This window comes from Enoplosus armatus, chromosome 6, assembly GCF_043641665.1.
Source record: "Enoplosus armatus isolate fEnoArm2 chromosome 6, fEnoArm2.hap1, whole genome shotgun sequence".
NCBI lineage: Eukaryota > Metazoa > Chordata > Actinopteri > Centrarchiformes > Enoplosidae > Enoplosus > Enoplosus armatus.
The window spans coordinates 11,698,220-11,752,555 of NC_092185.1; the positions used below are offsets into that span (position 1 = coordinate 11,698,220).

At 43.3% G+C, this 54,336-nt stretch overlaps 1 protein-coding gene across 1 annotated transcript; it reads left to right on the plus strand.

Annotated features, from left to right (window-relative positions):
• Positions 1-21,625: 21,625 nt before the first annotated feature.
• Positions 21,626-41,693, plus strand: smad6b (SMAD family member 6b). Its single transcript, XM_070906720.1, has 4 exons — positions 21,626-23,151; positions 26,286-26,342; positions 27,027-27,104; positions 40,796-41,693. The coding sequence occupies exons 1-4, from the start codon at positions 22,353-22,355 to the stop codon at positions 41,335-41,337; spliced, it is 1,476 nt and encodes a 491-aa protein (XP_070762821.1). The 5' UTR covers positions 21,626-22,352; the 3' UTR covers positions 41,338-41,693.
• Positions 41,694-54,336: the final 12,643 nt, after the last annotated feature.

Genomic DNA, 54,336 nt, shown 5'->3' on the forward strand with positions numbered 1-54,336 from the left:
TATGCCTCTCTGAATTAGACATTTTGAGGCACTTTTATCTTGTGGTGCATTGCTTAAGAATGAGCTGGGTTTACCCTACTGACTCATTCAGCACAGTACTGAATTGACATGGCCTTCAGACCATTGATCCAGAGCTGAGCAGATTATGTTACAACCTTTAATCAAAATTCATTGAAGTCGACCTTAATGGTTGTCATTTTAATAGTGTACAATTATCCAGCAAGGTAGATGTGAAAATGGTTTAACATGCACTAATATAATGAAAATGTTTGTTTTAATGTGTTAACTAGAACCATATTGAATGCACATCATTTCTGATGCAAATGTGCAGCACTAGCTACCAGTTCATTTTAGGATTTGTTGTTGAATTCATAACCTATATTTTAATTAAATTCATAATTCCATTTTTTTTAAATATCTTGAGATACTCTACCCTAATGAGTACCTCTGGCATGAACATTATTTGCTATACTGTAACAGAGACATTTTGATGAAAATGTTTCTTCCAGTCGCAGAGGTGGTGTCCTGTACCCAGTGTAGTCAACAGGTAAACAGGGTTTAGTGCAGCAAGTAAGGTGTACTTTGCAGACACGCTGAAGTTCTATTCCGTATTTACAGTAACCATTAGTCTCACAAAACTCTTCCCAAAGGGCTGCTCAGATATGCTGGATCTGTAAGCACTCTCTCACACACACAAGCACACATGCACACACAAAACCATCCCTCTCTTATCTGTGGGCTGAGGAGCCCTGACTCCAGCCTGTGCAGACAGTGCTATCTAACTGGGCCATGTCTCTATATACACAAGGAAATCACCCACTCCTCATGAAGAAATGAAATCTGCTTCAGACTTCCTGGCCCTGAGCTGGGAAAAAAAAAGAGGAAAAAAACATATTTTGAAAGGCTAATTCAGCTTGAGACTAGTCACACACAAGCCCTTGTTGGAAAAAAACATAAAAACACTTTTGGCTTTAAGTATTAGAACAAATCCCTCTTATTCCTCTAAACATGTTAAAGACAATGTCTTTGTTGTGGCTTATGTCGCCTTGGCCTCTGTCCCAGGCCATTTATCTCTGAAGCATGACACAAGCAGTTGCATTTCATTCAGACTTTTCACTAGATGAGCTGGGTTAGCCTTTCTCTATTCTTGTTCATAGCAAGAGTCTCCATTTCAGTCACTGACAGTGTTGAGGTTGTGGTGCTGTTTGAGAGCGAGGCGGGCAGACTGGCAGATAGACGGAGCAGAGCACACAGCACAGTGCTGGAGGCAAGAAGTCAGAGGTCATAGGGAAGTGAGGATGGCTGACCTCTCAACAGGACAAACTGTTCAGTGGTGTTGACTTAACATTGCCCGGACTCTGGCGTGGTTCTCACCCTCCGTTTTAGCTGACCTGTCCCAAGTGCTCACCACAGGAGAGATCAGCAAGATTCCTCATAATAGCCTGATGCGAGACCCAACACAGTGGGAGTTCCTCGACACTGATACTCCCAGGATCCTCAGTGGCAGAAAATGCTGACTTATCAACACCACTTGATGAAACACGTGTTTTGGATTCCTGGAGAGTGTTTGGTGTTTCGGTGTTTCCATGTCAGTCAGCCTCATCATTGCAGGAGGTGTCACAGCTCTCACAGCTCCAGCATAGCTACGAATTAAACACTCTGCTGTATTTCATCCTTGCAGCCATGATGGAAGAAGGAGACATCCTGTCCAGTAGTTTTGCAATTGTGTATTTATATATGAATACCATTTATAAAAATCAAAAAAAATCTAACTCGACTTAGTAATAGTAGAGTTGAGGCTTGCTTAGGGTCTGTAAAGTAAATATGTATAAAAAGCACAACATAATGTATTTTCCTTAAGCACTTAGTCAATCTGGGTCAGTAAACATGGGGCAGGATGAGAGCCAGCCACTTGTTTCACTTTTGGGAACCATGAGGGGGAAGTTAGTTTGTGTTTACAAAGCAGACAAAACAGTCTGAGAGCCTTGCCCCATGAATAATTGATGATTATTCAAAAGATGACTCACATTAGTGGTTTCTATGGTAATGAATCATTTTGTCGTTGTGGAGCTATGCAGAGTATTAGGCCTGGGCCTGTTCCCTGCCTCTGGCTAGATGTTAGAGGCCCTTCACAGAGATTAACACACAGGCTTCAATCAGACTCCAGTGTAGTGGACAGGACGTCATGGGCCAAAGTTGGTTGGTGACAGGATGGCTGGACTGTCTGACAATTAGACAAGATTCCCTCTATTATGTAGGCTGAATGATACATGCACCATGTTAACAGTGTTTGCACACAAGTTTGGTGTGGCTAGCGATTACAGTGTTCACTGTGGGCTGCAGAAGCACACATCTAGAGGGTTTTTGCATATTGTCTGATTTTGATTGACATAAGCCCCTTTTATACAGCCTGATCAAGGCGGGAATGTTGCGCCCTTATTCCGCCTCGCCGTCTGTATAAAAGGTATAAAATCAGAATGGGGGGGGGGGGCTTGTTGTTCCGCTGTTAAGCCGGCAGTGGAGGTGGAAACAGAGCTCAGAGCTGAATCAACGTGGACGGGACAGGGGTGGGACGTTTTGATGACGTGTTATGTGTGCGACCCACCACTGGGGGATTTAAAAAGCAGCTAGCAGCAGTTAGCAGCTAACCAACCGAAACCAAAGATGAGAATTGGGGGAGGCAACTATGTTCGGGAGCTCCTCGCCCTCCGAGAGAGGACAAGATGCATAGTAACCTGGGAGAAAGAAGCAGTCGGCAATATTAGATAGCCTCCCAACCCAGACACAGAAACTACACCCCACGTATCTACAGACTATTTCATCCTAAAACCTCAAATAACTTCATCAATAAAGGTCGGTCCTCTTTCTTTGGATCAGGCTGGTATCACTCAAGATACTCTATGCCAAAGCGTTAGCATTGTACCAGAGCAAATTTATCTTCCAGAGCCAAATTAATATTTTTTGTGTTGTCACTAAGTGGGTCTCCAAACTCTCTCCAACATAGTTCCTACAGAGCATACCAAAGCCTGTTAAAAGCCTGCAGATTATCAAATTATTAGGCTAAGTGCTATGATTTCCTAATTTGAAGGGCTAAGGTCTTTTTTCAATGGTTCAAGCTCAAGACAACAACATTTTATTCGATATACATTAACCTGGTAGCTATACATGATTGATAGACCTAAATAGATGTTCCTGTTGAAGTCATATTTCTCCAGTATCTTGCTGTGCCGTGTTCTCCAAATCTTGCCAATTCGTATCTCTGTCCTTTTTAACTTCCCAGAAGTTTAATATCGCCAGGGCTCTTAATCATTTCTGTCTGGATGTGGCCTGACACAGCGGGTGTCTCTGGATCAGGCTAGAGAGAGGAGGAGGGCTCATTTTTACCACTGCTTTGGGAAACACTGGGCTGCAATCACTGGGAGAAAAGATGGTTCTAATTACAGATCTCTCTCTCCCTTCTCTTTCTCTCTGTGTGTCTCTCCCTCTCTGCTCCTCTCGTTCTCTATCTATTTAGCTTTCTTTCTGTTTTTCCACCTCAAAAAAAGCATTCCTTTGTCAGCTGTTTTGTGGCTTATTTTGAGTTTAGACACAAAACGTAACAGTTTTAAAGAGAGATTTGTGATGCTGCACACTTTATCTTGGAGAAATGGACTCACGGAAAGTAAAGAGGATGGCCGGTTCTGTGGAGCACTCTGCTCCAAGATACTCATGAAACAACATCTGCTGCAGCACACCAGGCCAATGATAATGTTGTGTTTAAGCGATAATGGCTGTTTGCACAAGTGTCAATTTGAGATTATGATGTACTGGTCTTAACTATGATGGACGATTGTGTGCTATGAAAAATCAGTTGCTGTTATTTCATGCAGGGTCAGCATTGTGTGGACCACCAAACATGATGAAGTACCTCCAGCGGCATCTACCCCCGTATGTCTGGCAGCTGTCATTGTATGGTAAAAAAGTTACATTCATACCAAACTAAACCCACAGACAAAGATGGTGGATTAGAGGCTTCCAGGTCCTACAAGGGCCGGATTAAACGCTATCCTTCATGGAGGATGATTGGAAAAATGCGTGGAAAGAGAGAAATCAGAGAGGCAGCGGTGAAGGAGGAATAAGAGTAGGGGAGAGAGCGGTAAAGGGATTGAGGTGGAAGGATTGCACTAGAGAGGAAAGAGAGGGGGAATGCAGGATTAGAGGCTAAGAGCAGTGTGGAGAAAGGGATCAGAGGCGGGGGGAGTGAAAAGAGAGAAAGAGACATAGCAGAGGGGAAGGCGTCTGCACCCGCCAGCAGTCCATGGCTGTCAGTGGCAGGGCCTCTCTCCCAGCACCAGGGGCTCCAGGGCTGTGGCCACATAATGAAGGCTTGTTTGAGTTCACATTCAAACATCACAGAGAGCGCCTGGAAAAACAGTGCCCCACGGGCTACTTTTATTAACCCGGCTAGGATTCCCAGCCTTCAGCCCTGTGCCAAAAGGCTTCCTCGCTTCTCATCCACACACACGCTGTCTGTCTGGTAAAAACTTTGTCATGTTGAGCCTGGAACCTATAGCAGTTTGGTTGTTCCTCTGATGGTGTCGGAGACTCTCCTCTGTCTCCCGGCTGTGAGAAAATTAGCAAAGCTCTTCTCGCAAGTGAGGTTCACTGAGAATGAGACTTGTTGCACAAGATAGGGTTTAGTGCAATTACATTTTGGCTGTTTCTGTCTGATGCAGAAGCTCATCTGACTGCTCTCTACCTCTCTGTCATAACACACACAGGCCTGCTGAATGATGGCCCTGTGAGATTCACTGGGGAGGATATTTGACTCAGGATTTTCCGATAATAGGATTTGAAGCATGCTTGCAACAGATAGTGGTTTGTGGTGAAGGAAAGGAGTGTGTGATCCTGCTTCTGTATGTAAATACAGCAGTTATAATCTGTATTCCTGTTGCTGCTATGAAGATGATTCAGGTTCTTCTTTTATGGCTGGAATAATGGACCACATGAGAACCAACCTGTTTAAGTTGGGATTTTTGGGAGGAGCAGTGGTCAGTTTCACTCGTGTCACAAGTTGTTGGGGTTGTATTAGAGAAACAGGCCTTTGTTTCTTTGACTTTTAATATTAATTTTGAAAAATACCTCTCTCGGCTGGACACAGTAGGAAGCATAATAAAAGAAATAGGAAGGCTTTGTTGTTAATTACGTCAGAGTTGAGCTCTAATGACATTTAACTAAGGGGGCTGGTGGAAATGTAGGATGGGATAGAAGTCCTCTCATTTTTTCCCAGGGTTGCATGTTTGAGGGGGCCCGTCTGTCCTCTGGACTCGCACAAATCCCCTTAAAACCCCTGGAGTCACTGAGGGTGTATCAGGCCCCTGGATCTGCTGTGTGCAGGGCTGGGTGACGGGCTGTGGTCCGGAGCCAGCCAGGGGAAGAGGACAGCTACTGTGAGGGCGCCCGGAGAGCTGGGAGTCACTCAGCCACAGAAACCCTGTGTTTGTGTATGGAGCGCTGTGCTCTTATCTCCCGCCTCTACTGACGCCACACTCTTCCTGTTTCAAATCTTTACTGCTGATTTTCTCTTCACTCTTGCCTCAGCCCCAGCCAGTCCTGTTGTTTTTTGGTGTTCTTGTTCTTTTCAATGGAGATTAGATAGAGTTGCTGTGGCGACACAAGAGACAGAAGCATTGCTGGTTTGAATGTACGTAGATGTGATAAGCAACAAAATATTAGCCTATTTTAGAGAATTTAAACAATTCATGAATACATATTAATTCCAAAATGTCTCTGATTAGGTCACACGTTGCATGCATGTACTTTTATAGAAGATGTCAATCTGCTTTAATATAAAGACTCAACAGTAGAAAAGGTGAAGTCTACTACTTAACAGGTCACAGCACAGCAGTTTTCTGCTTTTACATGTAAATCATTAGATGAAATGTATTATTTGAAGTGCTTATTACAGCTCAGTAAGACTTACAAACTTACCAAAGATGCTTAATAGACATACAAACAGGTTTACCAAAAATAGTAGTTGAAATACAAAATTAATTTGAAAAGAAGCATTTTTGATAACTCGGATCTTATTTTTCATAGTTTTAGTAATCATTTCAAATTAATTGATGAGCTATGGAGTGCTGGGGTCTCCATTTGACACAGCTTTATTACAGTCCGTGGTGCATCACACACCGGAGGGATCAGACAGGTTTTTATAAAAGTCCACTATTACTTTACTTTATCTTTAGAAGTGAAAAGGAAGGTGAATGAACCTGAAATGTTCATTACACTTTTCCATTACATTGTAATATTGTGTATACACACAACTACAGTATATACAGCAGATCAAAGTTCAACACAAAAGTAGAAGCTGCTCAGATTCAGATTGTTAGTGAGCCTTTCCTCTCGCTGCACCCCTACTTCAAACTCATACTCTGTAGACAATTAGGGGCCACCAGAAATGAGTATGGTAACTTGTTTGTGCCAAATGCAATTATAGAATCTATAGAAAACCCTCAGCATTCTTATGCTGCTTTCCCCGTGACATTTCTTTCTATCCGGTCCCTGTATGGTAGCCATGAAAGTCCAAAAGGTAAGTAGACACGTTTGATGCAGTATTGATTGCTATATTTTATTTTTAAGGGCTGTAATTAGTTACACTTAACAAATAATCATATTGAAAAAGTATGCTGGGACAATTTGCACAATTTACTCCTTTAATGCTGGCAGAGCTACAGGCCAGACATGTTATACAAGACACAACAAACTAGGAGACTGGAAGTGTCCCTGACTACACACACACACACACATACACAGGTTGGACATACTTTATTTCAGACCATTTTTGCTCACTGCATCAGTTTTATAGAGCGCAACTTCACGTTACACAGGCAACATCTCAGCTGTGGTCAGACACTGGGTGTTGTGCTTACCCTGCAGTGATGTGCAAGTTACATGACCATCAGTAACCTGCAATTGACTTTAGCCTTGGGAAAATGGTAAATGGTCTTTGTACTTCTTGATTTTGCATAAACTGAAAGGTGTGAATAAAAAAACAACAACTCAGCAGCCAGTGTCTGCTGTTTCAGCAAGGTAAATTGTTTTCCTTCAGTTGTCCCATAACACTAAAAGTGCATCCTGTGGGAACGGATCTGGAAAATATACAGTATGTGGCCGACTTATGATCAATTCAGTGACTATGTATCTTCCTTATGAACTAGGTTAACATGTTATCATCCATTTGCACTTGAATAAAGGAAACTGGTTTTGACATCCATGATGGTACGATGAAACGCCTGGTAAAATTAAAAAAGCTGTTTTTGAAGTACGAACCCGTGACTGGTACACCAAAAACTATTGAGGTAGTTGTGTCAACTTCTTAAGGGTTTATACAGTTTGCTGTTCAATCTCTCTGTTCACTTCTAATGTTCAGAGATACAATGCTTGATGTGATTCCAAAATATTATTATACTTTATACATTAAGAAAACGCGTCGACAGAAAGACGTTCAGTATGTAGTCCGTCAAAACAGATTATAAAACATAATTTGCGTACAAAACAAGTTTAGTAACTGTGGGAGGTGTCTGTCTTTCTTCTCCCGCTTTACAAAATCAAAAACAGCCATCTAAAATACATAAACACTGAAAGAGCTCCCTAACAGTCCCCTACTTGGTATTTGCAAGCGTCACTACCAGTCTTCCTCTCCCCTGTCTGGCCTGCCCAGCTGCCTGGATGGCCGATTTTGATGGCGCCAAGCACTCTGCAACTCTGCCGTAATCAGGAACAGCAAGGGGCAGTCTCTATCACAGAGAGTTTCTTTCCCTTTCCTTTGTTTTCCACAGATTTCCTTCCTCGTTTTCTTAGATATTCTCTCCCCACTGATGTAAGTCTAAACAGAGGCCTATTTAGAAAGTAAACAGATGAATGAGGGGAGGTTCTGGGCCTGGCGTCCATGGAGTCAGGCGCAGAGCGGAGACGTCTCGCTCCACCCGCCCTTTGCTGACACAGCCTGTAAATATACAGCATGACAAATGGCATGGCTCTGCAGCAGTCCCCCAACCAATCTCTGGCAAGCAGGCCTGATGCCGGAGAGGCTAGCCGACAGGCCGTGTCTGATTCACTGTCACAAGAGACACATTGTTTATAGGACAGAGAGACACTGTAACACAAACACTAATACCCCTCGAGTGGGTGACACATTGGGAAAACCCTTGGTTTGTGGCTCCAGTGTTGGCCTCGAGGAGAACATTGCAATGAAAAGTTTGTTGCAGCTCCTCATTGAAAAGTATGTGTTATACTGTGTGTCCCTCTTGTGTATCCTGCTGATCAATCACTTTCCTGTACCCAATTCTCTTTTCCTGGCTCTCTCAAGATCTCTCCAGAGGCCCTGCTCTGGTTACATCCGGCACAGCTTGGCTGTTCATGTTGGGCTTTCCACCAAATGTGTGTGTCTGACTATGATTGGGATCATATATTTTCACCATAGCAAATTTATTTTCATGCTTCTCTCCAAAGGACATCCTCTCGGGGAAAATCCATCTTAGGAGAGCTCATAATAATAATTTTTCTTCCTTTATGTTTGTCTTACTTTTGGCAATAACCTTGGCTATCGTGCCTGCCCTAGTTATGTGATAACTCTGAATAACTAAGTAAAAGGCCATACATGGGGAAAGTATTGAGATGTTGATGGATCTGAACTGTTTTGGAGGCAAGGTTTAGAGAGAGGAATGTCTTTGAGGAGGAGGGGGAGGGAAAAGAGAGTGTGGAGGCCCCTGGGGGAAAAGGCTCTGTTTGACCTCTAAGGATAGACCTGCAAACTGAAATGGCCGGCTTTCCGGCTATGCGCTCTACCAGGATTTCCTTCCCTTCTCCAGGCCCACATCTACTGAAGCACCAGGGACATGGGCCACAGTGGGCCACCTATTGTGAGGGCTGAGCAGGCTTACTAGCTGAGGTCACACAGGGAGTCTGTGAGCGCCAGACTGGCAGGCGATCCACAGTTTCCTCCAAGATAGGAGATCAAGTAAATCAGAGTTAGGAGTCGTTACCCTTTAAGAGTCCTAATGACCACTGCTCCTTTCCCCCCAGCACACAGCTATGTCTGAGATGTGGAGCATTATGAAGATGGTATTTTGTGCTATCATCCGTTTTTCATCGACTGGCTCTCCTTTCAGCAAACATGATATCATCCTGGTATCATGGCTAACTTAATGCAGCCAGTATTAGTGTTGTGTTATGTAGCATTAGCATATAGACTGGCGCTCCATTAGTCATGCTCTGGACTTCTGCCCCACATGGATACTGTGTTACCTCTTAAGAAGATCCATTTTTCACAGGCTGCCGAGGGCTATAAAGACAAGAGACAAACCAATTGATTTTAATTCGTCGGTCGCGTCAGGGGAGCTTGTTGGAATAGACACATGGAGATTCATCTCCCAAAGCACTATTAATGACAAGATTGTAATGACAACTAGCTGATCGGGACAGAGCTGCCACTGCTGGGACACCAGGAAACTAGGCTTGATTCTCACCACATTGCATAGCATTAGCCATATCTATTGATGTAACACCTGCATAAAGCCACAAACAAACTAGAAGCCTTCTTGATAAATCACACAGTTAATATCTGGTCTTTGCAGATTGCAGTCTGACCAGCTCAAACTACATATTTGATATGATCACGGCAGCTCTGATAGGTCTGAGGCTCCGTCAGGAGGCAAGAGATTTCAATCCTACCTGCTCTGTTTTGCACAGTTCAGACTCTCCATCTGTGGACATGTGTCAAATCAGTGTGTCTTCATGTTGTATGTTGCTTTCCCTCCTTACAGCTAGCATATAAAATAAGGAATTTGAGAGTCCTAGCAACAGTGAGTGCCACACATTTTGGAGGATAAGTAATCATCTGGGATCAAACATGTTGGGGTTCAGTTCTCAGTGACAGAACCCATTAAATCCAAATTCCTGTGGTGTGTCATTATCATGCAGCCCATAGTCATTACATAATATACACTGCTATGAAAGATGTGATGAAATCAATCCAATCTGACAATTCTCACTAGAGTTTTAGTCTGGTTTAGCTCTGAATATGTGACCATATCACATTAAACGACTGTCAGTGATGGGTGCATGCTCTTAATAGGCTGTAAAGATGAGACCTTAGAAACGTAATCATCCAGGCTAATATCCTTTGCTGTGTGCACTGCACCAAATGAGAGAGTTTGGGCATAAATCTTTTCTCTCTCAGCAGAGGACCTAATTCAGAAGAATGAATTCCATATGTTTTGTTACAGCATTTGCTATGGTTTTTTGAATCAGCCCATAGTATAATCTTGGTGTGTCTGCTGAGTAAGCCATTTGCCATGGAACATTGAAATTCACTTATCTGTAATGTGTAACTGTGCTGCAGGTACGTCAGGAATTTTCAAACCTACTGTTGGCGTTCTCAACAATGTGCTCCTTCTCAAGCTTGAAGCACTCACAAGGATCATTCACTCTCTTCCACTCACTCTACCTCACTCTGAGGCTTGCACAGGTCCAGCTAGGATACACTGGAGCTGCCTTGTTTTCAGTCCATGATTCAGTGCCTCCTGTTCTCCTCTCTTATTGATTTACTTCATGGGGCCCGGCAGTGGAAGTGTAGCATCAGGGACGGTAATTAGCCTTCCTGTATAGGACCCAACAAATGACTCTTACAAGTGACTCTTCAGGGAGGACCTGAGCCAGGGTAGAGCCTGGGCAGAGTGGAAACTGTGCATAAGTAAATCATCACTGGGAGGGACAGGGTCACAGAGCTGACCCCGCTGCACCAGCAGGGCTTAAATCACACCATTCCTGGGTGAAGAGAGACAGTACAGGATACATAATAAAAACAGCATGTTTGTTTGAACATGGCTGCTGTCTCAACTTTGCATGATAGGCTTAAACAAGCTCACCGAAATATATGAGCTACATGTGGATAATTGAGTGTATATATGGAGCTGTCTGAAGATCTTGAGCTACGTAGTGTGCTTGTCCTCTGACCACACAGCCAGAGAGACGACGCAGGCCTTACACTGTTAGTGATAGTGATTTGGCCATAATCATTATCTGCTCTGTGGCAGTGAGTGGCTCCCACTCTGTACAGGCGGCTGCATGTCTGACCTGTCTATGGAGTGGCAAGACTTGGCTCAGTGGGAGAACTAAATTCTGAGGGTTAGGGTCACTTAGTGTCTGCCGCCTCCCTTGAATATCTGCATGCCATTAACAGCAATGGCTCTGATGACATGTTCTTCCTGAACTGGCCGTGTCTGAGCTCCTTTGCTTCGGCTGGAGGTGCCTCTGGCCCCTGGTCTTGAGGCACTTGTCTATTTTGGGAGGTCATTTGGAGCCGGACACTCTGTCTCCCCAATGCAGCCTGTCTCCTGATACTGCTATCAACTGCCGGCTTTTAACAGGGAGCCACGCAATTTACTAGAGTGACGCCAAGCAAGGGAGTTATCAGGACCCCAACACCAGATTGGCTGGTTGGTCTTCTAATGAGCATCCTTGAACAGGGAAATGGAGGGGGGGCTGCCATAGCACAATAATAACACTATTATCTATGGTCCTGACATAACAGGAAATACTCCACAAAATGCACCATCAAACAGAAAATGCAGTTCATTTCTTAGGTTCAGAGATGTATAGTGGCCTTAGGGATTCAAAAAATAAGCCAATTGAAGGACATTGTTTAACTTTCTTAGCGGTCTGTGTTAAAGAAAGATTTTTGAGGGCTTTTTTGCCTTTATTCAAAGGGTAATACTAGAGAGGTAATATGAAATTAGGGGAGAGAGGGTGTGCGGGGACAAACGGGACATTGTGATCAATATAAAGGAGGCACCTTAACCACTAAGCCACCTCAGTGTCTAATGAACTATTACATTCGATAAAATGCCATATCATAGGGTCTTTTTAATACAGCTCAATACAACCCACGTTTCCTCCTTTAGTCAAGTCAAAGTCATGGATGTATTTATTATGGCTCTGTATGTAGCCACAGTGTATGTTGCACAGTGTGCAGTGACTGGACGTCTGCAGCATCAAGTGGCAGGTCTTTTCAAATGTATCTCTAAAGATGGATAGCTGGTCCGACTATATTTGAAATGTATTAATTTCTAATGTATTTATGAAGTCACTAATATTTCACTCACAGTATTAATTTTTAATTTTATATTGAACATCCAGTCCACTTCCTATTTACATGTAGCGCTGAAAAAAATTATCGATTAATTGTTTAAGTCACTTATCAAGCATAAATACAAAACACTCTGGTTCTGGCTTCACAAACGTGAGAATTTGCTGTTTTTCATTGTTGTTTTTTCATTGAATCTCTTTATGTTTTGGATCGTGGTTGAACAACACACAACAACACAGACGATAACTTGGGCTCTGAGAACTTATTTGCATTTGTCACTATTTTGTGGCTTTTTATTAGACCAAATGAATAATTGATTGCAAAAATAATTGACAGGTATATTGATAAGGAATATAATGGTTTGTTGCAGCCCTATTTACATGCATCCAGAGTGGATAAACACAAATGTGTGGTATAGAAACGTAATCCCAAACCACAATGTAACTCTAATTTTTCTAGACAAAAATACTATTAATGCCAGGCTTAAGGTTACATTGTATCAAACCCTCAGCATTGGAGAATGTGTGTATTCCATTTTTGATAGGAGCTACTACTTGATCCGATAGACAACTGCAAACTTCAGACTGCACACAGATATAAAAAGGCACCCATGACTTTGTCTGACTCTTTTTAAGTAGGAAAAATAGTAAAACTCTACCACAACTGAACTGAAACTCCAGCAGATGTTTTACACGTGCAGAAAAAACTACGATGAGAAAACAGCAACTGATCTCTCCCACCTCTTCTTTTGGGTTGTCTGAGTTTGCCAGTCAGATCTGGAGTGAATGACTCAACTTGCAAAGCTAGTCTCTGCCGTTCAGTGTGGCGACTGAGTTTTAAACTGGACTCTGTGGCCTGCCCAGCCCTGGTCTCTGTAAATGAAGTTAAAAATCATAAAACGTGTCTGTGCAGGGGTGATGTCATACTTGGCATAATGTTTCACTGTGGATTTTAGGAGGGTTAGATTTACTAGCATTCGGGAAACATTAAAAAGTGCAGTGGTTCACACTAAGTGCCTGTGCTCTCTGTAGTGTTTCCCCAGCCCCCTCCTGACTTCATGCAATATACTGCCACTGTTGGTGCAGAGCAGTAAAAACAGATATACAAGAGAACCTCACAGAATATAAACTAAAACCATTGAACAGTGTGTTCGGGCAGGATTGAAGTGTGTTCTTCTCAAAACACCATTCTCCCTTTTGTCAAACTTAAACATGGAAATAATGAGTTATGACTCATCTGGATGGAGAGAATAAACTTTCCCGAGCATTTGCATGTGAGTGTTATGCCAATGTGGGTGTATGATATCTTCCCGAGGTGTGAAAATCTGCTTACTGCCAGTTTGTTTTGGCTCGAGTTCTCCTTTTCTGGAACAGTATTTTCATTTTTTACTCTGCTTGTATTGAGGGCAACGGGCTGTCCAACACGAAATTTATGAATGCATTAGGCACATTTAGACAGTTCAAGTGAACTGAGTGCAAATATGCAGCCAATTATAATTCTGTGGTAGTTATAATTTCATAATTGCAGCCAGCTCCTCTTCACTGTAGGCAAATTACAGCAGCATATTAAAAATACATAACATCAGCTATGCTTTAATACATTTCAATGAGTGTGCTGTTAAGTGTGGGCTTGATGGAGGCAGCTTGCAACAGGAAAGTCCCCTGTGGATAGTTAAGACCCCTGGGGCAAGATGGCGCCCACACAAGAGAACCTGTGGCACCACTTGGATATGGCAGCCAGTGATTATGTTGCATATTGACATAAAAGCATCCAACCAAATGTAGATTTTCCAAAACAATAATAAGAAGGGTGGGGGCTGTATTGGGTCGAGACAGGGTGTGGCTCCCACCACAGGGCTTGTTACCTTTTTCTCTTAGACACGCCTCTAATTTGCAGCCAAGAGGAATGTAACGGTGATTAAGATGAAATCACACTGCAGAGACAATGCAATTAAATGTGTTATAAGTGTATAAAATGCAGTCTGTCTCCATCATCGAATGAAAAAACGCTGATAGAAAGACAATATGTTGTCAAAAATATTCCTCTTGTTTCCAAAGCTCTGCTGACTTTTCCTTTTAGGAAGTCAAGTCAACAATACACATGAAGCATATTACATCACATCTGATGCATGAATACAATGGCATGTAGTCTACAAAGTAATTGCAGTTCCTAACTCCTTATTGTAACCAGCAGAGGTTATTTTTATTATTTCTCATAGTGCGTGTGTGCATGTGTGTGTGCGTGTGCGTGTGTGTGGACTGCAGACTGTGGACAGGATTGTGTGCTGATCATGTTATGCTCATGTGGCTGGTTGTGACTCCATCCCCAGACTTTAATCTAAGTTTGTGTTTGCAGTCTTTGAGGTGTGGATTAGTGGGAGTGTTGAGTCAGGCCCAGGCGAGGGCCCAGGAGGTCAGCCCGGAGAGAGGCCCACGTAAGCAGGCTCCAGTGCTGCTGAATGGGCCGATAATGGCCTGGATCAGAAGGAATGTGTTCATGGAGCCTTGCTACTGACAGCCGGCCCCTGGGGACATGAATTACTCGTACGTGATACAAAAAGAAGATGACAAAAACACTGCCTCGGGCACTGTCTCCCCGGACTCCTTGTCTCCAAAACAGCTAAATGAATCAAATTGCCTCCAATTAAAGATTTAACTATACTTCTTCCCCCTCGGCTGTTCCATTTTCTCTCCCTCCCTCCATGATACAAAATCGCTTTTCACTGCATTATTGTAGTAAAAAAACAGACAATAGGTAAGCTTTGTAATGTTTGCACACATATTATTGGAGTGCATATGTGGTATGCAACTGTTTTATACCAGATTTTTGTGCAAAGATATGGTTATATAACTTGGATAATTATATGAGCTACTGTATGGAAATAACTTCTTTCTTGTGTGTTGGAGAAATGCAGCCTTGTTCTGCAATAAACAGGTGATACAATGACCTGAATACAAGCTTATGATGTTTATTTCTACATGCGTAATGTAACTCGAAAGCTAGATTTCTAGCTAGAATTTTCCCCTGAACCACACCCCTTTTAAGTGCCCTTAACTCCTAAATCTGCCACTCAACTATAGTTTGAGCACTTTGGAAATGTTAACCATGCTGCAATCTCTGCAATTCCTTGATCCTCAAGAGTCGTGTCAGTCAGGGTTCACTCTGCCCTGTACTTTACCCAATGTGTTGTAAAATATTTTGCATCTATAAGTCTTTAATTCTATGTATTTCATTAGTTTTCTTTGAACCAAACGTGTTTAAATAACAATTATTTAGAAGATAGTTGCAAATGGTAAACAGAAGTTAGGCATTGGTGATCATATAAAATGTAACCTTGTATTTATATCAATCATATTAAGCTGTATGACTTTTGTTATTTTTATTATCATAGGATAACAGCTCTGTTGTTAAAAGTGTCTAAAGTGTGTCTATGTGTATAACTTTCTTTTAGGTACTTTTGCTAAAGATTCAGTTGTTAACATGGACTAGTAAGCCAGGCGGTCTAATGTTACTGTATTCTCCAAAGAGGACATTAACACAGTTGATCAATTAGGGAGCCTGAGAGCTGAGATCACCTTCAAATAAACTACAAATTAATTAGGCCCATATTTCATCACCACAAATTTGCTCTGGGACTGAGCATGTTCCCTTCCAAACCGGTTCCCCAAACCAAATTAAGTAGATATTCTGTGTGGCTTGATATACTGCTTCTATCACAGGTTAACGCTTTTAATGACACTGTTGACTATTTGACACCAGTATCCCTATTGTGTCTGCAGCATCACCTCAGTTCCCAGTGGCACGTGTTGGCATTAAGATGGTATGTTATTTATCAATTGACAGATTTATTTTGGATGAGAAGCCTGGTTTGAATGCTGTTAGTCACAGACATGAAGTCACTACACTAATGGGGTTTAAGCACTAATAATCAACTGCTACACAGAGCTCGTTTGTCAAAGTTCTTGATGTTGTCTCTGTGTGGCTTTTGAAGTCTGAACTAAGGAGGTTTACTATGGAAAAGGACATAATAGGGAGGGAAACACTTAATTGTTTATAATGTTTTTTCTACTGGATTTGTGCAACCATTTGTATATTCTATCTCTCTGCCATGTTTAATGTGAGTTGCTCGCCTACTTTGTCTGAAGCAGTCAGTTGGGAGCTGGGCTGGCGTGACCACTGCATTATTACCCAGGGGTCTCCAGGGGTGCATGGGCCTGGACCTTCACAGGGAGAGGGGCAGGCCAGGGGACAGGCCTGTGTGAACAGCTGTGCCCTGTTTTAGATCCGCGTACTCAGTTACCTCTTACTCTTTGAAGAAGTCTTTCCTTACACACTTTCACACATGCAGCACACATTAGTAGAGCAGGGCTCAGATACGACGGTAGGATGAAAAGTTCAAATGTCTAAACTTTGATTTCTCAATTTTAAAAAGAGCCAGATGGTTTTGGTGGCTTTTAAAAATGATGAATCTTCAAAGGTTCTTCAAAAAGAGCTTTATAGAATCATTAGTGTCTGAAGAACTTCTTGAAAATTTGGCTCTTCACTGCTACAGGAACCAATTGTGAATCCATATAGCTAATAATCGTCCAATTTAAAACCATAAAGTTCTTTGTAGAGCGACAAAGTGTTCTGTGTATAAGCCATAGTGGTTTCGTTGCACTGGAGCACATGGCCATCATGTGGTACAAAAGATTGTACATTCAAACTGAGCTGCCACAGCAACATTTCAGAGAGATAGCCTCAATCCTATTTTAAGCAACGGTTGGCTCGACATTTCTGTGTTAACTATGTGACAGAGGAATTCAAATGCATGACAGAAATCACATCAAAAATATCAGCTCTGTCTGGTAACCACAAAGTGTTTCCATGTATGAGCTCCTGACAGCCCATCTTGATGCTGTAATAGTTGTGTGTATGTCTGATAAGTGGTGTTTGTTTTGCCACTCTTGTATCTCCAATTAACGGGATTAATTAGTGATTACTTACTACTTTTACTTTCGCTATTTTGAACACATATTAGAGCCGATGGCAGGCTTGTGGTGGAAGGTTTTACATAAACTAGCTGTTTATTTGAATCACCTATTGCAAATCTTGAAAAGTTAGGGAAGTTAGAAGTTGTTACTCCACTTATGCTTCATTCAGATTCAGATACAAACATTATGTGAAATGTGTCCTTCAAGTCCTTCCAATGAGCTACATTTGTTTTGAACAGACTTTATTGGCATTGTTTATCAGGACAGGTGCAATACAACAAGCCGTGACCTGCCGATCAACATTTCTCAACCACAGAGTACAAAGAGCGTCTCCAACAACCGTACAATACTTAAACAGATGGATATATTAACAGTTTATTAATGTATAGTCATTGCTGATAACAGCTTCTGGTCAGCCAGAGTTTTTCACTGATGAATGCACATAATGGACCTCAGTGACTGTCAGGGTAAATGTTGTGCATAAATGTATTTGGTTTTTATAAAATAGGAGCCAAACAGCCTCAATGAATAACAGAATGTTATAAAACTGTTTGGATATACTTTAATATTGAAAGTGGTTTCAAATTTATGTCATCCACTGTCTTTTACAATGAGTGCAACAGTAAATTAACTGCTTTCTTAGATCGCTAAAATTATAAACAGCCATTTGTGCAAACCACAGGACCCCATACACTGACAGAAATTTACTGAATGCATTTGTCTTGTGTTTTATATCAAACTTCCATTTCTGGATTCTTCACAAGCGGTAACTTTTACGGTCTTTTATTGGTTACCTCATCATATACCCCTACACTTAAATAAATACCCCAGCTAATGAAACCGGATCCTGAGCAATCAGCCTGCGATCTCTTACAGGAACCTTACAGGAATGCATAAATTGCCTTCCTGTTGATTTACACGTACGGATAAATTGGCTGCGCCTCACCCAAATATATGCTTAAGCGGGATACATCAAATCACGATGGTCTGAAAACCTAATTTCTTTGTGATTTTAACAAATGACTTGTACCTGGTTTATGCTTTGTTTCTATGCAAAGAGATAAAATGCTGGGAAAAGGTTGATTTGTAGGAATGCATTAAATTACATTGATTCTGTTTTAACAACTCTGCTTTTGAGAGTAACTTTGACTATCTCTCTACTTAATGTAGGTATTCACGCAGGTTCTATAGTTAACTCACTGTTACAGTGACCGAGTCAAGACCCTCGTGCAGGGTCACTGGATCATCTGTATGTAACTTATGCTGTACCAGATTCAAAGCATCTAATATGTCTGCATGCTCCTGATGCTTTCAGATATTTGTCTCACATGAATCCGTTCCAGCAGCAGGGATAGCAGAGCAGACAGCCTCAGTGACTTATGAGCCAGCTGGGTTTTCCTTTGACTTAATTGAAAATTGCATGACACTGATGTAAATGAAGCGGTACTCTGTAATAACAGTTTTCTTTTCCTTGTCTGACATGTGATTGAGTTACAAAGGGGAATGCATTTGCAACAGGTGCCTCTAACACAGTGCAGGCATGAGGGCCTCCATGTCCACCCTCAGTAACCTCCCTCTGCCCCAAAGCCCTAAGGCTGCCAGGGAAACCTGATTCCAGTTCAGACACTGGCACACTCACTGCTGCAGCCCTCGGAGTCTCCACTGGTGCAACCCTGAGAGATGTCCTCGTGAAGACAGTGTGTGTGCATTATAAATAAGTTATTAATTACTGTGTTATAGTATAGTAGCTTGTTGTAATGTTTCAAATCCTGAAACAAACAGTATTTTCAATACACATGCAATGGCAATACTTGTAACAACAGTTAAAGTTTAAAACGTGTTGTGTAATTTTGAAATAACTTCCACAAATTTAAAGAATTACCAGTATGAAATAAATGTGTCATATGAGTAACATTAGTGAAGAGTCCTGTGTAGGTGGAAATATTTTGGCACATCACCAACGGTTAAATAATTGTATTTCATTCATGACAACATACCAATTCAATATTGGGCGTGACTTTCTTCACCAGGGGGCGAGGCTTCAAGGTTTTTCAGCCAATCAGCAGTGCTTACTCTTGAACTTTTGCTTCTTGGATCATGTTAATAAATCTCGGGGTGTGGCTTTGCCTCACTCAGGGCCAGGATATTTTAACTCTTACAAAGCCAAGTTGAATTAAACTGTAGTAACTTTGGACCTTGAATAGTGCTCAAATGAGCATTGTGCCCATAAAGACAACAGATAGTTGAACATATTACTAATATAAAGTTTTGTCTGTTTTCTTTATGCAAAAACCTTATTTTTAAAAACTGCAATGCATGTGTGCCTACAATAGTAAGCAGCTGGTGAGAATCCTGTGCAGAAACAGGAGTTCCCTGTCATTTACTGTTTGCCCTGACGAGACAAGAAACATGAGATAAGCTGGAGACCGACTTGTACAAACGTCACTGAGCAAGAATTCACCTGTTGTGTCTCCAGACAACATGAAGACCGCTGTCTCTGAAAGTGTGAAAGGTCAGAATTGTAATTTCTTTGTTTTGTCACCTGAAACTGCTGCTGTAATAGCTCGGAAAGGTTTAAAAAAAAAAAACATGCTGTTTTATTATTAAGTGTTAAATGTATTAGTCTATTGTCTAACACTGTGTTGTTCCCATTATGTCACATTGTTTCCATAAACTACTACTACTACTACTTTTCTTTTTCTACTTTCTGCTACTTTCATGCCCTGTGCCACTGAAAATCCGTACACAACAGAAGTTGGTGGTTAAAAATGAAATGAGTTTAACCGTATGTTAAATGGAGCTGCATTGCATCTGATACATTTTCTGTTACATTTTTTGCTGTTGTAGAGTGACAATGTATCCTGGTTATTTACCTCATGGATGTATTAAACAATGGATGAGGGGTCCGAACATGGCAGCCCGTTCATTCTGATTATAGCTGCTAAGTGCATATGCCAACATTTTCTCCCTACGATGTGTGCCCATAATGTGCGTGCATTACTGTTGGCTGAGTCTCTGGCTGAGCTGTCTGAATGGCATGAAAATAATATATATAATGATAATATCATTTTGAGACTTTTGCCCTATATTTTCTCCCAATTTATAACACTCAGTTCCCTATGCGCTGCTAACTACACCTGGGGAGGATGTAAATACTTCTACTTCCTTGATTTACATACAGTACGTTGTTGCCAGCAGTTTCCCTTCGCAGCCGTGCCCAATCGATAAATCAATCTGGCCGATATTATCTTATTGCAGATCGATCTCAGCATATTCGTCAGTCAATATGTAACAAAACATTTCACTACAGAAATCCCAAATATATGTTTGAGGTCATTTAGAAGTAGGGTAGTAGTACGTTTATTGAAAAGAAAATGAATATCAGCAGACACGTCGTCACCAGATTTGTCAAACTCTCAAATACTGATATCAGTATCGGCCTAAGAAATCCAGTATAAGTTGAAATGTACTTCACAACTCACCCTTAGGAGTCGCTAGTGCAGTGACACGGATGTGAACCTGTGTTAGCTTAGCAGAGGCTAACATGGCTAGTTATGTTCATTTGAATGCACGACCAAACCGGAAACAACAGCTACCAGGAACCAAACCTGAGCTCTGGTGTTGTAGTCAAATTGTGATATTTCAAAGAGTCATTTTTCATATTTGTATTTTTAACAGCTTTCCTTTGGTTTGGTTTATTCCCTTTTGTCTAACTTTGATTACAGCTGGTATTACAAATTAAAATCACTATTATTCTGATTCCTCGTGGAAGTTTCTGTACATGTGAGTATAGCTATCTTTTCATTAGCTGGTATTGTAATGGTGGTATCATTATAATACTAATAGTCCTGCTTGAACATGTATATTTTCAATTTGAGGCCCCGTCAACCCTGAAGTGGTAACAAGTCTTTTGTTCTGGGGAAGTCATTCACTAAGTCTGTATTGTAATGTAATTGTAGTTTTTGCTTTGTTTTTTAAAGGAGGGGCTGATGACTGGCAGAATGTAGTTATTCTTTGTCTCTTTTTTTTGTTCTCTTTATCTTTATCTCTTTATCCTTTTTTCATTATCACACAAAAAAATACGAAATAAAATGTGATGAGTGTCCATATCATGCAATTTCCAATAGATGTGTTTCAGTGTCCACTTTAAATAGTAAAAATGAACTTTTTTTTTTCAATTTTTTAGTGGTGAGATTAAAAAAACACTATTCCTGAAAGTTCCTCAGTCTGCTCCTAACAGTCACATCACACCGGCAGCGGAGATGTAAATAAGTTTTAGAAACTTTAACTTAAAAACTAGAGGTGGGTGTTTCGCCTTTAAGAGTTAAGAAACTTGAAACCTTGTTTGCGCAACAATCAGTGCAGCTCTCAGCCGCCAAAGTGTCTAGACTAGCACATGATGGTAGTCAGCCAATGGCTCCACCGCTCTCCTCGGGGGCCCCGTGTGTGTGTGTGTGTATGTATGTGTGTATATGTGTGAGGAAGAGGGGGGGGGGGGGTGGTAGAAAAAAAGAAAAAGAGAGAGAAACGGAGAAAGAAAGGGATCTGGGCTGCAGTTTGGTTTAGATCTGAGTAGAGAAGCAGGAACGCGATTCAGCCCCGGATTGATCCTCTTCATGTAATTTCAGCTCGCGTGGATATTTTGTTGGGATTGTAAAAAGAAAAAAAGAAAAAAAAAAAAGAAGAAGTGCACTGACATCTCAAGAAGACGACAAGGATCCTGACTTCCAGTGCATTTTCTTGGGATTAAATCGCCTCGAAGTACCTCATGCTCTCCGTGCCGGTGTAGAAAGTAGATTTGAGGTTGTTAAAAGTCCGAAACTGTTTCAGGTCGCGAGTTGCCGTCTTGGGTTGAAGGCTTCTGGTTTTGGATTATGTTACTATGTATATTATGTTATGTTATCATGTATTCTACTTTTTTTATTCGTTCGTAACAAACCTATAAACAGCCAGTTCCGCAGCGACCCTGGATAATAAGTCACTCGGTTATTTACAGTATACTCTGCTAAATGAATGCATTTTGATCGGAATGCTGCAGTGCATTCATTGCGCGGTTTTGTTGTTTTAGATGCAACAAAATAGCCTTCTCTCTAATGTTGCGGCTTTGCCACCAATGCTCGTCAGTTGGCTGTGCATGCATTGCACGGCACTTCACAGACATTAATGTTTTGCAACGACCGTAGAAGTATCTGTAATATTCGGATATCCGTACAAGAATAAAACCCCCATATAGATTTTCAAGTTGTCGTATGTTCAGGACGAAACGCTCAGGTCTTGTGCGGCGACTCTGGAGAAGCCGTTTGATCCCAGATACAGAAGGGGAAGATGGAAATGGCAAAACTAGTGAGGGCTGTAGGGACGATCTGTTCGGAAACAACCCAGAGAAAATTCCCAAAACGGAGCTCAGACCGATGACCCCTAGCGGGTGTCTTGTAGGGGACGTAGGGGGTGTGTGCACCCGGAGCCCCGTGGAGAGCAGCGGCTTGGGGGTCACGTCGGACCAAGATGGGGGTGCGGTGTGCGTCCAGGAGCAGGGGAGCCCCCGCTCCATACAGGACGGAGAGTGCAGGACAGTGACGTGCTGCTTATTTAAAGACCGGGACCACTCCGAGCTTAGGGGTCCAGAGACGGCTCAGGGTACCAGGGATCCAGGGTCGTGTCACTTCGTGCTGAGGAACCTTGGACCTCGGGATAGCGGCTCTCCTGACGCGCAGGAGGCGATGCCACGCGCGGTGTTGGAGCAAGAACTGAAATCGGCCACATACTCTCTTTTAAAAAGGCTAAAGGAAAAGGCGCTGGATACCTTACTAGAGGCAGTGGAGTCCAGAGGGGGGATGCCGAGCGACTGTGTTATGATTTCCCGGACAGAGCTGAGGTTGGGCGGCCATGTGGCATCCCCACAGCTGCTTGTGTGTAAACTGTACCGCTGGTCCGACCTCCAGCACCCGGCCCAGCTCAAACCGCTCTGTGAGTGTAAGAGCTTTGGGGCCCTGGACAGTCCAATAGTATGCTGCAACCCCTATCACTACAGCCGGCTCTGTGGGCCAGGTAAGCGCACAGAAACAGTCTGTATGTAACACCTTACAGGCCTACCTAGATGCTGCTTTTAGTCCCCAGGTAGTCCATTAACAGATCGGGCTCACTGTTTGTTTTTCCAGCATTATGTTTTCTCTTAACCTTCTTGTCTTGAACCGCAGTTCCTCATCAATTTTCATGTAGGATACAATCTTTACTTCTGAACACGCTCATGTTCCCCAAACGCACAAGTAAATCCTGCATATACTTGCATATACATCTGAACAGTTAGGCTTTTTTTTTTAAAAATCCACTTGCATTTCAAATTCTGCCACATGATTATAAAGAGAACTGGAAAGGTCATATTGATAGTTGCATGGCAGAAATGAACCTTTCAAGATTGTAAAACCGTAAAGGGCCCTTAAATATGCTCAGAATATCTTTCCCTATCTGCCTGTTTTATTTGTCCAGTATTGTTTGGCATACTTTCATACAGAGGCTGGCCGTTTGATTAAATAGTTAATGATTACTAAAGTCATCCTTAAGGCAAGGTGAACAATAATACAATCCCTTTGAGTGAGGGATATGTGCTGAGGTAGATTTGACAAAACATTCATGTGAGTCTACATTTTTACCAGTTTGGTGTCATTCTGATGTATTCTTGATTAAGTTTAGAGTATTTGGGGAAAATGCCAAAGTGCATGCAAAATATTTAATCGTTTTAAGTGTCACTTTGGTATGTTTTAGTTGTAGAGAAGTTACCTCACACTGGCCTGTGAATCTGAGCCTTTTGATGAAGGAGACTGTTTGTTTGGACTTCTGCTGTTCTTACAACTCTTTTAGGTTTAAGTCTTTACTGAATTACATTCAGTAAATGACGCCTTTAGTGTGCCTGAATGTGCCTGAATATGCCTCCTGTGCGATTGTCAATACAGTCGTTTTCGGGTTCTTCCCTCTGGTTCTTGCAGTGTTATTACCAGGTAGGCCGATCCAGTCATATCATATACATGCCATATAATAGTGTATGTATATGATTGTTTAGACTCACTCAGAGGTTTGGACCTGGGGCCACAGGTCAGTTCAGTTGGTGTTGTGGTAGAGGATTGAGCTTTATTCTCACAATCAATGAGCTATTTATGGCAGAACCTCCCTGACCTATATTAGACAGATTCAGTTTTGGCAGGTGACAGGCCTGTGATTTGGCAAACCTTAAATGCTGGGCCACTCGACCTCGCTGACCCGATGACAAGGCGTGGTATCATGTGTAAAGATGCAAGCGTCAGTATTTCTGTCTTCTCACTGGCACAGGAGGTGGATTTTCCATAACATCCATGTTTACTAGAGCCAGCTGGCTGTGACAAGCACTTCAAAGTCACAAGTCCAACAATATCAGAATTCATAGTGTGCAAATGTGGGAAACTGATGTGGATTTGGCCCTCATGTCCCACCATACTGTCCGACTGGATAAGAGCTTATTATAGAGATTACTGATGGTGTTTCTTGGTCTGAATAGACTGTGTTAGATAGAGTATGAAATGTGTTCCCCCTGTTGAAGTGGATGTCAGGCTATGCTTTGTGAGTTTCTTTCCACTAAAACTAGCAAGATGAATTGTAAGAAGAGGGAGTGGGGCACATACCCCATATTGGGACCAAGGCTCGTAGTAGACATAGCTCACATGCGCTCATGCGTGGCCCGATAGAGCTGGTATTTCTTTCATGCTATTCAAGAAGGGGGGCTTTGAATCAAGCCCTTAATCACTGGTTTTTACATTGTTTGCAAATGAGGAAGTAAGGAATATGGAATTATATGAGAATAACATTCAATACATGAAATTAATTTTAATTGAAAACATTTTAATCTTTTGTAAAAACACAACTCAAAACATGCCTTTAAACAAGCTGTGTTAAAATATTTTTCTACTGCAGTTCAACCTGCTTGTTTTTGTTTTCAGAGTTATTTGAAAAGAATCAACCAGTCTAGGTTTTATGTAAGAGTCTTTAAAGCATAAAACAGTATATAATGTGTGGCAGAGAGCTTGGATTGAAGTGAACAAAAACTTTTCCTTTTATGTTGCCAGGCATTATACTTTTCGAATGAGATCAGTTTCAAGTTGCGCTTTAAAAGCCCTTTTGTCCTAAGGAGGTCCCCTCATGCTATTTAGGTGAAGGAGTGGTGATAATATACAGTTTGCATACTACTGGCGCCAGACTGACTAGCTGTGTATCTGAGTGACTGAGTTCAGATCCCAGCAATTACTGCCGCCATTCTTAAAGGACCCGCTGCTATTATGCTTTTCTCCTTCCCCTTTTCCCTGTAGGCGAGGTCACAGTGTGCTCACAAAGTTTTCTTTCCTTTGTGCCTTTCCTTCTTGTGCAAGTTATTCTCTTCATTTCTCCTCTTTTTATTGGATAAAGTCAAGGTCTCTGAAGACGCAATGAAGTTAAAAAGCAACTACTAACTGAAAGTTCTGGTTAGTCTCTGTGGTTGTTGTGATGACTGCTTTGGTTAAATAATACGTGCTTAAATAACAGAAACAAATGTGTAGTTTTCAGTAGGCTTTATTAGCTTTGTAATGAGCTCTTGAACAAAATGATTAAATTCTGTAGTGCAGACACAAAGCTGTAAGAGTTCAGATGTAGTCTGGTGTCTGCTTTGAAATGGAACTGAAAGTATTGAAGTAGTTGAGGTATTTGTTTATGATGCCTTGAAGGTTTTGTGTTGGCGTGTTTCACTTTTTGCTTTTATTAAAGACTCATGACTATAACACGCACAATATGATGAGGTAAACAATGTTTGGTTACCATTTGAATAACTGTAATATGATAACACGGAATAGATTTGGATCTTTAGATGTGCAAAGAAGAGCGTACACTACAAGATATGTGTTACACGGTGTTTACAGTTATTTCACTGACCAGCTTTGTCAGCCGCTTCACACGAGAGGCTTTAACTTGTTAACACACAATTATTCTCTTTGAGTGTATTAGTGCGTGTATCCAAACATTGCTTGACATCTGACATTTATGTCAGATAGATATGACACAGATATGACTTTTCCTATTTAGTTTAGTGACTTCACAGCAGGGATTGTGTTTTAGCTTTCTTTCTTCTAAAGAGCATTTCTTCCCTTTTATTGGGTTATTGACATGACTGTTTTGTGTTACAGAGTCACCCCCACCTCCTTATTCGAGGCTTTCCCCTAATGAAGAACACAAGCCACTGGGTAAGTGACAAACACGCAGATTTACTTCATCCTTACTTATTGATCTGAATTCTGTTGTTAATATTTGATCATCTGTGTTATGACTTGTGACCCGGTAATTACTTGATGTATTATCTTTTTATTTTAATATTCATAATTACAGATATTTACAGCCTGTAAATTGCAAAGGGCATGGTCAGTCTTTTGTTCAGGCTCTGGTTTAACAGGAAGAAACAGGAATAAAGCAATGTGGAACATTTTAATGGCTGTAATTGGGCACAAACTGCATGGTAGCTTTGAGATGAGACCTAGACCAGCATGTGGCATAATGTCAGCATGCCTGCCAGAGCCAGTGTGGGTAGTATGGTGTGGGTAGTATGTACTGTGGGCTGCTGGGACTCTGGTGCCTGGCTGCTAGCTGGGGCTGCAAGCCTGAGTACAGCTGAGGTTTCTGGCGGCATTTGGGGGGATGTCATCAGGTAAAGCCTGTTAGGGAAGTTGCCAGGTTATCCACCGTGGGATGAAGCCCAACGTGGTGTTAATTGTTTTGAATTTGATACGAAATAAAAATATTTTTCGTGTTGAAATGAAGAGGCACACAGATGTAGCCGTTGAGTCTCTTGGGCTGATGATTAAGTGAGAGTTCAGAGTAGCTGTTGTCACTAGCTGGAGATGAAAAGCTCATTTCTGTTTTATTCCCCACAGATCTGTCAGACTCCACATTGTCTTACACTGAAACTGAGGCAGCAAGCTCACCAAACATCACACCAGGGGAATTCTCAGGTGGGTTTGTTTCTCCAACTGTCTCCAAATAAGGAGTTTATGTATGAAATGTCTTACACTGATTTTAGAAATGAATATCATTAAGGATGATAATACCGGAAGTTTGTCATCCCAGAGGAGTCGGTCTGTAAGTCAAACAAAGCTAATTTGTTTTTCTGTTGGGCTGTACGTTTTGTAAGAGTCGGGGGCATTTATTTGTCGACACGGTCGACATACTGCATAGTTTTGGATGGTCAAATGCTGTACGGGTTCAAATCATTTAATGGTTTAATTTGGATATTTGGGTGTGTGAGCATCTGTAGGGCTGGTATAGTGATTCATTAACTAGCTTGATCAAAGACTGTGTTACTATAGAAACATAACATGAAACTGCTTCCACTTAAAGCGTCATATGTGAAAATCTTATATTTAGATTAAAACAGAATCTTGCTGATGAAATGATCCATGTGGTATGATTTATACATGGATCAGTGGCTTTGCTTTTCCCCTGAACTATGATTCAAATTGATAGTTGAGTAATAAAGCACATAAGACAGATGTTCATTTGTAAATCGGAGATAAATGTGTCTTCATTTGGTTGTCCGTGTCTTTGTACATTAGTCCATGTATAATTGTATGCATGTTTGTGCATATAGCTTTAAATCAGAAGAATACAATCTATGAATCACTGTATTATCACGGCAATAAATCACAGACCTTTCATGACTCTGTTCAGTGCTGCGTTGTCCTGTTTTTCTGGCTTTGAAATGGTTAAATTAAGTCTAGCTGAGAGAAAAGAAAAGGGAGGTGTAATTCTTTCAGAGTGTACTTAACCGACAGTTCAGTGGTCTACTCTGCATAGCTAGTGAGAGTCTGGATGAAGACGCAAACTTACGGAGGTAATTTCGTTTTGATGTTGCTCTTTATTTCTTGTCATTAAGGCCCATTACGAACAGTCTGAGCTTTAAAGATAAAGGTTTCATTGTGAGCGGTGCAGAGGTTCAGCGGGGCGTGTGCGTTGGCCACAGAGCCGGCCTCCCCTCCTCTGTTTTTCTTTCAGAAATATTTGAGTGGGATCAAACTGTAATAAGATCCAAGCTTGCGCAGAAACACACACAAGCACACGTACAACTCTATCTAGCCTGGCTGTAAGTGGGCTGCAGGGAGGGGTGGGTTCAGGGAAATGGAGTTGCTCCTGTGAATGGGGCCACACCAAAGGAAGCGAGTAGAAACAGTCCTGTCCTCTGATTTGAAAAGAAACACTCCTTTCTCATGGCACAGAGTAAGCATGCCTCCCCCCTCATACTAGGGCCACAGCCAGCATGCTCAGTGTCATGTGGACAGGGAGTCAGAGCCGTCATTTTGGGGCTTGCAGGGAACAGCATTTCCTGTTAAAGGGTCTGCCATGGCTCAGAGGCCTGGACACTGAGCAGTTGACATGGCTACCTGGCAGTGAAGTATTCAGTCAGCAAGGGCCCCCTCCTCCCCAGCACACATGCTGTCACCACCTCAGCATGGCCCGGCGACACTCCCTGAGTCAACAAATGAGGGGCTTGTCAGAGCGCGCACCACAATTCCTCAGAGACTGTGGTGAGGAGGGAGGATCTAGACATGCTAGGCTTTGGTTTCTTCCAACTGTGTTGCTGCTTGTACAGGCCGGGCCAGATCATTCTGCATTGGCTGCGACACTCTCGGCAACTTGGACTTGGGATAGAGAATTGACCCGTGCTCTACAGGGTGGTAGTTTTTCCATGCTGTGAGCTAATTTGTGTAGCCAGTTTGTCTCTGGACTGTATGATGGTTCTTTGGTTTTAGACACAAAACAATGTCCATGTTGAGTCAAACAAACCATCAGCATATTGTCAGTGATACATATCCTCCTCCAAGTGTTTGCCCTAGTTTGTCAGAGCATATTCCATCATAAGACCAAGACCTTGAAGGCCTCCTTATAAAGCCTACTTAGTTCTGCTTTAACATACAGGGCCTGTACTGCATATTATCGAGTTATCCCATGTTGCTGACCTGGACATGACTTTCCCTGTGAATCCCCCTGCAGCTCGGGTAGAGAGAGTGTCTGTGTGTAACTGGAGTTACCCACCCCTCATGCAGGAACAAGTAAACCCCTTAATAGCAAGTCTGGGGGGCACTGGGTGGAGTGTAGTCAAATAATCAACTACAGTTTGCAGCCCAGGGCTACAGAAATACCCACTGAGCATTCTTCTGCATCACACAATGGCAGAGAAACAGATCGGAACTGGTTGGTTTGGTAGATAAGCTTGTTCTTCCACGTCAACCAATATTCAGAATATATTCAGTGGACTCTGAAAAGTAGTTCTCCTTCTGCTTTAGATTATTTAGTGTCGTGTTAATGTGGGATACGTCTTTAAATCAATGCACTCTGTGTTGTTAAGTTAATGTTAGAGTTACATTTAAGTGCAGATACATTTCTCTCATCCCTCTGGCTGATTGTTGCAGTTGTTTAACATGCTAAAATGTTCCTGCTCATGCATTCTTAAAAAGCTTCCCCATGTGCACATTCTTGCATTAATGTCTTAGTGTAATACTCATACCTTCAGTTACTGTGCGGTCATAGACATTCGGACCGCTTACTGCGTTTTATTTAAACATGGCTGTGTCACAATGTGGAAGAAAGACAGCCCCACCAGGCACTCACACTGTGATGTAGGTTTACGTCATGAGTGGGCCCGGCTTTTTTGAGAGTTGGTGCGGACATAGTATACCTTTAGTACTGTGTGTGTGAGGGAATGTGGCTTTGCTGGTGCTACCCTCCCAGTCTGCCCGCACACCTGTTTCCTCACTGCCTGGGCCTCGTCGTGTGGACATCAGAGTGAAGCCCTTTGAAGCAGGTCTCATTGCTTCCTGTATGACTGTCTGAGTGGGTGTTTTCCCCCTACACATTTGACTTTATTATGTCAGTCACATTGTCTCTGACATTGGGGGCTCTTTATGTTTGTCACTTCTTCGTTATAACGCTGCTCCGGCCAGCTCTTGTGCTCAATGTGAGGAGGCATGCCAAGATGTTTTTGTATTGCTACTCAAGAATTTCAGTCATTGAAGATGTGGTCTTCCTCAGAGTGATAAGTGTCGCTGTGTACAATGACTGATGTAGGCTGTCCCTCTGTGCCTGGTTTAGACCGCTGTAAGATCATGGCTCCAGTCTGCCTACATTCTTCGGTCACCAGAGGTTGTGTCCTCAATCAACCGAGTGGAATTTGTCAGCATAACATTTTGTGTACACGCTCATGTTGGTGTGAGTTGAGATCACCGACGTGAATGGAGGGGCTCCCTCGGATTTGCTCGTCAGGTGACCGGAGGTCATGCAGAGTGACCTGAGTTGCTGTCCTTTTTTCCTCTTTTTCTTCCCCTTCCTGAGAGTGTAGGAAAGTTGGACTGGAGGAGCGGAAAGATTGAAAGTTGTTAGACGTGGATTACACAGGATTACAGAGTGCTGTAGTGCTTATTGGAGGGAAGAGGGCATCAGCAGGTTGTCAGGGTTCCCACACAGTAATCATACAGTGTTCTCCTCCGTCTGCCCGCCTGTCTCTGGAGGAAAGGCCAGCGCTGTCTCTCTGGATGTCTCGTCTGCAGACAGCCACTGTGTCAGGTCCACTCTGGTATTGACTGATTCTTCCAGGCAGAACAAGGCAGTTAGTAGATAGATGGAAAGTACCTCATGTGAGTCACGCAACGGATTGCTCAGGGAAGTTGCTGTGAACAACATGTCAGTGCTGGGACCGCGAAAACACATCTGTGAAACATACATTCACACGCAAGAGCAAAGCAAATTAAATTGTGCAGTCAATACTGATCACAGCCCGCCCGTCTGTGTCAGGAAGAGGCCAGCGCTAAGCATCAAACCATTCCCTCTGTCTGTGTCGGAGACAGTGGAAATGCAGGGAATAATTAGACAGTCTAATCAAGGCATGTGATGCTTCTCTTGATTAAAGTAGATTAGACTGTTGATCTGAATTTAGAAGGCATGTGATTCCACTTCTGATAGGAACTAATTAAATAGCATATCCACTGCACACATCTGAAAAGATAGATTGGGATAGATTGAACCTCTAATTTGCTCTAAACTCGTTCTGGTTGTCCGTATTAGATCATATATATTCAGTTCATTACAGTGGCCTTGGTATTTTTCTCTCCTGAGCTTAAGTTATGCTGAGTGACATAATGTAGGTGACATCATTTCCAGCACACCCAAATCCACAGCCAGAATTTATATCTCAGGAACCATCATATTCAATTGAATACTAATAATTCTGCACCTCTATCTTTTGTGGATTACTGTCTTGAAAATATACAATATTCCTTTCCTGCTGTGCAGACATCTATCTGTCTTGATGTATCAGCAATACACTGGCTCTGTCTGATGGAGTGACAACTGCATCAGCATGTTTGCGATGTCCCCCTCCCCACCTCGAGGCATGATCCCCCTGCTCCGTCCCACAGACCCCAGAGTGATGCAGCCTGGGCTCATCTCCCCCTGCAGCCTGGCACATGGCCTCAGGTTTCCACCACAGCCCTGAGCCTTCCCAGCGCCTGGCCGCCCACACTCCCTCAGGAGCCCCAATGCTCCAGGATACGGGATGTGGAAATAATGTGACTCGAGTGCTTCCACCCTGCCTCCCGAAATCAGGTTTTGCGGATTGTTTATTTGAGGGGAAGGAGGCCTCAGACAAACATCCTGTTTTAAAAAGCTGCCTGGGTTTTGTAGCAGTGCAAGGCGGTGAATTGCCCCTTTGACAGAGGGGGGAGACTGAGGAATGTTGAAGAGAAGGCCAGCATCTCGGGGGACATGAGGGGGCTCTCCTCATCCGTTTGTCATGTCCAGTTTGCAGAGTCCATTTTAAGCTGGGGGCGGAGGGTTGTAGCTATACATCCTGAAGGGTCTTGTGCTCTATTCTCTCTGTGGTGGTGTAGGGCCTGTACCCACAGTCCTCGTCTCAAGTATCCGTTCCTGTCCTGGGAGGCTGGCTTCCGTTTCCCCTTACGTAACACACATAGAAAAAGAGCCACTGATAAGGGCGATAAGGCCATTTTTCATTTTCCCTTTCTCAGCATTGTTAGACTGTGGCGTGTCAGAAATCCTTTTTCTCTCAGGGGTTATGACTTAAAGGATCCTCAGTAGAGTCCTCCACAGTCTACATGACCTACTGGCTCATTAATACAACATGTTTGTGTGGAAGAGTGTTGCATGTGTGATTTGCTGTGTAGTTTGTTTCCCATCTGTATTGCAACAAGGCCTTCTTGCCATTAGATTAGGATCTTTAACTTTTTGTTTTCTAGATTTTTTGAGTTTTGTAAGGACTTGTGATGTCAGCCAAGTCTCACTGCTGGTTTACAGTACAGACATCTCCTTAGTGTGGGCTGTGAGTTTGAAGAAAGCGCTTTTTATCGTCTTAAATTGACACATACAGTAGATTGAGAGGCGGGAGTGTGGTTGTCGTTGTTGTTTTTTTACTCTGAATTTGCTGTAAGAGTTGATTTTCAGTCAGAACGGCAACACAGGTCCTAGACAAGGTGAGGTAATGTGACCTCTACATGCGGAGTGAAAGCCATGCTAATCTAAAGCAGTCATTGGAGAGGCCTGAAACCCCTTACATGTCAACAGAAACTAGCCTGCTGAGCGTAGTATTTATCTGTCTCTGCTTGGCAAGCCAGTGTGGTGCCAGTGCTGCTGGGTGTTAGATAAAGATAAATCTGTAGTCTCATACACGACTATGAGTCTAAGCTCACAGTGCTGTGCTTGTCATTTGAATTTACAGAGTGTACTGTGCTCAGCCAGGATAAGGTGGACTGTGTTGCATTTTAGGGCTTACCACACAGATAGACGGCACACTCAGTAGAAATAACAGGAGGTGTGGCCCAGGCCATAATTTTTGCCCCATATTCTACCTTAGCAAACAAAGTAAGTGAGCTAATCTTGTCGTGTGCTCAGGGAGGGCTGCTGTTACCATCTTCTCTTCCTTCACACCGCAGCACCAGCCTCCACCAATAGCTCCATTCATTCAGCTCAGGGCACAGGGTTACAGCAACAAATAAAGAGCGTGCAATGCCATTAAAAATGTAAGGAATGCCCAACTGTTAGTTTAGTGTTTTAGTTTGCCTCCTCTCAAGGCTGAGAGGGGGAACAATACTCCATTTGAGCTGGCCACCATAAATGTGCTAGCCTTGCAACGTCTGGCAAGCTGTAGCGAAGGAGGTGCCAGTTGTGGATGCTGTTTTTATTTTCTGACCGTTTTACCCACAATTATAAATCCAGACACTGGCCTTGGCCAGCTATGATTTAGGCCTGTGGTCTGATTGCTGGCGAAAATAGATATAAGATTTTTTTTTTCTCCCTTCCTCCCCAGAGGAGCATTGACAGTTGTGCCTGAACCTATGGCTGTCAGTATTTTTAAAACTCAGAATAGCCAACGCATTCTTTGAGCCTCCAGAATGCTGTGTGTGGATTAACTGTTGGGGCCCATGTCATTCGACATCTCTACACAAGCCTTTTACAGCCAGATGGAAAGGATAGGAGCTCATTGTTGATGGGTGAACACTGAACTCACAGTGTATCAAGGCCTTTTCATTTTCTCTCGACTGTATGTGTGTAAACTGAGAGACAGGGACAGAGGGCTTTTTTTCTCTTTCCTTATCTTGAAATTGATCTGCTGGAGCTACATCTTCATTCCACTCCCTTGTCCTAACATGGGGCCAAGTATGATAGACATAATTCGGAGCCTTTGATCTAGTTCCCAAAAGATGGTGCCTTTTAAATCTGAGCAGAAAACATTTATTTTGAGTGACGGTCCAGCAAAACTCACCTGATAACATATTGTTTACAATGGCTTAGCACACTACTCTGACAACGGTATTTTATTTCCTGAGCATGTACAAGTATGTATGTCCTCAGGTTCTACACAAAGCACAACTTGACAAGGCGGATTGTACTCTGGGATCAAGTTTTTGCAAGTAGTAGTTGTTACAAGTCATAAACATGGTTCTCATCGATTATGTTCCCCAGGGGAATTTATATTTACTTTTGTGATGTGTGTTTTACTTATCTTTTATTTGTGTGCCTTTTCGAAGACTTGGCTGTGTGGCTCAGTACGTGCAGTCAGGCTGTCGCATTTCAGGGTACGGTTTAGATTAGAGGTCTGGCTGTAGCTTCCCCCTCTTCCCCTCTCTGTGACTGCCAGCACATAATTTACTTAATGAAATCCTGCCATTCCCTTTAGCTTCAAGATTTTTTGCAGATGTTGACAGGGAAGGACTTTGTGAATTATTGGAAATGTTCACTCCTGCATTTTTAATGAATGTCTTGCTTTTTGTGAACGGGCTGACTTGTCGGGAGATGGGGGAAACAGTTGTCTTTGTTTGGGGAGCTGGTGTCTGGATGCCCGCTGTGGAGCAGTGTGGGTTACAGCCCAGCAAGTGTTGTGATTGAAACAGAAACTCTGGTGCCACATTATCCTGACAGAACACATTCTCCTCACAGACTCCGATCCACTGGGCCGATCAATAGGAAACCATTGTTTGAACAGCAACTATGTCCATCATAGCTGGTCCACCTCCCAGCCCGGTGGAAACCAAATACCTACCTTTCGCCTTAAATTAGTCAGACTAATATAACTCGTAATAATAGAGTTCCTTGTTATTGTTCATTTGAAACCAACCCTTCAGCATAGCTTGAATATATAGGCCAGCCAAAGTCGGTTTCCTCCCTCAGTGTAGTCTTGCTTCTTTCCCCCTGAACAAAAGTATGAATTAAACAAAAGAATAGTTTGTGTGTGCGTGTGTGTGTGTGTAAAGCCAACACTTCCTCTCTCACGTGACGTGTGGTTTGGTGAGAATTTCTCACCAAACAAGACTCTTAAAGGACAAGAAATAAAGCGACCTTCTTTCTGCACCCCCACACCGCACAGTCCTAACCAGAGTAGGAAGTTAGGAGGCACAGCGAGGGGAGGAGGGGGGAGTTCAGGAATGTGCAGGGTCTCCTCTACTCAAACGCTCCAGCCTTCTTGGCTCGAACCTCCCTCCCTCACACACACACACACACACACACACACACACACACACACACACACACACACACACACACACTCACAAACAAACACATGCACACACGCACACAAACAGATAGGTTGTATGAAGAGGTGAAAGGGTACAGCCACCCAGCAGGATGTTCACTGACTGTTTTGCTTTCGGTGCTCTCTCAGACTTCGCTGGCCTTTAACGCTGCCCGCAGATATGACATTTACAAACATCCCCCACAGTTTTCACAGAGCTTTTACATGCCCTGAAGGACTCTCGTAGGCCTCACTTGCATCACCACCATCACTTGTGCCCTATGTCTCTGACACATTGCAGAGCTTTGGAGGAAACTTTGAGGAAATGAGCAGCACATTCTCCTCCCCTAAAAAACAAAAAGAGTCTTCTGCCTCAAACCAGTGGTCTCTTACTCACGCGCCCAGACGGCTCCTTCATATTAGCTTCCTTAGCTTCCTGTGCCTTTTACACCCTCTGTTGTTTATTGATTTAATTTATGGATTCTGTTAGTTATCTGCTATCAAGGGTACAGCACTTTTCCCCCGTCATGGGGTCATCCCGAAACAGCAACAGAGGGAAAGTGGAGAGGAAGTGGATGACAATGTAAAGCATTCCCATTGTGACCAGCCAGGCTTGGTGACTGGATTCAGTTTCTCAATCTCCCACAGTGTTTTCTCCCAGCGCATATCTTTCTCTCTCTATCTCTTGCTTTCTCGCTCTCGGTAGAGAAAGGCCAGACCTCAGGGAGAAAAATCCATAGACGTGTAAGAGCAGCTCCAGTTAGCGTGTCTGTCTGATAAAGCCGACTTTGATGGCAGCGATAGCCCAGACGCCAGCCTAAATGTGGCCTGCTCAGGGGTTATAGTCGGCCTGTAGGAACCATTGTCTACAGAATTTAAGCCATACCATACAGGAGGGGGAGGCTTTTGCTTTAGTTCCACTTTGTTGTTTTAGTTGTGAAAGAAAGTTAAATCTAACAAATTACAGGAGAGGGGGCGCAGGAATGCACAAAAAAAATAATTTGTTCAAAATTTTCATGCACACAACCACATGTACACACACACAATCCTCATACCCCCCTCCCCACCACCAGCCGCCTAGCCTATCAGTTCATTGGTAGAGTCTAATAGCTGGAGGGGAATCTAATCCTTGGCACAGGATGAGAGACTGCTGCTCCCCCTCCTCTCCTTGCTGCTCTCCTCCCCTTGACTGCACTGCTTAAAGGGACTGGCAACAGTGTTTTTCTTTTTTTTCTTCCCCCTCTTCAGCAAAGTTTTGGAGAAATGAGTTCATCTCTGCACCCCGCTCTGGATTAGGAGAGATGAAGTATAATGGAGGTGGCCCCGGTGCTTGGTGGGGAGATGTTAGCACGGAGGGGAAGCTGTTGTTTGTCTGCCTGTCCCTGACACTCGGCCTCCCATTCATCTCACTCCAAGGCTGCGGAGCTGTGTTTACCCCGGGGCAGCTCTTTTCTGCTTCTCCCTCTGCCCTTCCCCCCCCCCCTCCTTTTCATGCTGTCTTTAAAAGCATTACTGGATGATCATCAAGGATTGCCATTGAAACTTTCAAGCCCCAATTTTTGTGTACTTAGTAGTAATTATCCAGACTTGCCCTCAAGTGCAAGGAACTCATAGCAGGCGATCTGCTTTTTTCCATATGTAAACCTGTGGAAAAGGCTTGGGCAAGTTGTGTTTAACATAGGCATATTTAAGGGTTGTGTTAATGGCATGTTGGTCTTCTCTCATAACAGAGGAAAAACGATTTAATAGCTATAGTCACGATCAGAATTTGCCGCTTCTTTGGCCTGTAACATTCACAGTAGCTTATATCATCTTCAGTGGTGGAATTATTCATAAGTACAAATTTAAGATACTTGTACTGTACTTGAGTATTTACATACAAAGTATAAAGTAGCTCCACCTCCACCAACTAAAACAGTAGAAAGCTATTTAAACATGAATGCATCAGTAATAGTGATTTAACAACATCATAGTATAACACACACAGGGACCTTTTTTTAATTTATTGATAACAACAACGCAATTAATCAGCCTTTCTGTAAATGTAGCTGTGTTAACCAGCTGGCTAATATGTTATGGTAATTGTGAATAGTACTTTCAATACATTTTGTAAATAATACCTACATACGTTTACTTTAGTGACATTTTCAATGCATGATTTTTACTTCTAATGGAGTATTTTTGTATTACAGCTACTTTCACTTTCAGCAAAGTATCTGAATTCTTCCTCCACCTCTAATTATCTTCATGCGCTCTCAATTTCCATGCAGAATAGTTATTTATGTTAATACTTCTTAAAGCATTTGACATTTGAATCCTTTTTGCAGACACTTTAGCATGTGTCACTGTTTTCTTTGAGTTCCAGCAAACTGATATAAGCCTGTGTTTGTTGTCATTTTGATGTCCTGCTTTTAATACTCTGAATTCCTCCAATCAGACAGACCACAGGGTAACAGAAAAATCAACATTTTCACATGGTTTCCATGGAGCTCACGCCTTGTTGTGGAAATTTCTGTGTTAAATATCTGTGCTTACCGTGTGACTATACTGGGACATGTAGTACGTGTGAATACAGGCGTCCCCGGCTACTTTTAATTTACTCAAAGTGTGAGTGGGCTTGTTATATTTTGAGTGTTGTAATCTGTTTACTTATTTCTTGACCCTTAAGGGAAAGCCAAACACAGACTATCCTTATCATATTTCTAGAACTCTGCTAGCTGCTTTATCCCGTGTATTTTCTGTTGGCCATGGAAAGGTTTGTAGACCAAACAGCTTCCACAAATGTATCTCTACTTTTTTGACAGTTGCACTTTGAGTCTGGTTATGTAAGGCGTTAGAGTTGATTAACTTCTTCAGATCATTGCCCCTGGCTGCAGGAACAGGAAGTGCAGCAGCCATACTGCGGCTGCGTCCATATTGCCTCTGAGACTGACACTAAGAGGAGAGGCTTTTGAGAATAAAATAACAATAATAACATGCGCTACTATTCTAATGGGTAAACGGAGCTGTTAAAAGGTGGTAGGGTTAAATGGATGCAGAGCACCAGTAATTGCTCCCAGCCTGTCATGGCTCCGCCCTGAGCAGACCCTATGAAAGCCCAACATGGAGTCGGAGAGAGTTGGGTGTCTCTGCTGTGGTCAGAGGGGAGGAAGACACACGCCCTCCCTTCATCACCTCATGTCTGACTTTTAGGTTTGGTCCCAGCCTTGGTCCGGCCTGTATCTGTATCAGTTTCTGCTCACATTAGTATTAATTAAACCTGGCTTCATAATCTCCTACATCAATTTGGAAAAGGTAAAGATAAAGATATAAATATTTCCAGAACACCCAAACATTACTGAGGAAACAAGGCTTCCTTAAAAATCTCTGACCGAGCATTTGAAGAAGGGCGAGCAGAGGGAAGCTTGAGCTCTGGAGTGAAGGCCATAGTTGCCGTGGTGATATTGTCCGAACAGTCTGCCGATTGGTGATAGCTCAGCTCCGTTAAAGAGATCCTAATGAGTTCTTCTCTAAGAGCCCTCACCTCGGAACCCCCACCGAGCCAAAACACACAAGTTCAGGACAAAAACACAAACACGCTGATTTTGTTCCCCGTCCAGACAGACACATGTGCGCACAGGCACACGTAGACGCTTAACACAACAGAGCGACAGGAAAAGGCCTGGCTCATGGTGTGCTCATTGTCTTCCCTCAGGCTCAGGCTTAACATTTGATACATTTCTAACCTTTGGCCTGCTCGTTCCTCTTCCTGCTCCTCACAGTCTTACGACGTGTGAAAACTAGACACTATTGACCAAATTGTTTTTGCTTTATTCTTCCCATATAAAAAGGAGGAGACGGTAGCCATTTGGTCTTTTGTGTTTGTGTGCACAGTTTCAAAGTGAGTTTACCTTGATGTGTGGGCTCCATTTGATTTGAGACAATAGAGGGCCATAAACAAGTTGAGGCTGAGTTCTTTGTGTGGCCTAGCCGCGCTGAAGTAAAAGCTGAGCTCAGAGTGGAGGAGCTGGAGTGTGGAATTTACTAATGGCACATGCATGTTGGGGCCCCTGAAGAGAGGGGGTCATTTCAACCATCAGTGTGTGCGCAAACACACAGAGAGCCTGTCTGCAGCTTCCCCCCACCCCCACACATCCCCACTCACTCACTCACTCACTCTTTTCCTCCCCCTCCACAACACAGAGAGCCTTGAACCAGCAGGCGTTTTGTCTGTGCAAGTTTGGTCAACGTTTTTGCTAATCTTTGTATAAACTTTACTAGTGTGGGTCACTCATCAGAAAGGTTTAGTTGGGTGGGAGGTGAGCGAGGCATTTTGTTGCTGTGTGGATCTGCGATGCTCCACCTTAAAGGCGTTTGTTAATGGGGCGGGCGGTCATTAAGCCCTGAGAGCAGAGAGACTGAAAGGAATGGGGCCACAGGCCCAGGTTTTAAATCCTCTGTGCCAATAGACTCTCTGAAGCAAAATAATGGCATCACTCTGTGTGTGAGTTAATGGGAGCTGATAGCATGAAGGCTGGGGGGTCAGCGGGTCACGGGCTTGTGCTAAGTTGTCAGGGAGCTGAATGCCGTCCCTGGGCCCACAGCAGGGGGAAGAGCTGGGTGGAGGGGGAGGGAGACCCCCTGCCTGGCCCTCTCCCGTCACCCCCACTCTTGTGGAATGTGAGGAAGACGAGGGAAGAGGAGAAAGAGGCACCCTCATTCTCCAGAAGTAAAGGGTGAAGAGAGGGATGTGAGATCATAGGACTCTCTCTGCTTTTTCTTCCTTTTCCTCCTCATCCTCCAGCCTCTCTCCACGTTCCACAGATTTTATGAGCAATATAAATGTACAACAGCTATGAGCAGCGTGGACTGAAGCAGCCTCTGAAAGTAGTCGACAGTACTGTGCGTCTGTTCAGTATGGTGAAGATAGAAGTCTACCTAGGGAGCAGTAACTCACGTTGGAGTGCTGAGGGCTGTCACTAAAAAGAGTTCACAGACTGCAGCCATGAAAACTGAATTAACAAGCTGATTTACAGGACAGAAATGTTTAGGAATGAGATGCCGACTTTGTTCCACTGTAAAAAAGAAAAAAAGTGTTTTTGTCTTAAGTAGTGTTTATTGAAATGTGCACAGGCAAAACTCTGATTTCTCAAAATGTTGTTAGTAGATGTTGAATCCAGGCCCAACACACTACTGCAGGGGCTTATTGGCCAATTTTCAGTGGAAACATTGAGTGTAATCCTTCATTCATTTTAGTAAACATGATCTGTTTTGACAGTGCATGTGTGAGCAGCAGTGACTGCCTCTGTGCTGGGTGGTCAGTGTTTAATCATTACAGTGCCCTCTTGAGGCAGAGGAGGACACTGCAGGTCTTCAGCTGGATTGACCTCACTACACTCTCCACCCCCAGGATATGTATAGTAGCCCGTGTGTGTGTGAGTGAGTGTTGGACGGATGTTCATGCAGTGGTATTTATACAAGGCTTAGATTTCAATACAGTGCCTCCTTCAGTATTTATAGTTTGGCCATCTGCTCTGAACAATAAAAAGAGATAGTTAATCCCTTAAAACTCAAGCCTTCCTTTTTACTAGGCCTGTTTGCTTTTGTTTATGTTTTGTTTAATGACCGTCTCTCTGTCTCTGTCTCCTCTAGATGCCAGTATGTCGCCTGATGCCCCTAAGCAGAGCCACTGGTGTAACGTGGCGTACTGGGAGCACCGCACACGTGTGGGTCGTCTCTACACAGTGTACGAGCACTCCGTCAGCATCTTCTATGATCTACCTCAGGGCACGGGCTTCTGCCTGGGCCAGCTCAACCTGGAACACCGCAGCAGCACCGTTCAGCGCACACGAGGCAAAATCGGCTACGGCATCCTCCTCAGCAAAGAGCCGGACGGCGTTTGGGCGTATAACCGCAGTGAGCACCCCATATTTGTCAACTCCCCTACCCTGGACGTGCCTAACAGCAGAACTCTGGTGGTGCGAAAGGTGATGCCAGGCTACTCCATCAAGGTGTTTGACTATGATCGTTCATGCCTCCTGAGGCACACCACAGAGGCTGACCTCCTGGACGGACCCTACGACCCCAACAGTGTGCGCATCAGCTTTGCTAAGGGCTGGGGCCCCTGCTACTCAAGACAGTTCATCACCTCCTGCCCCTGCTGGCTGGAGATCCTCCTCAACAACCATAGATAACACAGACGGACCCCACAAACTATCCCAAATATCATCTACCTAGATTTAATATAAAGTTTTATATATGAAATATATATTATACTTGTAAATACGGAGTCATTTTTACAATGTAATTATTTATGTATGGTGCAATGTGTATATGGACAAGAGGAAAAAAACGGAAAATGCACTTTGGCTTATATATATTATATATATAAATATATATAAAGATAAAGAATCTTTCAATACCAACTTGAGAAATTATACAGCAAAATTAGGATGAGTCTGGATTTGGTGTATAGTTTTCATATACTATTAATATCCAGACAAAAAGCTAACACCATTCACACATTGATAATAAAGTATTCGCATAATAATTCTCTTTGTTTGGTCTGCATCATTAGCTCTTTGTTTACAACACATTCAATATTTCTCTGATTTATTTTCATGGTATCAAAACAAGTGTATTGATGTCCTCAGGACGCCATTATACTCTTATATTCTTATTTGTCTAAAATACGAACCATCACAAATCTCGGTATACCACCATGTATTACACTCACATATTATTCTGAAATAAGGTGTATGTCCTTGTGTGGCATTTGACATTTAGGCCAAGGGTTAGTTAGCCTGGGAGCAGATGGTATAAAGATCAGAGTTGAACTTGTGCTCAACTTTGCCAAGCAGAAAATGATCCAGAGCTGTCATTTCACAGTTTATTCAGAAAGGTCATTGTGAAGAGGAGTGCGATATCTGCACTAGTTGTGGGTACAGGGGAGTTAATTAAAACACCTAAGCAGATAACTGATGATGTGTATATTTCAGGATCATCTACAGTATCAAGTTCATCACTAGATTTTAAGACAAGCTAGCTTAACTGATCCACATGTCCTTGAGGTCCTAAGGAGCCCCAGTAATGAGGACCAAGAGGAGACAGTGTAGCGGAGGACAGTGTAGGAGGAAGTGATGAAACTACTCGGGCTGAGGAGTTAGGCGATCCTTCCAAACGTGATTCTCCTTCAGCACATCATCGTTGGCCCGTGGTCACAGGTCTCAGGTCTCCGCAGCCAGCTCGTCTCACAATGGACGTTGTTATAACTGACCAGGGATGCGGCACCCTGAAACTGCCACAGTGATACTGGAATGTATGCAGAGAAACCAAGAAGTTTTACAAGCCTACTGGAATCTTAAAAACTACAGCCAAGGTGGATGTGGTTTTTCTGGCTTCCTTCATAATTGCTGGTGTTGGGTTGTCAGATTGGCGGTGGTGGTAGTGAGGAAGGGAGGGTGGGGGGGCACAGGTCTCTGCCAACATTCAGCAATAGAGGCATTCACTAACACTCTTGATTCTGGTTTAATGAGTACTGAACTGTGCAGTTACAAGGATATGCGTTCTTAAAAGTGTGGCTCTCTAAGGCATTAAAACTGTTGGATGAGCTTTTTGAAGTTGGAGAGCAATGTACTTTGAGCAGGGAGATGCAGTGAAGAGGGGTTCTCTTTTTTTATGACAGGTTGTCATATTTTGTGAAAATGCTTCTTTCCAATCGTGTGTGCTGCTGAGTGCAGCGTCTCCGTCCTTCCCCTCCTCCATGAAGGCTCAGACAGCCTCCTCCAGGCCTGCTGTCTGTCTGGAGCCAAGACTGCGTAGAGTTCAAACAGCAGAAAGGAGTGGCTCCACTCCGCCTCTGTCTCTGCCTCCGCTCTCTTCCCTACAACTGGGGGCCATTATCCTGCTCCTTTGTGTCTCTGTTATGGGAAAAGGGCCCACATCACCACTGGAGAGGAACTGGCAGACAATTATATGGGGTGGCGAGGAGCTAAGACACATAGTGGGCAGATTACAAAAGCCACCACAGAGGGTATGAGATGGGGCCTAATTAGACAGGGCTGGGGAGAGGCCAGGCGACAATACACATCTACTGAAACTGCATCTCTGGAAAGGCGCCTGCTCCACTCCAGAGCTGGAATAGTTGTGGCAGGAGGACTTTAACTCTGGGCAAGATGAAGGAGAGGAGGGAAAGGCCATGTAAGCAGCTCTGTGTGCTCCACAAGCTCAGGAATGGTATTGATTAGCGGGCTGCAGCCCTCAATCATTTTCTGGAGAAGTCTGTGTCGCTCTCTGGGCCCAAAAAACCCATCCGCCATTTTGTTCCACTGTTTATGATACACTGAGCTGTAGTTGCAGCGCTGCATTGATTAGAAACGGATGTTAGAGAGAAAACAACATAGCAGCTACTTTTCACAACAACACAAACACGAAACACTCTGTGCATGATACAGAAATGCTACATGTGGACATATCTGCGTTTGTGTCTCTGTGCACAGATGAGTCTCTCATGTGTGCGGACAACTGCTTTTTAAAGCTCTTGAGTTTCGAAACCCTGTTATTATGGCTTCTGTCCTGCCAAAGCCTCAGTACATTCCTTAGACTGTAGATTCTTGTCTGTAAGCCTCTTCTAAGGCCCGGTTCTCCATGTTCACAGTTGGCAACAAAGGACTGAGGTCTCTCTGATAATTACAATCAAGTCACTGAACTGTTGCCTGTTAACACAAGGTGAGCACACCTGCAAAAACATCCCTCGGTTAAATGTGAGAACAAATGAAGAGCAATAATCAACCAGAAGTGATTTCAGCCTCTCCTGTTGGTCTCAAATGGGATTAGAGAGTTAAAACAGACACAAAAGTCAGTATTGAAGAGTTAGTAGGTCATTTGAGCCCGGCAGATGTGGAACTACCACAGCTCGCCGCCACCACTCACTCCATTTGATGACCCCGTCCTGCACATCTGGCCCCAGTAAAAACACAGTGAGGTAATAGCACCTTTTGAAACGAAGAGAGATTACACAGAGCGCCTGAAACACTTCCTGCTCTCTCTCTCTCTCTCTCTCTCTCTCTCTCTCTCTCTCTCTCTCTCTCTCTCTCTCTCTCTCTCTCTCTCTCTCTCTCTCTCTCTCTCTCTCATGGACGCCGGCCCACGGAAGTCTTCTCACCTTGGCTGAGGGTGTTAATTACGGCTCCTCGCAGCTGCCATGCTCGCCACTTACTGGGCGTGCTGACACATGCCAGCGCACAGGGGATCCACGCTCTCAGAGGGGATTATGGGTCGGCACGCAGAGCAAAGCCAAGAAAGGGAGACTTTTCCTTTTGGGTGTTTTTCCACCTTAATAGGCTGAATTTAAGACAGCGGATGAGGAGTGGTGTGACTGATGTATCTGTGCTTTGGTGTGGGTTGCATGTGTCTTTGAATGCGCAGGTGTGTGTTGCGTCTCTGCAGCCAGCACAAGCATCTTTTTAATACTTCTCCGTGCTGATAAATCTTACTTCCAAAGTGACATTTTTTGTTTTGTGTCTCCCCGATGACAAGCCATGATTCTGCTACTGTGCTGCAGGCCTCTAACTGAGCCTGGAACAGACCATTGAGTAAGCATTTAGGTGGTTTTTCAGAAGCCAAAAGCAGCCCGGTCCTGATGCTCCTCTGCAGATCCCACCCTCCCTTCGGTAATTACAGGGTGCACAGGGGCCTCTCTGACGTACGAAAAGGATTTATTTTAGTGAGTTTCCACAGAGGTTAAAAGAATGCCACAGTGTGAGCACATGGACACACACACACACACACACACACACACACATACACATATACACACCCTTAGGCTCAATTCTGACAGCATTTATCAACAGCCTATTGCTGACTCCCCTTGTCCAACTCCAAATCAGAGGAGCACAGTGGTCCTTATTGTGCCATTCAGTTATATTAAAGATGTTCTGGGAATGTTTGGATATCTGAATCAGAGTGTTTCTCAGCTGATTCGCGTAACTTCAAGAGGTTTCCTGTAAATCCTGTTGTCGATTGTCATTTGTTGGCATTCTGCTCCTGAAAGGCAGAAGCACTCCGTCTTTACTCTAACACACTCAACTGAACACAGGCGTCTCCTTTTTTAAGTGCACGCTGGCATGTAACCGCTCACTTTCTCTCGCCTAAACTAGGATGTTTTTTCCCCTTCAAATCAGAATTCGTCCACCAATTAACCCCTACCAAGGGACAAAGCTTCATTCAATGCAGAAACCGCTAGAATTACATTCTATATTCCATTTTTCTTGGAGAGGCAGCGTTTTCTCCTTTTCTGTCTGCATGAGGGATGCCACTGATGGGAAGAAAAGATGTGTTTGCTGCATTCTGTGTAATATTGTCTCAAAACTCTCTATAATTTATATCAGCCTTTAATAGAGTTGCTTTATGGGCTATAATCATGTCCCTCCAGACCCCTCTATCTAAATTGTGAGGCAATTGCACATGAATGCAGCATGCTACAGCGGTGCTGAGATACATACTTTAATGCCTGCATGGTTGTGGTTGTGCCTGCCTGTGGGTTTTTTTTTTTTTTAATGTGACTCTTTGAGAAAACTGAGTCAGTTTTACACATTTAGCTAAGTAATACAAAATACATTCACTTAACACTGGGCCTCACATGTTTTGAGAAGTAATCCTATATATTAAAGTATGTCATGCTCATTGATCTCGCCAGGAACTCAACAACTTTTTTCCACAGGCCCAGTTTGTCCTTTTAGAAGTCTGACTGAGTTTTTTTTTTTTTCCGAGGGGCTGTAAAAGAGAAGATCTAGGAACGCGGCCCCCTTTTTTTTCTGCAGGGCTCCTAATATGTTCCATATTGTGAGTTTAAATGGGGTGGACTCAGGAAATGCAGTCACACTGCTTTGCCTTCCAAGCTTCCAGTCTGAGGTTTGGCCTACAGTGCTGGTGGTTCTGTGGACTCGGGCTGATTGGGCGGCTGGAGCTGCCGAGGCGGTTAGGCTCAGCCATGTGGGCTTTCTTCCTCCTCTCCTCAGGAGCCGAGATGTCCACGTCGCTGGTTCTGTTTTGTTATGTTTCTCTGCCTGCAGAGGAGCCCCGTCCTCATGTAGACTGAACATTCATGACTCTCATTCTGGCCCACTCACACTTTGTTTGCCTATTGCAACTTTTCAAAGCTGCATCATTCTGGAAGCAGAATTGCATAGAAGAAGTTCGGCACACGACCTCCTGAAAAACCACTGTTTTTGTACGGATGAAACAAAAAAGCTATGACGTGTTAATCAGTGAGCTTGTGAGGTGCTGGCAGGCAGATTTTGTTACTTTTGAACTGAGGCAGGCTAGCTGTTTCCCCATTTCCAGTCTTTATGCTAAGCTAAGCTAAGCTAACGGCTGCTTTAGCCTCATGTTTACTACACGGACACGAGAATGGTATCCATTTTCTCATCTAACTCTCGGCAAGAAAGCGAATAGGAGTATTTCCCAAAACTATTCCTTTTAATTAATTCTCCTTTATCCTTTAAACAGGAATCACCAATGCTTATTTTATTTCCCATGTGTTGTGAGATCTTCATTTAGCCGGTGCCAGAACTTAAACCAACCCTTCAGTTGTTTGGAGATGACTTTATGTAGCTGTTTAAGTACTCTGCTGGGCTGTGTGAGGCCCAGCTATGAAAGCGTATCTCTGAGAAGAGTGAAGATGAGTGAGGAGGCTCAAATTCCAGCCCAGAGGTCAGGTTTCGCATTCCTGGGGCACACACCACCGCCTGTCTCCACACTGACATACCTGCTGAGTGTATGAGTGCCAGCGAGGGGCCAGGAATGTGTGTGTGTGTGTGTGTGTGTGTGTGTGTGTGTGTGTGTGTGTGTATGTATGCATGCATGCACGTGGTGGAGTGTGTGTTTTTCATGCAAAATGAACATATTACACATCATCAAACACACCTATAAAAAACATATCACAGCAAACATAAAGGAGTGAGCTGTTTTTTTTGCTTTCTCCCTCATGTTTGATACAGGGGGAAAAACACACACAGATGTACAGAGGAGTTGGCTCACCAAATCAAACCGAGCACTCATTACTCCACGCACGCCATTCACAATCAGCTCAGAGGGTGGGTGGGAGTCCAAAGGAGCAAAAAAAAAAAAAAAAGCAGGGCTCCTTTTAGTCTCAGTTGAGCAGAGCTGGTGCCCTTGAAATGCAGAGGAATCCAGAGAGGGGAAACCGCTGCAGCTTTTAACTGCTCGTGGAGCCTCCTGGGCTGCTGGGCTGCAGCATTTTATTTCAATGTAAAAGCCCTGCTAAACAAGACTGACTTGTCTTTGTAACTGTTCAGTCATTTTGTTGTGATTTTAATGGGAAGAGGGATATGAATACCAGCCCAGCCGCACACAATGGTTTTCATTATTTTAACAATAGTGTTTATTTCACTGTCTTTGAACTGGGCCTGTATGAGTAACGTGAGGGAAAGTAAATCACTAATTAGATTTAAGTGTTGCTTTCTTTGTTGTAAATATAGTTACAAGATAGATTAAACTTGAGTTCAGCATGGACTGTTTCTGCCAGACTTTTAGCCGTAAGGACACTTTTTTTCGACAGTAAAAATAAAAATGCACTAAAACTTACATTAGTCCAACCCTGTGTGAACCTTTTATGGGCTATGACATCGTCTTGGATGTTAAAAGCGGTATTCATGATGCTATCTCAATACTACATTTATGTCAGGCTTGGCAATCCTACTGCAGTGTAACTTTACATTCAATACTCACCTTTGCCAACATGGCTGCAGCAGACGAGGCGGCCTCTGGCCAGGAACTGTTGGCTCATCTGCTCAATACTATGGATCTGCAACACAATACCTCCCAGCAGTAATTTATCAGTTGTTTCATGGTAACAACATGCTGAAAATTGAGTGTGCGTTTCAATTTTTAAATCATTTTTGAGTTTGTCCACAGTGATCAAACAGCATTAGATTGCATTGAACTTCAACCAGAAAGACAGAAACCCAGAAGACGGATGTTCAGTCCCCAGGCTCACTGCTTTTGTGGGGTCCCTTGAGAACATAAGCGTCCCCTGAGGGCTTCCCAGCCAACGAGAGCAGCCAGTGTTAATAGCATGTCTTATTCCTCGAGGGCTGTGCAACATGATCTCCATCTGACATTCCTGGGCTTTTGTTTGTCTCCGTTTCCACTGCGCTCCAGCCCCAACTGCTTCACTCGTCCCGTGCCATCCCATATGAGGCTGTTTAACATCTTAATCTGCTGCTGTCTTTCATCTGGCTCCTGTTAAAGCCTTAACAGAAAGATTGTGAATGCTAACTTCTGTCAGCACCTGGCTGTAAGAGAGCAGAGAGAGGGAGAGGAGCAGACAGGAGAGAAGGACGGGGAATGGAGTGGAGAGAGTACACTTATTACATGATTAGATGGTTAATACCGACACATCAATTGTTAAGGAGCATTTTCTGTTGTAGCTGGTCACGGTGGAGCTAGTTTGAACCATTTTATGTAAAGTTTGTTTAGTCCAATGGTTCCCAACCTAGGGGTCAGGCCCCTTCAAATGGTCCCAAGATAAATCTGAGGGGTCAGGAGATGATTATTGGGGTTTGAAATAAGGAAAAATAGTTTTTGGGACTTTTTTTCTTTTTTTTCTTTTTACCTCTGTAGACCTGGCTATTTAAAGGGTGGAAATGTTAACAACTCACAGACATTTGAATGGGGTCACAAATCAAAAGGGCTGTTTTTTTTATTTAAAATCTTAATGTGAGAAGTATCTAGTAACTACTGCTGTCGAATAAATATAGTGGAGTAAAAGTACAATATAAAATAACAGAACAATAATATTATTTCCAGTCACTTTCCATCGCTAAAGGTGCTGTATACATTTTCTGCAGAAAAAAGGCAGAAAATGCAGGTGAAAGAGGCAGTAAATGACAGAGAAGAGTTAAACACAGCAAATGTAGCAAACTCTGCTAGTTTCACTGCAAACATTTCAATTCAATTTCTGCAAACATCTTTCTCTCCAATCAGAGCTGCATTTGGCTTCCACCTCCCCTACATTAATATTTATGTTCCCCCTGCTGTAATTCATCATATAGATCAAATACCTGAGTGTATGACATGCGTTAATTTTCTGATAACTCTCCCCTCTGTGCCGCCATCTCTCCGGCTTGTACCTGTTGAGGCGAAGCGCGGAGGGGTAGGCGAGCTTTGTTATACCTGCTGCTCTAATCAGCTTGTTGCTGTGCAGGATGGCGTGGTTCTCACAGATTCCTCGGCAGATTTATGTGAATGCCCATCCCCTCGCCTGTGGCAGGAGGTACGAGTGGCGGCAGCCTGTCAGTGCTGACGGGCCTGATGATGTTCTTACAGCCATTAACATGGCAAACAATCGCTAATAGGAATGAGCCCCCAGCTACAGGTCAGCTTCGGTCGAGCAGTGGACCCTGGTGTATCAGACATCTTATTGTCGTTAGGAGGACAACAATGCCCAACATGAAGCAGCACACAGATCAGTGCAGTCTTTCTGCCATCACTGAGCACACATCCTCTCTCCACTGGTATTCCTCTAATTGCTTCAGCCTTTTTTTCGTTGGCCTGTATGAACAAAATGAAGCAATCCAGGGGAATTAATATAAATGCTGTAATAACTGCCCTCAGGGCTGCTCAAAACCAGGATAATAGCAGGCGCCTTGCAAGCAGAAAGAAAAAGAAAATCCTCATTACACTTGCTTCTGCATTCTTCCTGAATGGCCGACATGCTGCAGCTTGTCACTTCTGCTTGGAAAGTGTACAGACTTATCTGTGCTGCTGCCGTTCATTCCTCCTGCGCCCCAGAGCTGAAACTGAAGGAGGCGGCCTGAATCTGGCTGAATTATGTGTTTGTGAGGGATGTAATGAAATTCATATTTTTTGCAATGTGTTTTATGTCCCGTGGCGCTCTGGTGTGAAAGTTCACTTCTTCTCCAGGAATCCAAGATGCAGTCCCGAACTCTCGTGCCAAGATCTCACTCTCGGGTATAGGTTTAAACTGAGGGCAAGGTAAATTTGGTCCTCAGTGTTGGTTTATTTTTGCTGGCATGTGCACGTTTTTGGGCACAACCAGGCATCTGCTAGTATTTCAGGTCTTTGGCTCGGCCTCAGTCAGTGAGGTACAGCATCAGGGGATTTCTTCCCTCTGGCAATGGCTCCAGTCCAGCCTAAGAGGCCTGTTCACATCTAAAGAGAGCCCCCCTGTGTCAATGTGATCACTGTGTGAGAACACAAGAGAATAGGCAGGTGGTTGTTATAGCAGGACAAGCTAGAGACACACTGGTGGAGGCTGATCAGACTTACTACATGAGCAGTCAAAGAGCTGTTTTATTTTGTTTTGACTGGACAAATATTTGTGAGTCCATTATGAGGTTACACCTACAGACATGGGCTTAGCAGACAGTAGGAGTTTGTTTTCATCCTTTTCATCTTTCACTTGCTGCTCCCCCTCTTCCCTCCCTACTCCCCCCCCCCCCCCCCCCCCCAAGCAGAGTTTTTAATATCAAAGTGCGCTGTCTGACAGGGGTAAGTCTAAAACAAGGGCTCTTTTGTTGGGTCTCCCTCCAACCGGCCAGGAACGACAAGAACTTGTCAACCCTTGTTCAGTTAGAAAGGAAGATGAAGAGAGGGGGGAAAAGGGCCGGGACAGAACTGGCTCTTCAACAACGTACAAAAGACATTATTTAGGTGTCTGGCAGTGGGTATGAAACTGAATAACTTAATTTCAGCTTATTAAGGAGCAGACATACTGTAGATATGAAAACACTATTCATTTTTCAGATTCCCATATATTTAATATCGTCACATATAATAGGGACACAATCACTCTGTCTGTGTCTGTGGGAGAGGGGGAAGACTGTTGTGTCTCTGCCAGAAAACAGAACGACAACCACAGGCCGGGAAAATATAATACTCCATCAGTTTGCCTGGTATTTACACTCATGTCTTGTCATCTGATGCTGAGGCTATATATGTGTATCCAGCACTGGTGGAAAGTAACCAAGTACATTTACATAAATATACATTATTATGAATTAAAGGCCCTGCACAGCTGTTTTGTGGCTGATTAGACCCTATCAGCTTGGAGTGTAAAGCTATGCTGGGATTTATGTGAAGTCTCCATGTACTAGTAAGTGTCACGGTCACAGGTTGTCATTTTTGATTGGCTGCCAAGCTTCAAAAGGGGCGGGTCTAGTAAGACTATGTCAGAGGGAAGACGCCAGGGAGAGAGTGGCGATAGGAACAGTTGGCAATACAAGAAGAGGATGCCAGGCCAAATCATTTTACCAGCACCACCTGTGCTATTATACTATTGTAAAAAAATGGGGAATCCATAATATAACACCATGATGAGTACTTTTGTACGTACTTTTGATACTAATTTGCTGGTAATATTCGAGTAGAATTAATTGCAGGACTGTTACTAGTAACCAAGTATTTTTACATTATAATATTGTTAATTAAGTAAAGTTGCTGAATACTTCTTCCACCACTTACATTCAATACATTATGGGATACAAGCTGCCCAGTGTTGTTTCAGATGTAAGGTTAAGGGAGAGAAATGTCAGTAACGTCATAAATGTTATGAATAAACTTGAAACCATCTTCCAAAGAATTGGGTGCTCCTGCTATGGAAGAAATGCAATACCTTCAGCTCTTGTGACATACCACAGTACTTTTATGCTTCTGTTTGCGATCCGTTTTCTCATACCAGCTTTGACGGGCCGCTTGACAAAGATCTTCATGCTGATTTAATGACTGATATATAGTTTGTTCCCACAGTTGTAGAGGGCGAGGATGAAGTCACAGCTAAAAGGGTGATCTTTTGATCTTGAGGATTAACAATCTCCGTTGCATTTGTCCATTCATGTCACTCTCTATCTAATCTTTGACCTGCCAAAGGTCACTACTGCCATGTCGCCACACCAGAATGCATTGCATCTCTGTGAAGTATTTCCTCATGTTAGCGACATGGTACCTGTGACAATCTAGATGTGCTGGATATCAGTGCTATTCTTGCTTGAAACACACCTTCAAACAAACCAGGAATTGCACTGAGGCAAGATGCTCTTCCCATGCTATGTGTAAACTTTGTTTGACCTCTGTCCACAAAGAGCGTCCCTATGAGTTGTGGTTCAGGCTGTAGGTATGAAAATGTACATTTACAGTGAGCTGTAATGTACACCAGAGGAGGAGGGAATGCTCGTGGCTGGTGGCCAGCTGAGGCCCCAGATGTGCAGCGTTGTTTGGGCCTTGTCCTGTGTTGTAAGTGTGTAGCACGGAGCCAGCTACCGGACACACACTGAGGGATCTGGGCAGCAGATGACGGCTCACTGTTTCCAGCATGTAAGATAAACAGTCAGCTATTAAGGATTTACAATAAGAAAATGTTAACAAAAATAAATCGTGGTTAGAGAGAAAGGAAGATGTGTGTGTTAAAAAAACATATAATGTGGGAAAATGAACTGCTCTTGTTTTGAAATTAGTAACATTTTATGATATTTTTAGTTTCCGTTTGAACACGTAGAACTGTCCAATGTTGTGTGAAGTTTTCAACAACTTATCTGTGCCTGGGGGTGATTTCATGTTGAACATGGTTGTTCCCCTCAGCAAAATAAGATGATCAGATGAGATAGTTAGCTTTAATGTACAGACATGTCATCATACCATGACTATTTACCCCACAATTTCTTCTTTAATGATACAGTGTACAACAGCAGGTGTGTGTATCAGTGCCACCTACATTATTCCATTTCTGTCAACACAACATTGGCATATTATCACAGAGTTGAGTGTTTGGCCACCTGAAGAATGTAAGTCTAATATTCACTCTCGTTTTCACTGTTTTTGTTTCTACCAACTCCTGAGGGAAATATCTGGCTATTTAGCTGCTAGATGCTCAAGTATGTTCACCAGCTAGTTGCTAATTTAGTTTGTCTCCTGTTTGGTGGTGAGCAGGCAGCATACAGTAAGTTTATCAGAGCTTGTGGCTACCAGAAACAAAGTGTGTGAGAGTGAATAAAATGGTAAAGTTGCGTTCCAGACAGCCAAAACAACGAGCAGAATGATGCTAAAATGCTCTGTAGAGATGAGGAACTCTCAGTGGGTTCATCACTACCAGTAACCACATTACACATGGTCACGTTCTCCATCTGTTGACCAAATCAGAAATGCTCAATCTATTTTTGAAAGGAACGTATCTTTCGTATCTATCGTAAACTGTAACATTGTTCTATGTATCTCCTTGTTCACTATTTTCAGGTTTTCCCTTTCCGTGCTCCTCTTGCCTCGGTTTTCCCTTTTTCCACGTCGCCATGGAGACGGCTACCCATTCCCACACTGACTTGAGAACAGAGAGTTGAAGCAGCAGAGGTAATTCTCGTCTACCTTCCCAAGAGCTTGTTTGCTTTCCACCTTACACCACGCACGGAGAATGCAACCTTACTATTTTGAGATCCTTGAGGGGGGAAAATTCTCCACCCAGGAGTTATGCAATTTAAAAACATAAAAATGTTCCATATTTCTTTCACAGGCTTTTCAAGAATGGCCAGCACTCCTCGAGGGACACGTGTGGAGTCCATGAAGGGGTTTGTTGGACGGGCACAGCGAGCACACAGCTCGGGGAGGGAGTGGAAGTGTTCTGTCATGGTTGAACATGGGCGTCTGGTGGTGATTAGAGACCATTTGTTTCTGTCAGAGCACAAAGCTTCAGCCTTCTCTCCGCGTGATAGATGAATTAGTGCAAGTGAACTGGATGGAAGGATAAAAGGGGACACACTCATCAATGAAAAACTTTGACACTGAGACGTTGGGTGATTACCTGCACTGGAATGTTTTTCTGCGATCAGCCAGATCAAATTTAAGAAAAATCTCTTCAGCCTGTTTTTCTTCCCTGTGTGTGTGTTCTGTGTTCTCATGGACACAATTTTCCATTTGTGTATCAAGTCCTTGTAGCCAAACTTGTCCTCTCCTCACTCTACACCCTTGTTGTTTTCTTCTCTCACACACTCACACATACACACGCACTCAAGCACATACATAATAAACATACTAGTTGATGACCTAATGCTTGTTCCTTGTCTAAAGAGCAGAGATAAAGACAGAGAGGAAAGTGGCGAGTGGTGCAGTAGCCCCCCCCCCCCCCCCTGTCCTCCCCAAGGGGATCGGATGTTCTCAGCCGTTAT

Bases quoted from the DNA above. Each gene is read 5' to 3' on its own strand.
- smad6b (XM_070906720.1), top strand. From the start codon at position 22,353: ATGTTCAGGACGAAACGCTCAGGTCTTGTGCGGCGACTCTGGAGAAGC. The intron at 26,343-27,026 runs GTAAGTGACAAA...TATTCCCCACAG, and splicing joins TGAAGAACACAAGCCACTGG to ATCTGTCAGACTCCACATTG. The intron at 27,105-40,795 runs GTGGGTTTGTTT...TGTCTCCTCTAG, and splicing joins CACACCAGGGGAATTCTCAG to ATGCCAGTATGTCGCCTGAT.